This window comes from Clupea harengus, chromosome 19 (assembly GCF_900700415.2).
Source record: "Clupea harengus chromosome 19, Ch_v2.0.2, whole genome shotgun sequence".
NCBI lineage: Eukaryota > Metazoa > Chordata > Actinopteri > Clupeiformes > Clupeidae > Clupea > Clupea harengus.
The window spans coordinates 15,171,239-15,237,486 of NC_045170.1; the positions used below are offsets into that span (position 1 = coordinate 15,171,239).

A 66,248-nucleotide genomic window follows, 5' to 3' on the forward strand; every position below is an offset into this window, starting at 1 on the left:
CCCCGCACACATATTCTGCCTATAACACTTAAATATGTGAAATTATATTACTGCTAGTCTCGTGGAATATGGAACAACTCTGACAGTTAGTAATATAGTTACGCACATATCTACAGGGTGGATCACTAACCGCCGCCACCATGCCCCCTCCCCCGCGCACATATTCCGCCTATAGCACTTGTCAGTGTAATCTTCGCTGAAAAAACTCTGCCCCTCTGAGGGGCGCCCTAGGCAACCGCCTATGTCGCCTGTAGGAAGGTCCGGCCCTGCAAACACATACAGACAGTAACGCACACCCATACACACACACACACACACACACACACACACACACACACACACACACAAGCAGAGAGAGGTAAAGGATGTGCTAGCAGCTTGAACAAAAGCAGTACAGCATGAGAGGCGAGGTGGGGTCAGAGCAGGGCCCATCAGAGCTGATTCAGATTCAGGGGCGGGGGGTTGGCGGTTTGCCCACCTGTGCCGTCCTGCACTGGGCTGGCCTGAGACGGAGCCTCTCGCTGGACCTTCCAGAGTGGGCAAGAAGAATAATAATAACCTCGCTGCTCTGTCACCCCTGGATACGCCGGCTCGCAGAACCACCAGGCTGGAGATATTGGATAATTGGCGACCAAGGTTGACCTCTCTCCTTGGCACTTAATTAGCTGTGGGCTGTGTGTGTGTCTGTCTGTGTGTGTGTGTGTGTCTGTGTGTGTGTGTCTGTGTGTGTGTGTGTGTGTGTGTGTGTGTGTGTGTGTGTGTGTGTTTGAAAATGGGAATGTCTGAATGTGTATGTATGTGTGCATGGGTGAGTCTGTGTGTGTATATGTGCATGGCCATACGTGTCTATGTGTGTGTGCGTTTGTGTGCGTGTGCGTGTGTGTGTGCGTGTGTGTGTGCGTGTGTGTGTGTGTGCGTGCGTGTGTGTGTGTGTGTGTGTGCGTGCGTGTGTGTGCGTGCGTGTATGTGTGTGCGCGCGCGTGTGTGTGTGTGTGCGTTGGGCATACCGTGCCGTCTCCGTGTGATGGAAAGCAGGGAATAATGGTGCGATCTGTAAACAAGCGCCGGCGCTTGTAAAGTGTGACCTCGAAGCATTAACACGGCAACATCAGCAAACCAACGCCATGTTTCCATCGCCTCACTTCATCATCCTTGCACAATTTCAAGTACAATTAGCTGTGACCTATTCGTGTCTTTAACACCACATGCTGACATAATCCCTCGCTCTCTCTCTCTCTCTCTCTTTACTGGAGGCTTCGTTTTCCCCATCCCTGTGTTTTTTTTCTCTCTTCTTCTTTCTCCCTCTCTCCGCAGCACACTCAGTCGTGGCGGCTGGTGCACGCAGAGAAGCGCCTGCTGGGGCTGACTCCACGTCCACACTGAGACGCCGATGCAGACGTCACGTGGAGAGGCACACACAGCAGCTGAGTCTGGAGAGGCCCATGGAGGTATTATATAGATCTGGAGGAAGTGACAGATTAACTCTCCCTTTCGTTGCAATGCACTGACGCTATGCTAGCTACTTCGGCCCGGGAAGTACGACGATGACAGCCAACACCTTGTTCTACAGAAAAGAGCTCTGTACATAACATTTCAATCCATGCAACTCAGGGAACACGCTCTCTTGCCTGAACAGGTCAAAATCTACGGCAAGCAAGACAGACAAAAGGGGTAGAAGGAAAATCCAAGTATGTTCAATTTGTCTGTCTTTCATACACCCCCCATGAATCCCTTGAGCTCTAAAATATTTTTAGGCCCCTGCCTTTCAAACATGGCCTTCACTGGGTTGATTTTGAGCTTCCTGGAGAGGAGAGGGGTAAAGACGTGAGATGCATACCGTGTCTGCTCTGTGGGTTTTCGAGGCTGTACCAGACAGAGAGGCCTAACAGGGTTCCTGTTTCAAATCCAACAACTACATCTGCCCCCCGACCACTTTCCCCTTTCAACTTCCTTGAATGCTCAGTCCATTAGTATAACATGAACGGACAGGAAGGAGTTTGTCTGAACACGCCTAGAGTGTTCCTCAATCACAGCAGGATGGGCTGCACAGCACCAACCACCACAGGGGGTCAGATAATGACCCACTTCTGTGTCCCTCTGGTTCACACAAGTTCCATTGGATAATGAGAGATGGGAGAGAGACATGGAGAGAGAGAGAGAGAGAGAGAGAGACAATAGGCAGACAGATACAGAGAGACAGTCTAGCACTAACTCTCTATCACAAACACACACAGTCTGTCTGTCTGTCTGCCTGTCTGTCTCTCTCTCTCTCTCTCTCTCTCTTTCTCTCTCTCTCTCACACACACACACACACACACACACACATACTCTCTCTATCTCTCTCTCTCTCTCTCTCTCTCTCTCTCTCTCTCTCTCTCTCTCTCTCTGTACTGTACAGTTGAGTGGAAAGAGCCACACCTCCGTGGCACTGCATAAATGAGACCTGTGTTCCGTGAGGTGAGATGGGTGTGTGCATCACCTCTGCTCCCATGAGTGTGTGTGTGTGGCGGGGGGAGTGTGACAAGCGTGACGGTGGAAATGTCACCTGGATGAGAGATAGCAGACATTTGAGGAGGAGGGATGTGTATGGGGGGGTGGAATCCAGCCAGAGCATGAAAGGAGGAAGAGATACTACTGACAGATGCTGAGAATAATCCTCTCTGTCACGCGCACACGCATACACACACACACACACACACACACACACACACACACATTCACACACATAATATACTGTATGTACATACACAAACAGACACTCACCTGTACACAATCATACACACGCGTACACACATTGCACTGCAAGTATTTGCTTACTCCTTCTCTCTCTCTCTCTCTCTCTCTCTCTCTCTCTCTCTCTCTCTCTCTCTCTCTCACACACACACACACACACACACACACACACACACATATCTACATGGGTTTTCACACAGGAGAACCCTCATTCACACGTTTATACAGAAACACACTTATGTACGTGCACACACATGCATTCCGCAGTCTCCGCACGCACTTGTGATTCCCGCTCATAAGGTCATGTTTTGGGTGTATATTGGTTTGGGTATATGTATATGAGTGTGTGTGTGTGTGTGTGTGTGTGTGTGTAAGTGTGACAACATGAAAAGAGAGCAAGGCAGGGAGAGATAGTGAAGCACATTACATGCTTCGGGGATGTGCGAGCCTGTGAATGACAACACACAGACAAAACTTGATCATAATACCATTTTTATGAGGCGTATCAGTCCTTTCACAGAGGGCTTTGGGCTTAGGTGCACTTTTTCCTCCTGTTCTCCTGTTTTATTGTCCTTTTCTAAGCGACTGCCTGTTTCTTTGTGTGAAGATACTAGGACAGAAAGCAAGGTCAAAGTTAGAGAGATGTGCCCTAGGTTGTTTTTCACCTTTAACAGAAATTAAAGGTGAAAAACAACGCTGTATTTTTCTCCTTTTGTTGCTCTCCACAGAGAGGCAGGTTTCTTGAGGGTGATGTTTATGTTTGTGTGGGCAAGTTTCTGTGTGTGTGTGTGTGTGTGTGTGTGTGTGTGTGTGTGTGTGTGTGTGTGTGTGTGTGTGTGTGTGTGTGTGTGTGCGCGTACGTGCGTATGCACAGTGTGTGTGTGTACCCACATCTATCCACAATAAGTAACAGTGCCTGTGTGTGTGAGAGTCTTTCTCTTTCTCTCTGTCTGTGTTTCTCTCTCTCTCTTTCCCTCTTTCTGTGTGTGTGTGTGTGTGTGTGTCTACTCTGATAGACAGAGCCCGGAAAGGAGACAGCATTGTCAGAGGGGTCGTTGTTTTTTTAGTGTTCAGTCTGTGTTGTGTTTCTCTCCACCTGTGTTTCTCTCCAGTCTTCTCCTCCTCCTCCTCCTCTTCCTCTATCCCACTGAGCCAAACCTGAGGTGTGACCTTTCTACCAGGCTTCTAGCGGGCAGTTCGAGAGCCTGCGTACCAAAATCACGCAGGGCTGGACTCAGCGAGGGGGGGTCAGAGGGCTGGGGGGAGGGGGCAAGAAGGAGATGACAAACAGCCCTGGAGTTCCACCACAGACACCAGACAATAAATTTGACTTTCTGTTATCGTGTGAAGAAAGACTGCTGTGTTCTTGTTTTAATACCAGTGTCTGTATACAAAAATAGACTGAGTCAGCAGTTGCGTGAGGGCTGGGGGGGTTTGTCTGGGGGGCTGGGGGGCCTGGGTTAGGGTTGAAAAAAGCAGAGCTGGCCGTACAAATGCAGCAGAAAAAAGTCCTTACAGAAGCCTTCAAACTGTGATTTATCTCTGACCGGGGATGCAGAGGACAAAATCTGTTGAGTACATGCATCAAAATGTGCAATAAATCTTGATGTTTGGAGATCGTGCATTTTGTGGAAATGGTGCCTCACAACTAATTTGAACAGATCAAAGTAATGTTTCACTTGAAACAAAAATGTGAATAATAACCTAAACTAATAAGTGCTTTCTACAACTGCTTTAGCTTTCCGACAACAGGCAGGTGCATGCAACAGTGTGGACCAAAACAACAATAACCCATTTTCAAGATTGCTCACAGTTTTGTTTTTCCTTTTCAGCAAACAAAATGTGTTTTTAATCCAAACAATTATCAAGGAGGCAATTATGTTGCGAGCATGATTAAAAACCGGTCCAACAACAATAAATGTTCATGGGTGTCTGTGGAATACAGATAGGACAAAACACCATTAAACTGAAGATGAAGATAAATAAACTAAACATTTTAGCCTTTAAATGTTCTCAGGTATGAAAACATTTCCTCTGAAGAATTAATTTAATAGAGCAGCGCTATGATTTACAGCCAAGCAGCGTAATCCCCTTTTTCCTAATTAATTGTTATAAATTTCCATTTAAAAGGTCAACTGCAACTTTACTTGTTCAGAAAGTTGCTGTTAAAGTACTCCAAGAGTGTAAAGAAAATTGAAATCTCCTCAAACTACATAGAGCAATACTGCAGTATGCATAAGCACACCTGAGGCTAGACAGAGCACTTCAATATCAATGTGTTATTGATAAACTTGACATCCACAATATTCTAACTTAAGCAACCTAAGCACTGTGGATGTGTTACAGATAAACATGGTGAGCTTTTGACCTGCCAGTACATTTTTCAGATCACCTTTCTCCTCTGATGTTTTTCACACTTTTCTCCAGTTGCTCGAGTGTCTTCAGGGAAGAGTGGGAACCCTGCTCTGTGCCAATCTTAGTTTGGCTTCCACAAACTCTCAGGGAGGAGGGAGGAGAGTTTAGCCGCTCGCTAGCCGTGTCCAAGCCTGGAGCTCTGGAGCCCTAGAGCTGGGTGCCTGGTCGCGAGCCAACCTGAGCCTGGTTCTGATTTACAGTAAAGCGAGCGAGCAGTGCAGCAGGTCAGTGGCCTCCCCTCGCTTCCCTCCACCACTTCTCCAGCCTGCTGCCGTGGAATAACTGTATGGATTTATGAGTGGAAGGGTAGAGGAGCGTAGCATGGCGCGGTGCGGCGCAGTGTAGCGCAGCGCAGCGGCACATTAGACATAATGAGATTGTCTATGAGGGCATTATCACCCCTGGCCCTATGGCCGTGACAAGGTCCACTGTATGTGTGCATACAGGCTAAAAGGGCATGGGGACATGCATTTACAATAGCGTGTGTCTTTATGTGGCTGTGTGTGTGTGTCTGCATGCTTTTAACTGTGAGTGGAGAGTGCAAGGTTTGTAGACAGCTAAAGAGGGAGCAGCCCCTTTGTGTGCCCCTGACACAATGATGGGAACATCTATAATCAGTCATTTTAACTGGGGTTATGTTTCAGCTTTCAGCCCTTCCTGTCCTTGTATCCATAATAAGTAAGGTGGATAACACTATTGCTGGACAGGATGACACCATTTTCTGTGCCGAAGGTATTGAATCTGTTTCCAAGAATGTGTTAGGTTGTCCAGGGAGCTCTGAATGGCAGCACTTCCCAGAGTCAATGTGTTCATCAATTACCGTCTGTGTACAATAATTGTGGCCTATTGATCCACGGAGTTTATCTATTTACATTGCTAAGTGCTTTCCTATGTGAATACTCTCCTTCGTCTCGTCTTATCCCATAACATGCTATTTCCATTTGTGGCCGACAAGGTCACCAACATAGAGATTTCATTATTTGGCCACAAGGGGATTTGTGTATATCTATACATAACTCGAAGGTGGTCTGATCAACCAACAGTATGCATTTTGAGGATGTATTCTCATAACCTTACTTTGCATTGCATTGCATTGGATTGAGCAGAAGACTTAATTCTGAAAAATGTTCTCTGAGTTGTAGGCAGAATATGAAGTGCTTGTCAAGTGACTGCTTAGATAGAGACGTGTCAAATCTGGCAGCTGTGAGTTTCCGCAACTGCTCAGAGGACGCCTCACATCCGAGAAGCTTCTTTTCTGCCTTTAAGTCCACCACCACTCATTCACCGTTTGTTATCTCTCTCACCACCTTGCCTGCTCTACATGAGTAAGAGGCGATAAAGAGAGAGTGAGATCCTTTGTGAGAGGAAGAGAGCGAGAGGAAAAGAGAGGGAGTGAGTATGAGAGGGTTTTCTTTTTTTTTTTTGTAATAAAACCATATCATATTCCATACATTAATGCACTGCCTATCAGTAGATAATCCACCCCCTGAGTACTATTGAATTATCTATACTAAAAAAGCAGTTCTTCTTCAAATTCCTTATAGTTTTTCTTATATACAGTATAATGTTCACACTAGCCTATGCAGTAACTTCAACCCTCATATTCTTCATGGTGAATGGATTGTTTCATTACTCTGTCTGAATTTTAGCTTTTATTTAATGGGAACACAAACAAATTTGCCTACTGCGGAAATCTCAGGTCAGTACGGTTTTTGTCTAAGGGGACATTGGCTACTGCTTCATCATCACAATCACAAACACCTTCCATAATGCCTGCGAACTTCAAGTGCATAGACTGTGCATTGACTGATTGAAAGAACTGCAATTAAACGGTAAGTTCTGTCTTAGGTCACAGATGTTAAATTGACCTTTACTATTACCATTACCATTTAGCTTTTGAGGCCCTCTTCACGCTTTCATGCGCACATGTAAATGTTGTGCAACATTGCCCCCATGTGTTCATATAAGAGCATGATTTTTTTCTGGTCATGCACTTCACTTACCATTGCAACAAACCCATCTAGAGCTCAGCTGACCATTGCCGGCAGAATCACATTTCGTTTTATTTTGCTTTATTCGAGCAACACATTCTCGAAACTTCTCAACAACAATCCAAACATTAACTTTCAACGCGACACTTACCTTTGCACAGATCTATGGCTATTTTCCAAACTGATCATTAAATGTGATGATCAATTGATCTAATGCCTTCTTATTAATGAGCCCATTTTATCTCGTAATTTTACTCCGTATTATCAACCCAATCAACTATTTTAGGTGAAGTCATGACAGCTTTTAAAAAAGGCAAACGTCACTACGCATGTCTCATTCGGGCTACCGTAGCTCTCCGACATATTGTTTGTGTGAGAGAAGCAAATTCTCGAAGGCAAGGAGATAGAGGGGATTACTTACAATTTATTTATTAGCAAGGGAGAGTTTTTCCGCATACACAGGACATAATGGGTAAGTCCAGAGCATTTGAAGTAAACCCATTATCCGTGTGGTATATTTACTTGTACGTATTTGGAGATGACATGGTGTTTACGACTTTTATGAGTAAAATCTTTATGTTCTTGCAGTTAGTTAGCAACTTAGCTTAGCGGGTAGCTCTTGTAGCTTAGCCTCTAGCACTCCCCACCGATTGTGCTAGCTAACTAGCTAGCAGTTTCGCTTACCCCGAGTGGGACGTGTTATTCTCTCGGTCGTTTACTGTTTAATTCGCCCAATCATTTTCATTTGAAGTAATTTGCACGAAAATGCAAGATTTGTAGTTGATTGCTTCGCTAACTAAAGAAAATCAACTAACACACTGTAGGTAGATTGCAATATCTAGCTAACGTTAGCTAACACTATTCGTCGAGTGGCTTGCTAACTTGCTACGGGTAAGCTAACTTTCAGCCGCCGTTCAAACATAGCTGCATGATACAGCGGGCTAACTAGTAGAACAATCATTGAGAAATAGACGGCCCAACTGAAATCAGTGTTTGTAAAGATTATCGGCATGCAGATTATCGGCAACAGTCAACAGCTCTTAGTAGTAATGTTGCTAACGTTGACTTGCTAGTGGGAGCTAGCTTGACGTCTACATTCCTGGCTAGGACAGCAGTCTGTTGTTGAGTAATCGCACTCTGGGTCTCTTTTAGGATGATTACTCATCGTCTGTCTATTTCATGCCACCACGACTATTAATTTGCGCATTATTTGTTCGTATCATGATGTAGGTAAGGTGAACCGGGTAACATTGGGCTAAGGGATTTGTAGAACTGTACAACGTTACAATTGTGTAGTGTAGCCTATCGTTGGTAGATGGGAACGTGGCTTGCAATGTCTTGGGTCTATGTGTCTGCGTTTTCAACATCAAAACGTCAGGAAAAGACGAGTGTGGTGCTCGACACTTCATGTCTTTGCCATTCTTGATGACTAGCTACAAGAAATGAGAGAAATGGACAGGGCGTCAGTAAGACTGAATGACATCAGGGACATCTAGCGCCTTACTATTCATTATTTCCTGCTGAGTTGGCTTCGCGTTGTATACTATTTCAAGAAGTCATCAATCACCACTGGTTGTCTGATACATCAGAGAATAACCCCTCTCAACTCTGCCTGAACTGAGCAGCATCTGAGGGGGCCTACTGAAAACCAGTCTAGTGTCTTTAGCATCCCTAGACTACATCTGCAGACTGTACTGTAGGCCCTGCTCATTACTATCTGGGTATTTCCACCCTACAGCCGTGCTGCTCAGCATTCCCACTTATTGAGGCCATGTAGTTCATTTAAAATAGATCTTGCGGTGGGGGTTGAGCCCACCAGGCTATTTGAGAGAGCCATGTGATTTGGGGGTGGGGGGGTATAGCTTAGCTGTTGTGACACTCTCTGATCATGAGTAAGATTGCTCTGGGATTACTCTTTTTATAAAGTCACTGCAGAGATGGATGTGATTCAGGTTTAGTATTTGTCCTCGTTGAACCCCCTGCCCCCAACGGGCACACACAGTTTCCCCTAGAACTTTATGATGATCATTGAAGTTCACCTTTTTGAGTAAGTGATCACTGAAAAGTTGTATGTACTTTTTTTGAAGTAGTCAAACGCACACTGAGTTTTGTTTTGGACAAAGTCTCAGCTCTGCTGGAGAATATAAAGGAAAGGGACCATCCTCAAGCTATGCCACCCTATTGCATGCAAGTTGCCAGACAGACAGAGAGGCAGACTGACCGCTTCAGAGCGGGTCTACTTCAAAGTTGCTTCCGGCTATGGGGTGCTTTCCCCCTTAGCCCTGGCATTTGTTTTGTTTCCTGGACCACGTTTGAGTCAGTGGCTGCCTGGAATTTAAGTGCATACACCATCATTCACAGAGTTTCCTTGAATTGATGTTGTATACCTCTGAAGCTCAAGGCAAAGAGAAGCAAGGCCTCCTTCTGGTCAGATGGTATCTGGAACTTTAGGAATGTGACTGATTTAATTGTGACAGTCAGGTGCGCGTGACTGTGTGGGTATGTGAGAGGGTAGCCCTGTTTGTCAAGTGTATGTGTGTTCTTTGAGTATAGCACAGATGTCTCGTGTGTGTGTGTGTGTGTGTGTGTGTGTGTGTGTGTGTGTGTGTGTGTGTGTGTGTGTGTGTGTGGTGTGTGTGTGTAGCCCTGTTTGTCAAGTGTATGTGTGTTCTTTGAGTATAGCACAGATGTCTCATGCTCTGTGTGTGTGTGTGTGTGTGTGGATCCAGATGGGGGGGGGGGGGGGGGTGGGGTGGGAGTGGGTGAGCACATGGCACGGCACAAATGCTGAGGCCAGGCAGACTGGGCATCAGTTAATGCAAGCTCGGCGATTAGCTGCCCTGGATAAACGTGCTGCTGCCAACCAGCCACCCACTGAATGAAAGAGACCACATGCTATGAAAGAGAGAGACTGTGGAAGAGAGAGCGATTGAAATGGGCATTCGACCCAGAATGACAGATCTCTTTGTAGGCCTATTTGTTGCTTCACGCCCCTGGTTTTATTTGCGTGTCACTGATGGTTGTTGTTGTGGTTGTGGATACTCCCAGGGTATCTCTGTGTCACCTGGGGGGTATTCGTCGTAGCTCGCTAAACGGTTTAGCGAGCTAATTTTCAGGCTAAGATAAAAAACGCCCCTCTTTTTGGTTCGTGGAAGCAACTTTTGATAAATCACCATAGTTACATATCGATTAGCACTAACCTGCTCCAGGGCAGGCTAACTTAAGTGTAGCTGGATAAGCTTGCCACACCCCCGGAAAAAGGAGGGATCCCATTGACCAAGGACTGATATTAGAGTTAGATTAGCGGAGGGAGAGAGTTCTTTGTGATCGCCAAGATCCATTATTCTTGTATGAGCGCTACCGATTCAGCCGACAAGGAATCATTAATAAAGACCTTCTCGAGTAATTTATTGCAAACACCACATTGACTGTCTTGCGCTTTTTTGCGAGTGGTACATTTTTGTAGTGTCGGTGATGCGGAGAACAAAGCACTCATAATTATATGAGTGTTATTAGTACACCATAGCATATCATTATTGTAGAAAATGATTACGGTGGACTCATGATAAGAATAGAGAGAAATACAGACAATTTATTTTCACTGCTTCAATTTATTGCATTTGTTATTAATAAATTTAGTCATTTAACAGACGCTTTTATTCAAAGCGACTTCCAAGGAAATGTAAAACTACATCGAGGAAGGAGGTGAGGGGATTTCAACTAGCAACCATGCAGATTCAAACCGGTAGAGGAAACCTCTGTACCAGCTGACTCTTGCCGTCAGGAATTCATACATAGATATCACCCTATAAACATCCCAACACACCTTGCTCTCACAGCGGTGGTGGTGTTGAATTTTGCCATGATTATGGTCTTGTATTCTTCATAAGCGTTCATGTTCATCTCCTACTCGCCAGCGGAGAAAAAAAGAGCCCTTTTCTTTGAGTTTAGAACCATTATACCGTTAGAAAATCATGGTTTTGGTGATCGACCTTTCCTGCCTTTTGAAGTAGGACGTGCACGCGCAAATGCCATGATAACTTTAGCCTGGTTGAAATTAACCACATGATTAGGATGCGGATCAGCCGTTAACGAACCGATATTTGCTGTTCTCAATCAGCTCGCTAATCTTAACGGGCTAAAAGGCCAATTGATTAACTTAGTTTCAATCCTACGACGAACGTAACCCTGTACTTCTGCTGCATTGAGGAGACCTCCATAAACCTGGCACTACTTCAGGCTTAGGAGGTCTGTTCAGTCGCACTGTGATCATGACCCATATAAACGCTTAATATTCCTTGCGGTTAGTCTTTTTTCCTCTGAGATGGACAGAATGCAATAAGGAATAGATCACCACTTTAGCAGCACTTAAGAAGTGTCATTATTATCATTTGACCTTGTGTTAAGCACCTTTTGTTTTTCATCTGTTTTCCTGTCCCACAGATACGGCAGCAAGTCCTGCGAAGGATAACTACAGGATGAACCGTTACAAGAACAAAGCGCTGAACTTGGAGGAGATGCGGCGCCGGCGGGAGGAGGAGGGCATCCAGCTCAGGAAACAGAAGCGAGAGCTGCAGGTTGGATGCTTCCCACACTTCTCTCCCTTGCTTCCTTTCCTAACCCCTTCTCCCTTGATTCCTTTCCTAACCCATTCTCCCTTGCCTCCTTTCCTAACCCCTTCTCCCTTGCTTTCTTTCCTAACCCATTCTCCCTTGCTTTCTTTCCTACCCCATTCTCCCTTGCTTTCTTTCCTACCCCATTCTCCCTTGCTTCCTTTCCTAACCCTTTATGTTCCACAATGCTCTCCACATCTCTCCTACACCACTCTATTGCCTTAAGATTCCCTCAACGATGAACATCAAATGAGGATAATGGGTTGAAAAAGTCGATTCTGTCTTCATCTGTGATCTCTGGCTTTCTCTCCCTAGCTCCCTCTCTATCTCTCCCTCAGTTTGCTCTGTAGAGTGGCAGAGTTGTTAGTTATTTGTTTATTTGTTTTACGTTTGCCGTGGCATGTAGGTTATACGTAGTGTAGTTTCATACATTCTTCTCTACTTCTCTCTCGTGTTCCAGCTTTTCAAAAGGAGAAACGTGGAGCTGCTGAACGAGGAGGCGGCTACGTTTGAGTCCCCCCTCATGGACCCATTCCTCACGTCTGACTCCAACCCGGTTAGTGGAAGCCTCAGCGCTGTGCAAAGCTCCTCTTGGCGATGGTAGCGCTTCTTGCTAACTACTGCCAGATGTGGATGCTGTCGGGTGGTCCACACCCTCATTTCAGTTTGACAGTTTCACACAAAGAAACTTAATTGGTATGCCAGGATGTTAGTCTCTTTGGAAGCATCCTAAGTGGTTAAAACCACAGATCTCGCTAACGGCTGCAAGACTTGAATTTGTTTGTTTTTGTTTACTGTGCTCAGGACTGTTCCAGAGACTGTTTCCCTCCTCAGGACATGTAATTTATTGATTGCTATCAGGATATGAAGATGAATAGATTAAGGACTTACTCACAGCAGGTTAACCAGATTCACATTAGTCATATTATGCACTAAGCACTGCCAAATCAATGCAGCAAAGCACTGAGGGTTGTATCATTTCAGGCTGTGGCATTTCCTGGTTTATTGGCATCAGATGTTCTCGTCTCATCTGTGTTTCTCTCTGTGCCTAGGATGGAGTCATCACAAGAGACATGGTGGAGATGCTTTTCTCTGATGACTCAGAACTCCAGTTAGCCACAACACAGAAGTTTAGGAAACTACTATCCAAAGGTAGGCCGCCGTTCCTCAGTCACTACTTGCACACCGATCACTGGGTTTCTGTGTGTCTTGCTTTTAGTGTTTTCAAAAGGGATAATTCCAGCTCAATTTTAGCCCAGTAAATATCCTGGCAAATGTATATCTGTGGCAATTATCTGTGTTTGAATGAGCCTCAAGACACACAGAATAGAATATTATGCCTTCACACCAAATTTCACCTGATATGCAGCCTTGGCATGGGTTGAATGTATGTGTCTGTGTATGCGTGTGTGTAATGGGGAGAGAGCGTGTTTGTGAGTGGTGAGACTTCACGCCCTGCACTGTGCATGTTGCCCACAGAGCCCAATCCACCCATAGATGAGGTCATCAGCACACCCGGGGTAGTGAATAGGTTTGTGGAGTTCCTCCATAAAAGCAGCAATTGCACATTACAGGTGAGCTTGCCTCCCCAGACTCCAACTCAACTGCCCTTAAAGGTGTTATATGTAAGAATTTTAGTTTAAAATATTAATACTGCAACAGAATGTGAAGCTGTAACCGTTTGACGAAGGCTAAGGTAAAAAAAACACCTATGCACTGTGTTGACCAGATATCTACATTAGTTTGCATGCTAACCAGCTAGATCCGCACCGCCCTCTCCCACCGCCCATCACTGTTCATCAAGATGCACTAGTGGATCGCTGAAAACAGCAAGGCAGAGTAAAGAGTGCTACCACGGGCATACGCCCACACTGTCAGTAATGGGGTTTTTAAATGGCTGAACATTTCAGAGGCTAAAAATATCGTTAGTCATAGAATTTTTTTTATTATTCACTTTTTTTCTTCTTTAAAAAAAAAAAGTAATTAACAGAGCCTCAATACATTTTGAGAGTGCTGGATTAAGTTTACGAAAAGATCCAAAGCGTGGCTATCCTGTAGTTAGCATCAACAAATAGCTCAGTAGCAAGCCCATCGGTTAACATTAATGGTTAGACTTAAACTAAAACTTAGCCTAACAGCTTGAGTGCTTAAAAGAAGACTTACAGATGTCTGTTTCCCTCGACTAAGTGAATCTAACATATCAATTGATGTTAAGTGAGACGCAAATGGCAGCCTAAATATCTTTCAATCATACAAATGTTTTCATGCTCTATGTAACCTTCAGCCTCCCCCACCCTGGCCAAAACCATTTGTTTACCTCTGCAAAGGGAGAGGAGGTGAGTGTGTACAAACGTAGTAATGCACTGCCCCTAGTCCACTTGGGGTGGGAAGTATGAAATCATATAGCTTGCTTTGCCGACAGCTAGTCAGGCTTTGATAAAGCGTCTTCAGATTCACCTACGACAGTGACACGCAGGTCTAATTGCCCAGTGCTTTAATTCAACCGCAACTCAATCCACTAACATTAAACAAAGCAAAATTATGCTTTTTTTTTTTTTATGCCTGCTACCCGATAAGCTGTGGACTTGAAAACATTAATTTGTGCGTTTGAGCTAGGTCAAACTTACGAGGTTAAATCAGAACAGAATGCCCCCTGTTCCAGGTAGGCTTAGCTAGCATGTGACCTTCAGGATATCCTTCGATCAAACAAATGCAGCACAAACACTAAACATTCTCTTGAATTTGAAACAGAAACGGACATCCTGTAGAGAGATTATAAAATAGTTGTACCAGTAGGCCTACATTATCTCATGTATTATTCCCAATGTCAGCAATATTTTACTGGGCTACTTATTAGATCCTGTGTCAACTTTCATAATTATCCGCGGCACTGATGTCATCGCCTACAGTTTCCCCAAATACTTCACACACTTTATGTGTCTTTGTATTCCCCCAAACGTGGCTTTTCCCACGCCGTCTCCATCTCCGCTCATGCAGTTGTCAGTGGTAGTCTAATAAGCCTTTTGTGCGATTGGATTCATTCACCCAATTTTGTTTTTGTAAATTATTATTACTTGAACATTCATATCTGTCTTTTGATGATAATTGGGTAATCTGTAAAAAAAAATGTTTTAACCGACCCACCTGCAAATGACCCGGATATCTTTACAAATATTTTAGTTTGACTCCCGCTCATTTTGGCCCGCACATCACTGACCAACAAAATTCCGTCCGTGTCGTAAATAAAGTCCTTTTTTGAAAACACTTGAAATTTTTAGTTTTGAAAGAAACTGCAAAATCTATTGTATTGTGCACTATTTGGAGCAAAGTGACGCCCATGCTCATTGACTTGGTTCACATCTTAATGTGTATGCTCAGTTGTTTGAAAAAAGAAAGAAAAAAAGTGTACCTTACTGTTTGTGTACATATTCTTGCATATGGACACCATCTTAAAGAAAGTATTTAGACATGGGACTTTTTATCTTATCTATTTCTTTATCCTCATAGTTTGAGGCAGCCTGGGCTCTCACCAACATCGCGTCCGGCACGTCCCACCAGACCAAGGTGGTAATCGAGGCCGGCGCCGTGCCCGTCTTCATCGAGCTCCTCAACTCCGACTTTGAAGACGTCCAGGAGCAGGTATCACCCGTCAGATTCGCTCGGGCGAGCACATCGCCGCTGCTATTGCCTTTGATCCGCAGGGGCAACCTTTTCAGTTACCCCTCACCACAGACTTCAAACGTCTTCCCTTGATACCCTTCCCCCCCATAACACGATGTGGTGCCCTGTGATCTGGTGTATCCACTGCATTTTCAAAGGCTTTCTGCAGTCTGGTATCATGATGTAATTATCAACATCACAAATTATGTTTGTTGTGATGTTTTCAAATTAAGCTGCTTCTCTCTCTCTCTCTCTCTCTCTCTCTCTCTCGCTCTCTCCTCCTCAGGCTGTGTGGGCTTTGGGCAACATTGCGGGCGACAGCGCCATGTGTAGAGATTACGTGCTGAACTGCACCATCCTCCCTCCTCTACTAACGTGAGTGCTCGTGTTGTCACACTCCTACCTCACCGTCTGTCAAACGTGTTCACAAGACACATTAGGCTCCGTCGAGTTTGAAAATGAGTCAGGTCTGTCACACCAACTGTGTGAATGCTTGGAGCTGCTAGCCAGGGACAGGTTGTCAGATGTCAGTGCCTTGAGTGTAAAAGCGCGTGTGTGTGTGTGTGTGTGTGTGTGTTGAGCGCTGTTTTAGAGCTGGTGGTTATTGAGGTGGTTAATTGTGGTTCTGTATGTGTTTCCTAAGGCTGCTGACCAAATCGACCCGGCTGACCATGACCAGGAATGCTGTGTGGGCCCTGTCCAACCTCTGCAGAGGCAAAAGCCCGCCGCCCGACTTTGAAAAGGTGCCTAGATATACCTTTGCCTGTAAACTGTTGCATTGAAGTAGCCAAAACCTTGCCTTATGTATTGTTAAACTGTCCACTGGCCTTGCCATTCTCTGGCCAAGCTCTCTGGACTTCACTTAATATTCAATATTCAATTAAAAATGTTTCTGTCCATCACATCATCAAGGCATGTGCGTATCTTTATGTAGGGGCGTGTGTGTGTGTGTGGATATTTTAACACCCTTAATATTTATACCAGGGGTGCAAACTCGTCACCTTTCGGCGAAATTCGCCGTTTTTGAGCCAAAATGGGTCATTTGTGTGATTCGTGTAGATCTGCAATAAATATATTTTTAGGGGGGGGGGGGGGGAATGGAAGGTAGCTGCCTCGATGCCGTAATAGACAGGTGTATTACAAGACATGTCTTTCGGTTGAAAGCGTTGGTTTCGAGCGGCCTTTTTAAGATGGCATTTACGGTAACGTGTGACGTTGGTACGCTGCAAGAACGTTATACTATCTAACGTAGGCTAACGTGCTAATATCAGACAGTTGGCTGACAGACGCCTCGCAAATCACATCAACCATTTTTGTTGGTTACAATAACAGTGTTATCGGATAGTACAGTGTCTTTTTCTCGGTAACTTTTGACAAATCTAAGCGTGAAAACGGCGAAAAATGTACATTTACTTAAAAGACATGGCCGTCAGCCGAGTTTGGTCCGGAGTTTAGCTGCTAAAGTTATCTTCTGTCCTGTCGTTTGAAGCAAACCTTTTAGCTCTGGCATTGGTCTCCCATTATGTATTTATTTATCACTTCACTGGATTGGAAGTCCATTTTCCAGGATATCGCACGCCCCCTTCATTGAGGCAGAGGTTCGGTTTGCCTCCCCTATGTGCTTTTTCACTGTGGTTTTATGACAGATCAGCAAGACTAAATAGCTTCTTCACATAGGTGAAATACATTACATTACCTATTATATGGATACAAACGACATATAATAAAAGTGTCTACAAATATTTCAGTGATGACAAACAATGAGAAAGCAAAAGTCATGCGCTCAACCCAGTGTGTGAGGGATTGCACTATCTGAGATGAGGCGCAGCTCGTTGCTGCCTCACCTCGCGAGTCGCCTCTCTGTTTGAACAGGACATGGTCAAATTCAGCGATTTTGATTATAAAAATGATCGGAATCATAGAAAAATGTAATTTAAAGCAAAGATCAGTAGATACATATTAATATTTATTTAATTATTATTTGTTTTTTTTACTTTTCATGATGACTTACTTTTCATGAGGCTCTCTGCCTCCCCTGACCGCACGTTCCTATGTGTATCTGAAACACTGACCCGTTTTCTACTGCCGGGCGCTTTACTGCAACTGAACAAACTTACCACTCTCCTACTTCAGTTTGGTTTCAGAATGAGAGAATTTTAGGAGGAGGATGCCATTACTATGGCTCAACTAGGAGTCAGGTGCAAATGGGCCTTGTCCTGACAAGCTAGACTCAAAGAGTAATGTAAAGGGAAAAGAATATGTGTCCCCACTGTCACAGTTTTTCAAGAACACGGAGAAGCTAGGCCATGCCTGATGCAGCCTCTATTGATTTTCTGTTCCTATAGTTGGCCCTTTTATTTGCTTAATACCTGATGGAGATCTGTGACGTAATGTGCTTTGGTGGACTGGAGTGGGTGGTCGGGAGGGTATTGGGGTGGGTGGTTGGGTTGGCCAGTGCCCCTGCAACATTCAACACAGGAATGTTTATGATGAAACTGTTACCAGAGCACAAAATTGTTTACAACAGCACAAAGTTTTTCATAGATCTAGCCTCATCATTTTGTTGTCAAAGTGCCAGATTGATGCATTGAACTTTAAAATGTGCAAAATGTTCTTATATATAAAATATATTCCCCGGGGAGCATGCCCCAGACCCTCCTAGGGGGTTCGCATCGTTGTCACCTTTTTCATCCCTGATGAGTTTGCACCCCTGTATACACACTTGAAGAACTTTATTGTAGACACTAAAAGTGACCTCTACACTCTGCTCTCATTTCACGCAATGCTCTGGTGCCCCCTGCAGGTGTCCCCGTGTCTGCCCGTGCTGTCACGCCTGCTCTTCAGCAGTGACATTGACCTGCTGGCCGACGCCTGCTGGGCCCTGTCCTACCTCTCCGACGGGCCCAACGAGAAGATCCAGGCAGTCATCGACTCGGGAGTCTGCAGGAGGCTGGTGGAGCTACTCATGTGAGTGTAGCCTGGAGTGGTAGCAGCAGCAGCAGCAGCAGCAGGCAGTGTGTATGGTATAGTGCCACAGATGTACTGCCACTCCGAAGGAGGGCATAGGGTGGCATGGCCAGGCATCTCAATGGGGAATGTGTACGGGCAGACTGAAAATAGCTTTATCCTCGTCTGTCACTGGAGAAGATTTATGAGCAATGTAGCGGCATTTATGTGTGGGTTTGAGTGAAATCTCATCCTAGGGTTAGGGGCTCATGTCATCAGTGATAAATCTTGTGAGACTCCTGCGTACTTTGTGGCATATGCAGTCCGGGGCACTGTGAGTGAGTTGTCTTGTCATGTAGCAGAGATGGTCCCTTTTGTCATTTCCAATCTGTTATTCCCTCTGCAGGCACACAGACTACAAAGTTGCTTCACCTGCACTGCGAGCTGTGGGGAACATAGTCACCGGCGACGACATTCAGACTCAGGTGAGTCATGGTGAAACTATTTAGAGTGGTATGTGGGTCGCCTGAAGCTATGGAACAGCTCTTCGTTTTCATTAACATTGTATGTTATTCAGACTTCATTGTGAATTTCTACAGTCATCTTGGTTCCTCGAGTTGAATTTCTTCTTTACTTGGTCTCAGTTCTTTACTTGGTCTCAGTCTAGTTGTGTCATATCGGAGTTGCAACTGTTATCGTTTGCATTTGATTCATGTATGCATGCTAGTGCTCTCTCGCTTAGAGTAGTGTGTATTGGTAAACGTGTGGTGGTCAGCAGTAACATTTGTCTTGCCTGCCTACATCGCTACCCGTAGGTGGTGCTGAACTGCTCAGCCCTGCCCTGCCTCCTGCACCTCCTCAGCAGCGCCAAGGAGTCCATCAGGAAGGAGGCCTGCTGGACCATCTCCAACATCACAGCGGGAAACCGGGTTCAGATCCAGGTAAAGCTCTTCATCCCAGCATGGGATCTCGTAGGGTGGTTCCCAGTTCTATGCTGCTGCCCCTGCTCTCCATGTGTTACCAACTACCAAACAGGGTGCTTTCCTGTAGGGCAGTTGGTAAAACAGGGTCTTGCCGTTCCAGGTTCTCTTCCCCACGAGCGTGAGAGCAGATCAAATATTTGAAAACCATGCCTTGGGTGAAACGATCTGCTGAATAAGAATGCGTGTTTTAAGTCAAAAAAGGTTCAGCAAAGTTAAAATGAGTTTTACATGACTGTCCGTACGAGAATTCTGTTGAGTATATGTAGCATATGTGCTAGGCAGCTTGAATTCACTGTAGCTGATCCACATGAGACCATGGGGGATTATATGATGATTAAGGTCATAGAGTAAACGCCCTGAAAGTCTGTAATGTGGATGCAGTATGCAAAGCTTTTTGATGCTCGTGCGTCGTCGTTCACCATTTTCTGCTTTTCCTCTCATCCCCAGACTGTAATAGATGCAAATATCTTCCCCGTGCTCATCGACATCTTGCAGAAGGCAGAGTTTCGCACTCGAAAGGAGGCGGCCTGGGCCATCACCAACGCCACCTCAGGGGGAACCGCCGAACAGATCAGGTGCGTTTGGAGGGCAGCCAGGAGTGCTGGGGAGAACCAGAGAATGTGGAATAGAACCTGTGGAAGTTGCTTGTTTTGAGGTTTTTGGGCCCAGGTGATTGACAGGAAATTAGAACATCACATTGTACTACAAGAGAAGGAGTAATGAAGCCAAGTCGCAATGTACTCACTTCATTCTCAGTTACTTGGGCAACTCTGCTACCTTTTCTTAGATGTTGTGCTACAGCAGTCAAACAAAATAGTATTCAAAGTTTTACAGTTGCCAACATTAAACAGTGGTCTTGGCATAACAAAGCAAACCAGACGTACAGGTAATTACGTTTCCATTCAGTTTCCTAATTAATTACTCAAGGTACTCAAAGATAATGTGCTATGCTCAAGTAAAACCTTTGGTAGGGAAAGGGCAGCCGTAAGTGTTGTGATTTGTTAATACTGCCAAATCATGTTGGAAACTCAAGTCACAGACAGTCCTAGAGAGTCCTTGAGATGTACTCCCTCTCCGGGCTGGTCGTCGTAAAAAGACTCATTAGCCTAACTACTCCCAAATAATAATAGCTTACAGCAGCTGTAATGTTGCCAATCATCAAGTATCATCAAGCCAATGTGTCTGAGGAGCCTCGCCCCAGTGCGCTCACAGGGGTATCTGACCTGGGTGGGGTGGGTTGTGGACTAATCTTGGAACCTGAGCTGTGTGAGAGGTCTGCTGCTGGTGAAGCTTTACCCAGATCGGGTTACGTCGTGACCCAGCCTCTGTGGAAGTATTTTCGCATGCCGCAGAATAACACTCGATATGCTGGAGGTGCTGCAACTTGGCCTCTACACACTCCATTATGCCAAACCTTAGAGAATGACTGACTCGTGCTTCTGAAATAGTGTTCTGTTACCCTCTGTACTGAGGGAGGCTTTGGGAAAGTAGTTTTATAAAAGGCACATTTAAGCCAAAAACGCTGTAATTTATTGTGGCGTTTATTTTGCGTTGGAAATATGGTTTACGACCGAATAGCTCATGCTGCTCGTTAAATTGTGTTGGTCTGAATGTTAAGTGGGTCTTTTCAATAGGAAATGAGGGCATTGGATCTTCCTGCCACAGATTAATGAGCTGGAAAAGAGGATATTCAGTACATTTAGTGACTGAGCACAATAACACATGTAGTGTAGTGTATTCCAGTGTAGTGTACTGTTCTCCAGCAGAGCCTTTGAATTCTGCTGGTGCTCTATCTCTCTATCTATTTATCGATCCACCTACCGCTCCCTTTCTTTTGCTTTGTTTTACTTTCTGACTTGCTCTTTCTGTCGGTCAGTCCCTTTGTCCTCTTTCCTTCTTGCCTGGCTTTATTCATACTAATCACTTTTTTTCCTCACAGTCAAGACATAAACCAATGCGTGCACACTGACACACTTCTCATCCTCTACTGCTCCTGGCTGCTCAGGTACCTGGTGAATCTGGGCTGCATTAAGCCCCTGTGCGACCTGCTGACGGTGATGGACTCTAAGATCGTGCAGGTGGCCCTGAACGGCCTGGAGAACATCCTGCGGCTGGGCGACCAGGAGGCCAAGCAGAGCGGCAGCGGAAACAACCCCTACTGCGGTTTCATCGAGGAGGCCTACGGTATGCCCACACACACACACACACACACACACACACACACACACACACACACACACACACACACACGCTCAGAGCAGGTCTGCTGTGACTGATTCCGCGGGCTTACTGATATTCAACTCAGGATGCACTTTGGCTACAGTGTGTGTGTGTACATGAATGCATTTGAAACAAATAGAATAGAAAAGCTTTTATTGTCATTGTATTTGCATACAACAAAATGTGGGGCGCTGCTCCTGTTGGTGCAACGTGGGACAACATATAACACAACAATAGAACAAATAGCTAAAAATAGTACAAAAAAAGATTAATGACTTGTTCTGTGACGAGACCTTCTGTTGAATTCTGCTGGTTGCTCTGCCCTATATGTATTGTGCCATTGCCCTTATATTCGGTATCTACTGAATGTTCTCATCCTTCAGGGCTGGACAAGATCGAGTTCCTGCAGAGCCACGAGAACCAGGAGATCTACCAGAAGGCATTTGACCTGATCGAGACCTACTTCGGCGTGGAGGAGGAGGACGCCAACCTGGCCCCACAGGCTGATGAAAACCAACAGCAGTACCTCTTCGCCCAGCAGGAGGCCCCCATGGAAGGCTTCCAGCTATAACCAGCTCCCCCCCTTCTCCTTCACTCCGGTCCCCTTAGATATCCCGCCCTGTTCCCCTCTGTATTCCCTGATTAATCAAAGCTGTGCAGAACACGGAACCATGCGGCTGGGCCGAGGGCAGAACTAAAAGAGAACCCCAGCATCCAATACTATCACACAGAAGTGAAAGGGGGTGAACCCTTTCTCCCCCCCCCCCCCCCACAGTTAAGTCAGAGACTTCTGCAGAGGAAGAAAACCACTGCTGAAAATCCTTTTCAAGTTTTATTTCAGGTCTTTTAATTCATTTTTTATTTCATTAAATTTTGTTTTCCCCCTCTGTGGGTCCTGTGCAGTTCCCTTTCAAAGCACATCCCCCATTAGGTCAATGTACAAAACAGAGGCTTTTACATGAAAGTCCTCAATTCTGATCTATTAGAAGATGGCAAATGTTTCTAAACATACTGCTCAGTTCCCACTCAAATATATTCTTTGAAATATATCGGGGCGGTTTTCTTCTTTTGTTGTTGTTGTTTTTTCCTTCTCCGATCACCTTAACCCTTTCCCTTTTGTAATATTAATTCACCTGATCCATGCTGCTTTCCATATGGATATAGACTCTCTGGTTTCCAACTGAGCTGCAGGGTACAACCCCCAGGTCTTTGTATTTTTATTTTTTTTATTTGAGGGGAGAAGGTGAATATTTAGTTGCACCTCAAGCTCTTTGGGCAAGAAAACTTGCTGGAAATGTTCAGTTAAGACAGTTATTTTCTTTTCTTTTTTTTTTTTGCTGGGCCTGAGGTGGGTCTTAAGCGATGCCACCAGGCAGCAGAGCTGTTGATGAGGGGAGGCGTTGTGAAATGGGCGTAACGAGACGAGGGGCGTTGAGGTGAAACATTGGAAAGCTTAAATAAGCTGACGTATTGGTTACTAGCTAATCAGAAATGGTAAAACTAGCGCTATGTTGTTCGTGGTGTGCAGTGTTCTAAATAATGATGCATTTGACATATGAAGTGAATTAACTATTAAATGCAAGATAAACATTTTTTTTTTTTTAAATGCAAATCTGAGGGCTAGGACTTTCCTCTACCATTATTACTTTTGTTCGAGGTTCTTTTGGTTGCTTATAATTTTAGGAAAGAGTACGGTAGGGAGGTGGTGGTGGGTACGGAGTTGGGTTGGTAATTACCTTTCACGTAGATGCGTTTTGGTTTTGGTTTACCGCCAGTGTTTCCATTTTGTGTTCATTCGAAGCCTGGTGTATATATCCGGTGGGGGTAAAGTAGTCTAAAAGTTCTTGGCTCCGATCGCCCTCAGTTTGTGCATGTTAGGGTTTTGCATGGTGTTGTATTAATCTACCAACGGTCATGGAATGTCCCTTGCCAAACTCTAGGACTAGTATGGAGGGCAAGTGAAGACTCCAAGTCCTGTCAGCTTGTCTGTAGAAATTAACTATTATTTCCCCCCCACTCATACATTTGTTTTGGTTAGTAGAACTGCCAATCCTAACTGAAGCAGTATTTTTTCTTTTGTTTAATACAATATAAAATATTTCATTTTGTGTAGGCCTACTCTTTGTGCTTGTATTCTTTAGCTCTCGTGACAACTGAGATTTGGCAAGGAACATGCATTTTATCATGACAAACCTAACAGAAGCAGAAAAATATATATTGTATATTTAAAAATAAAAGCGTTGCACACACTTCATGAATACATGCAGACAAGATCAGCATACACAGCATACACCACACACAGATGAAGAATACACAGTGGAGGGGAAAATGGCTTCCATAATCTAACCTTTTCTGTCAACATCTTTTTCCTTTTTTTTTTTTTTCCTTTCTTTGTTTATTTTGTTCCCCACATGCAACCAGTTCCTTCTGTGTTCTTTTTTTTTTTCTTCCAATCTGAGGTTTGCACTTTTTGTGTTATGCACTTCACTGTAGTGTCCAGCTGAAAAAAACTGAGTTCTCCCTCAAAGCAATGCTTTTGGTGTTTCACTTAAGAGGGTGGTCTTGAGGTGTAGGGTTAGTTTTAGATGCATGGATTAGGTGGAAAAAGGAAATGAAAGTTCGCTAACAGACATTGTTTTACTTTCGTTATCTTCGTAGTTCTGTTTAACCTTAAAATCAAACAAAACCCATCCCCTTTATTTACCTCTTAAACAAAAGATAGAGCGAAACTGTGACTTGCGTTGTTGTAATTCATATTAACTTTAGTATGGAAGCATTTTTTTTTTCCTCTACCTCTATGCCACACGGACTGGTGCTTTAACTGAGTGTGGGGATTAGGGATGGTGGGGTGGGTGAAGCCAGTGGCTCTCCTGGTGTTGTGTGACGTTGACTTGACAGGAGCTGTGAAAGCGTTAGCTGTACCCTTGTGTTCACAACCGAGACTGGAAGCTTCAGGGCTGTGAGGATGAGGGATTCATGGTGAAAACCAAGGCGGCTAGCTGCCTGATGTTGACTCCGTAGAGTAGAATAGTCTGAAAATCGCTGTTGTATTACATTTCAAGAAAAACCTACTTTGAAATCTAGAGGCTTAAGCATTTGAAGAAATATCCTGAAAAGTTATCTGTTGCACTCAGATTACAGCTTGCAGCTAGGCTTTTAAGACCACATGCACCCTACTTCTGAGTGGTCATGAAGTCTCTCTTGCTCTTTTCCAATGACTTGGCTCTTAGCAATTTACTCCAGTGTGATAGAGAGATGTTTAGGGCATATTTGTGATGGACAAAAAAACTAACCAGTTTGTTCAGATTGATCAGGTTTTTTGGCTTTCACAGGAAAATGGCTCTTTACTAATCCTGGTTACATTGTGTATCAGAGATAGACAAAAGAATAGACCACCTGCCGCTCCACATCGCCTAAGATGGAGAGTTTAGCTAATATCAGTACAACTTTGGTCCCTCATTTCATACGTCCCAGGGTCTGTAAGACCTCTGGGTTTACTTAAAAGAATCAAGTGGATCAATAAAAAAAGAATTTATGAAAAAAAAAAAAAAGAAACTCAAAGAATTTAATAAAAAATGTAATGCACTCCTATTCACTAAAGTGCCAATCCGACCAACAAAGACTGCAGGTTGATATGTATCTATTGTCTTTGGTTTATTTTTATTTTTTTACTTGAATGTGCACAGCTTTTTGTGCAAAAATCTTGCTGCTCTATTTCTTACTAATCATTAAAAAGTTTCAGTATCTGTAGCCGTTTCTTTAAAGAAGGGGCAGCCTTTAGTTTGTGCACCAAATTGATAAATTGGTAAAGAGTAAAAGAATAATGGAACAACTTTTAAGAAAAAAAAGGACGTTTTTTCTGTTGGACTTATTGTTTACTCTTCAGTCAGATGCAGATGCAAAGGAAATGCTGTGTTTTTTCCTGTCTATTAATGTGTTATTTGTGCAGAGAATCTAGTCACAACAGAGGAGGTTTTCAGAGAAAGTTGCCATTCATTTGCTATAATTTAAATCCAAGTCAAACCACTTGGGGCATTAGGAGGGATCATGATGTGGTCAATCCTCTCTCCCTGTTGAGGTCACCGTTTAAGAAACTTCAAGATTTGCACAGATGGGCCAATAACTTATTACCAGCCAGCAGTTAAGAAAATGTCAAGGTTATACTTTTCATTGCCTTCAATGAGTCGCTGTTTGTAGTGATGGTCCTGTGTGTTGGCTCTGTAAGGGGCTTATGCAGGGACTGTGAAGACTCAATCTATATTTTTTAGACTGACCATCCATTTTTTTTTTTTTTTTAACTTAGCACAAGCGACAATAAAGCCCTCCCTATCTACGACCTGAATCTGTTGAAGCTGTTTCTGTGGAATCATGGAACCCATTCTGTATATTAGAATGGGTATTCCTATGAACTGTCAAAGAAGCAACCGCAAGCTGCAATAACCATGTCCCAAATCCGACTACCCAAGGATAAAGACCTCCACCAGGCTTCTTCTGCAGTTTTTACTCACCGTGGCAGATGCCGCCACCACATGACATTTTCGCAAAAAAGATTGGAGCTTTGAAACTCTCATAACTGAGATATTTGAAATAAATCAAGTAGGACATTGATGCCACTGGCAGAGAAGATGGTTTACCTGCTCCTGCATCAACAATGACTTCTGAGAAGTGCAAAAAAAAACAAAAACAAAAACAAAAAAAAAAAGATATTTTAGCCGCATATTGGTATAGTAAAGACAAATTGGGTCTTTCTGGTCTTCCGTCCTGGATCTTGTAAATGTGTAAATCTCTTCCAAATCCCAATCCAGTGTTTACAACAGTTGTTATTTTTGTGAAATGTTTTCATACACCCTATTCTGACACTCCCCATTTCCCTTGATGGAAGATGTACTTTGGTCCTGTAGTTTCTCTCTTGAAATGTATTTATATTTAATTTGGGTGTGGAGGGGAGTGTGGGCAGACGATCATTTTCTTTGGCTGTTACCCATCTTACACTGCGACTGACTTGACTTAACCGACCGTATGAATGAGTGACGAAACTGATAACACATATACTGAACATGTCACACAAACATGGAAAAAACTATGTATATTTAACAATATTGAACAAATGTTTAAAGGAGTTTTAAAAAGGTTTTGTCCAGGATACAAATACTGTACAAAAACGAAATAAAACTAAAATGCTGTTGCAATCAGTCTTGTGTTTCATTTAATAGAATGCAATTTGATTCACAGTTTGAAAATGTATTGATTTCATGAAGTCATGTATGACAAGGAAAAGCTATTTATGGCAGTAATAGAAAATGGCGACACAAACATAGTGGTTATGCTTTTTGCTGAAATATCTGTTTTTCAAAGCAGATTTGTTTGTGCTCTAGTAATACGTATCCAGCCTCTCAACCAAATACTATGCTGTCAATATTATTGATAACATGACTGATAATAATGAATGGTTCAGATAATACTATTAATGTAGGGTAATAGTAATGAGCTTGAGTTGTTTGTATGACTCTCAGCCACAACTGTCAATCACTGACATAGATGCATAGCATCCATCCATTTCTACTCACACCAGCTTTTAGTGGATAGAGCAGTTTGACTGTGAAAGGGTGGGGATGATGGAAATATAATTATTGTTCCTGAAAGGACTAAGAAGGCAGCCTTTCACTACACGGATTGTCAGTTATTTTTTTGTTTGTTAGGTTTTTTTTATCATAAAAGTAAAATGTGTATAAACTAAAAAACAGCATCTCCCATAGAGCAACATCATTTTTATAGTCTAAGTAACTTCCGTCGTAGTCATCCAATCAAAGTTCTTTCGGTCTCTGGTATTTCCTGTGTCAGTTGGCAAAAAGGAAAAGCAGCATCGGTCAGTTAAAGTGAATTTGTTGGATCTGGCAGATATTCTGGTAAATAATTATACTTTCTCTTCATGGACACATGAAATATATGTAACCACCTAGCCTATAAAGTCTGTACATGTATTTATATTCCGCATGTTAATGAATGTCACGGTTCCACCTACTCAATGCCTGTTGCTAGCAAATGAGCTAAATGTTAGTTGGCTAGCTAAGCATCTTGCTACTGGCCATTAAGGGAAAGCCTGGCTTGTACGTAAGCCACTTCATATTTGATTAAACATAATGCTTTGGCTGTGCATCTGTCGGGGACAGCAAGTTGCACTTGACGTTACCATTTCCGTACATTAACCTTACGGAGCAAAGCTAGATAGCTAGCTTGTTATATTCTAAGTTGACCTGCTCCGAGTTCTTCGGGTATTCTAGCAGCGAACGTTAGCGGGCTCAGGTTATTTTTGTCGTGAGCTAACCAAATAAGTATAAGCTTGCTGGTCAGTAAGCTGTTGGCTCATGTCACAACAACGTGAAAACTGATACTTAATCGTTTCCCATATTAAACATTTCCAATACACCCTTCATGATCAGTGGAGTTAAGTTACATGGTTTATGAAGGGGCTTTCAGTTAAGTTTCTTTTCAGTTGAAGCTAATGCTACGTTTTTATTTTAACAGGTCAACCTTAACTATTTGGAATAAACGTTACGTTGGACAGTTTTTGTGGAATTGTACCGATGTGCTGACGGACTTTTGAGTTTGGCTTGGTGTTGTTGCCATGTTAACGACATGTTTTTACAGGCTTAGGGATGAAGAGACAGGACACCGACGAGCAGGAAACGACGATGGAGAACCCCTCTGGAGCTCCACCCAACCCGAGGGACACAGCAGATAGTACAGAATCCGCCGAAACCCCCGGGAGTCCGCAGGCAGAAAAATCCCAGCCGGCCGAAACTCCACCCCTCGACGCCAGTTCTAACGATGGTTGTAAGTAACCAAGAAACAGTAGGCCAACACTGGGTCGCATAGGTATGCAGGTCTATACTGGCCTAACGGCAGCTAGTATTTTATTGTTGCAGTGTCCTAGAATGAGTGCAGAAGTTACAGTTGTCAGGAGGCGACTCTGAAGGATGGACTTTAAGCACATTGCAAACTAGGTTATTTATTATTTCATATTATTTAGTATATTTAGCTGTTGGTTGTTCTGTTGGTGTATCAATGCGTTTTTCGTCAGGAAGGGTCCCTTGGTTAAACCAGTTCTTACAAGTTGATAAATGTTAAATCTATGTATAGAACTAGGACACACAGATAGCCTTGGTGGGGGTGTTCTGAATGATTAAACATGAGTGTTGGTGTAATTCACTTAAGCAGCTATTTAATGTGTCCTTACATTTCTATGAATGTCTTGATGTTACAAGTTGGGTTCTTTGCTGTTTTTTCGACCTGTTGATAAGCAATTTCTAGTATTATGTAGTGAACCTAAATGCAGTGATACATTGGCAAATAATTGACAGCATGAATTGATGGCTTCTTACCCAATAACAAACTTATGACCGTTCTGTAACAAAACACATGGTCTCCATTCTGGGTCCTTAGATGAAACAGAAAAGGTATAGAATTTTGCTCTAAATCCTGACCAAGTAGTATTCAATGGTCATTTGTCACAAGACTCTTCCTCCTCCTCTCAGTGGGCGAGGCGGGCGCACTGGTCTCCACCTGTGACATGGCCGAGGAGCTGAGCCGGCAGCTGGAAGACATCCTCAGCACCTACTGCCATCAGGACGCCGCAGAGGACACGCCCGTGCTCAACGGCCAATCAGACGGCCTGGAGGTGAACGGCCTGGCCGAGAAGGAGGACGGCAAGCCAGAGGTGGTCAAAGTGAATGGCGGTGTTGGTGGCGGCGGCGGCAGCAGAGGGAGCGAGCAGAAGAAGATGCAGGACAAGAAGAAAGTGAAAGGACTTGGTGAGCTGCAGGGGTGGAGTGCTCTTATACGTGGAACAACTTCTCCTCAGTGGTCCCACTGCATGTTGGTTCAGTGGATGGAGGTTGTGTGATTTGGCCAGATGCATGGGGAAAACTACTCCGATGTGTCTCCCTTCAGTGTGGCCAATGCTCTGTGGTTCAGTGTTAATTGCATTAAGTGCTTGAAATTGAACTCTCCAAAGTGTACTGCTCATGCTGCCCAGTCTGTCTGAATACTAATGTGTGTGTGTGTGTGTGTGTGCGCGTGCTGCAGGAAAAGAGATAACACTTCTGATGCAGACTCTTAACACGCTGAGCACACCAGAGGAGAAACTGTCAGGCCTGTGTAAGAAGTATGCTGAACTGGTGAGTCAAACAGGCTCTTATTCTTACAAGGCTCTGACTGTGCCCACCATGACACCAAATCAGGGGTTGGTGTCTGCCTCAGACGGCAGGCCTGTGTTTTAGGCATGTGTGGCTCGCTTGGCTTGTTTGCGGGATGTAAGAAAAAGAAGAAGCCCCCTTCAACAAACTAAAACCTATTAGTTTGAATACTTTGGGGTTTTTGGCTTGTGTGCCATTTCTGTAGTCCTACACACACACACACACACACACACACACAAACATCACTGCCTTGATATACTTTCAGATCCTGCAGAGATGCTTAGTTTCCTAATGCATCATACACAAATAATTCCACACCCTGGCGTGTGGAAATTGCATGCAGAAGCCCTAGGAGCAAAGCACTACGTGGATCCACCATAGGCCGTCAAGAGCTGATGACCTCTGCTCCCCGTGTCCGTCCGTGCTTGACGGGCAGAGGGGAGTGTGTGTCGGACTGCCGTCAGCAGGGAGAAACTTGGCAGCGGGTCAGTTCAGTATCAGATTTGGCAGGGGCTGCTGCAGCAGCAGTAGCTAATGGAGCTGAGGGAAGTTGGAGGCACAGTAGTTCTGCAGGGACGGCTTAACAGTGTGTGGAAACAATAGCGGGAAAGGGCAGTGTGCTCCAAAAACACACGCTAATCCTGCTATAGGCCTCATCTAGCAGGCTAATTACGAAAATTAAACAGGAAGCAAACAAACAGTGGAAATGTTCAGATATTGACTAACACAAATTAATCGGCTTACATCAAGTCACGTTTATATAAACACCTATAGATTAAATGGGTTGCATGTGTTGATAAAGCTTATCATTATTGTTATTACCAGGAGGGTTTTTGGTTAAATGGATTATATGTTGGCGATATCAGTAGTGAAAATCTATCTGACAGGGAACATTCTGCTGTTGTGTGACACCATTAGTATTTCACTGACATTGATGAGCTGTTCACAGACTTAAAAATGTGAAGTGTATGGAGGAGGAGAAGCCATTAACAGGGAACTTAGATGGTCCGCTCGAGCACGTCTTACTCTTCTCTCTGAAATGTGCTCATGTGGTCCGGCAGCTGGAGGAGCACCGCACCTCCCAGAAGCAGATGCGCGTGCTGCAGAAGAAGCAGAACCAGCTGATCCAGGAGAAGGACCACCTGAGGAACGAGCACAGCAAGGCCATCCTGGCCCGCAGCAAGCTGGAGAGCCTGTGCCGGGAGCTGCAGAGACACAACCGCACGCTCAAGGTGGGCTCTAAAGTTAGGCCAGATCCTGCACTCATTGCAACAGGAAGGATCACGAGAGTAGTTTAATAAAAAAATACTAAAAAGTTTACATAATTTAACATCTGCACTACCTCAGTTCATCATACATGTTGGAAATATGCATACATCACTCACAGTACAGCTACATACTTTATAAACCCCATCACATCGCACAATGGTGATGCTGTATATTGAGTGGACTACTGCAGCCGTAGCATTTGCAATTTGACCTCCCCTCGCAGGAGAGCGGTGTTCAGCGCGCACGGGCCGAAGAGGAGATGAGGAAGGAGGTGACGTCCCACTTCCAGGTGACGCTCAACGACATCCAGGCGCAGATGGAGCAGCACAACGAGAACAACGCCACACTGCGCAAGGAGAACATGGAGCTGGCCGAGAAACTCAAGAAGCTCATCGAGCAGTATGAGCTCAGAGAGGAGGTGAGATGCTAGCTCGCAGCTTGTGAGTGTGTGTTTGCGTGAGTGTGTGTTTGTGAGTCTGTGTTTGCATGTGTGTGTGAGTGAGAAATCGAAATCTGCAGGTTATATACAACATGTGTGGTTCTCTGCTGCGTTTTGGAATTTGTATAGATCGGTCGTTAACAGTTTAGGATTGAACTGAGTGTATCATTTCTGTGGAAGGTCTTTTAGTGTGATTGGGGAGGTGTACCCAGGTGGTTTTATTTTAAAAACACATGCTTGGGTGAATCTAAACCACAATTTTCAAAATGGCTTATGCATGCAAAAAACAACATATGGTCATCATCAACTAATTAAATGAGAGAAAAATGTCCAACCGTCTTCATTCTTTTGCAGCATATAGACAAAGTGTTCAAGCACAAAGACCTGCAACAGCAGCTGGTAGACGCTAAACTCCGACAGGCCCAGGAGCTGCTCAACGACTCCGAGGACCGCCACAAGAAGGAAAAGGAGTTTGTACGTTTTTCACGCCAGACATCTCTCTAGATCTCAAGTGTAGTTACATTTCTAATGTGTCTGTCTGACCTGTCTCACTAGCTTGTTTCATTGCTTGGCTTTTATCTCCGTAGCTCCTGAAAGAGGCCATGGAGTCTCAGAGAATGTATGAGCTGATGAAGCAACAAGAAGAGCACTTAAGGGAGCAGGTAAGGCCGCAGCTTCCCCTTCCGACACTGAACAACTCCCTAGACAAGTAATACAAGCTACAAGGGAAGAATGGAAGTTTTGTGTCTCTTTGTGAGCTGAGCACTCGCTTCTGTGTTTTAACAGTTGTTACTCTTGTCCAGGAAAGAGATTTGGTTCTGCTTGGAAGGTTTTTTTTTTTTTTAATGTTCCTTTCTAACATCTAATGTTTTAAATATGCTCCATATTTTCTCTCCCTTTCCAGTTGTCATTATACACAGAGAAGTTTGCGGAGTTTCAGAATACGCTTTCCAAGAGCAACGAGGTGTTCACAACTTTCAAACAGGAAATGGAGAAGGTATGTATCCTACTCCTGTAAGGAGTGCGAGGGTAGAAGTCCTAACTCGATATAAACATGGTGTTTATTTGAGGTGGTTATTCTGTTAGTGTGCTGCAATGTCAAATCCATTCAGGAAAACAGGGACGTTATTGATTTATAAATTACATCTCTTACCCTGCCGAGTCCCGAGTGCTCATTAAGCTCCTGTTTAATCTATCCACCTTGGCCACAGATGACAAAGAAGATTAAGAAGCTGGAGAAGGAGACGACGATGTACAGGTCACGCTGGGAGAGCAGCAACACAGCCCTGCTGGTGATGGCAGAAGAGGTAAACGCTCGTCAGGGGCCACAGAGCCGCCTGAAGGTCACGAACACGCAGAGGGTAATGCGTCACAGTCAGTGTCCGCTTCTAGAGAGGAGCTGTCGAGAAGAGAACAGAAGGGAAATGGTTGCCTCATTAATGAAATTATAAAGGCATGACAAAAAGATAATGAGTTCTTCTGTTCTATGGTTTGTTTGCCAGTATCAGTTATGTATTTATTTATTTATTTGCATACTTACAAGTAGTAAAAGTAGTGTCACTGGCTATGAAAATTATTGGAAATGTAATAGACACCGTTGTAGATATTGGATGATCATTGCAGTGCCAGTAGATCTGAAGGCTGTGGTGGTGTCTGTGTCCCTGTAGAAAACCCTGCAGGATAGGGAGCTGGAGGGCCTGCAGCAGAAGGTGCAGCGGCTGGAGAAGCTCTGCCGGGCGCTGCAGATTGAGCGCAACGAGCTCAGCAAGAAGATCCAGGAGCTCAGCAGCAGCAGCAGCAGCAGCAGCAGCAGCGACGGCAGTGGCCCCCCAGAGGCATCAGGAGGAGGAGGAGGAGGAGGAGGAGGAGGAGGAGGAGGAGGAGAGGGGGCCACTGAGGAGCAAGAGCAGGCCTTGCAGCCACACCTCACAGACTCTGAGGAGGTCAGCCCCTCCCTCTCCGAGACCTCCCAGCCAGAGACTGTGGCCAGCCCTCCCTGCTCTGCCTCCTGTCACTGTGGGCCTGACCTGGGGGCCGAGGTGCAGAGGGAGGTGTGTGCGCTCACCGCACAGGATTGAGCCCCTCCGTCTTGGGCCCCAGAGTCTGTTTGCAAGCCCTCTCCTCCCCCTTCTCTCTTTCCCCATCTGCCTCCACCACCACCACCACCACCATTACCTTCCTCCACCAGCTGTCCAGGTGTGCTCTGTCTGTGTGGCGGTCTCCTCTCAAGAGTGGGCTGTCGTCAGGGAAGATTGTGCCTTCCAAGGTGGTTCTGAACTCTGCGCCTTTCTCACTTTTGTTTATTTGACCTCTGCATTTATAAGCCTGTTTGTTATTTGGTTGGTCTGTCTGTTTCTGCTCTCTCTCTCTCTTTCTCTCTCTCTTTCTTTCCAAGTCCATTCCATTTGGGCAGTGAGCCCGTCATTAAAAGTGAGCTCGGTATCGAGCGTCTGAAGGGGCACCGAAAAGTTGCTGCTGCTTAAGAATGCTATACCTTTATTGAAGATGGAGCTGAAATTATTGTGCGTGTGCGTGTGTGTGTGTGTGTGCGTGTGTGTGTGTGTGTGTTTACTGCTACATTTGTCTTTGGATTATATTTTCGGTTGACAAACTAAGGTGGAGGTTTGGCCAGTTTTATCGCTTGAGACCAGCCTTGAAAGTCTTCAAACGTGAGGGCAGTGCACCCAGGCAGTGCAGTGGCCTCTTCTGGGTTTAGTTTCAGTCTGTCGCCTTAACTTATGTATTCATTTACACCATATTTTAAATTATACATTGTTTATAATATTAAACATTTATTCCAGAATGATTACAGCAGGGTGTAGTTTTCACACTTTCTCCCCCTTCCATTCATATTGTTTATGTAACTTGAGTTTTGTTGCATAGTCAAAATGCCAGTATCTTTAATACAAGAAGTTTACTTTCAATTGGTTTATTATCTATTTCAATTATATATTGTGTCTTAGCTGATCCTTACTATGGCATTTTGCTTCTTATAATTCCGTTGTCTTACTGACAAACATTTCACTTGAATGTGATCATGACCACTGAAAAATACAAGAGCAGCTCAGTCTTTGATGGGCAGAGGATTAATCTTGAATTTAATGTTCATACAGCATACCAATGTTTTTGGTGTGTTGGTCATCTGAATGAATACACTGCTTCAAATGTTTGTCATTTCCAAGTTATCACCCAACTCCTTCCTTCTGTATTCAAGAAGGTAAAATAAATTGACAACAGATCATTCCTATGCAATAGCAGCCTCCGGTCTGTTCAGATGCCTTTGTTTGGTTTCTGTTCCAGCACGACAGTAAAACTATCCCCCTCTTATGATGGAAGGAACTTATAGTGTCACTTTCTTTTGTGTTCTCCACAAGCTGATGGATTTTCCTTTGCATTTTCTTTTTTTGGCTTTTGATAAAGAATATTCTCCCCCTTGCTGGTATTAAGTCTAATTTTTTTTTACTATCCCATATTGTCAGGAAAGAAGATATTTGACCATATACTACTTTGTCCAGTGGTAAGAAAAGTGTAGCATGGGGTTATTGAGCAATTCATATTTAAGTCTTCCATTTGTCTCCATGTATTGTGGACTAAGAACAGAGCTTGATTTCTGAGAACCAGTTTGGTGCAACAAAAGCAAACCACACTTGCCGGTTGTCTTTCATGGCAAAAGTAAGATTTCTTTCATTCCTTTGCACTACTGTTGGACCTACTTAATGTATTGAATAGGTACCATGTCATGGCGCCTTTATTCTTATTTTTTTTTTCTTTTTCATGCCCTGTATAAATAATTTGCAAATTAAAAATATTCATAATGTCCCAGAGTATTGTGGATTAATGAATCTTTCTGTGAATAACAAAACACAGGTTTTCGACAATCTGTGTGATTGTAACACGTTCCAGACACAAGGAGAGGCCTTTGCTGAATTATTAAGATTTTTTTAATGTGAATGTATTAATCGTAACACAGCTGAAACCTCTAGTCTGACAGTAGGAACACTTGCTTTGAGCAATATGAGTTACACGGATGTATTATAGTAACACAGGAAGTGAAGAATTCCCTTTCCGCCTCTTAACCGGGCGCAGTTTACACGCGTGCTGATTTCTTTGTAACAAATCGTCATAAAGTCATCAAATCATAGGTTATAAACTCCGAAATTATGGTAAGTAGATGCTTCATGTACTCTAAATGAGTATAGATGTACGATTTCCTGATTTTGTTTAATATATTAAGTACTTGCTGGCTAATTACCTAACATGCTAGCTGTCCAGTTGTGTCCAGAGCCCGTCTACGGATTTTGAGATTCTCTGCTATCTGTTAAAATAGCGAACGACATTGCTTTGATTATTAGCGATTAAAGTAGCATATACGAATATTTCACGCACTGCCTGAAGGTCTTTGTATCGACCTTGATTTCAGCGTTTTGTTATGAATCACCACTACATTCGTCGTACATAGAACAACGGAATTGCCAGTTTACGTTAGTCAGCAGATGGCATAGCGGCAATGATCAATCTTGGACGAACTGAATTCTTTCCCAAATAACCTCTGTCATCACGTGATGTGCATTTATTGTATTATGTTAATTGTAAGCCTGTATGCATATTGACCCAGTGCATGGTGTATGACAACGTGTTGTACCCATCCCTGGTTGAATTGTTGTATTGAATGTATATGCTCATACTGCAGAATGAGATATGTACGCATATCATGAGTAATGTGAGGCATTGGCCATTCTGTGAGACTGAACCTTTCTATAACTCTGCTTTTCTGTCCTCTACAGAAACCCATTCTGCTACAGGGCCATGAAAGGGCCGTCACACAAATCAGATACAACAGGGAGGGCGACCTATTGTTTACTGTTGCCAAGGACCCTGTAAGTTAAATGACCTACATTGGAATTAGGATTGACTAACTACATTTTGAGCATGCATAACAAGCAACATGGATGTTCGGAAAATGCTCAAATGTTTCCTTTGTTCAGGTGGCAAACGTGTGGTATTCTGTCAACGGAGAGAGACTCGGCACGTACACTGGACACACTGGTGCTGTCTGGTGTGTAGATTGTGACTGTATCCTTTTCAAAATAAATAAATACCAGTATACTGCAGCCACAGTGATATTAAAAGTGATATCTTTTAAAAGTTTTAAGTGTTTCTCAAAGTCAAGGGTGCTTCCTTGGTAGGATGGGTCCTTCAGAGGCTAGACAAGAGTCCTTCCTAGCATTCGGAGAACAAATACTAGTACAGTCTAGCAAGCGAAAAGGGCCTGCCTTCAGGTTCCGTGCTTCATAATTTATTTTTTTTTTTTTTTTAAGCACCGTATCAGCTTCATATCACTCTTGTTCCTTTACTAACCTTTTACTTGCCTAGTGTTAGTGACACCTGCTGTGTAGAGCTCGACCAAAAGCTAACAAATGTCAAGTGAATCCAGAACATCACCACAAATGTCTTTTCAAGCCAGGAAGTAACCCAGGGATTAGAGCAGGGCTGCAGGATGTAGGAATTGTACTACCAGGGGATAGGTATCTGATTTATATAGACATGCAGTCTACTTCGATTTAGGCTAGTGCATCATTTTGGTACGCAATGTTATCAGTTGGCCTTAACCATAGTTTACAGTACAACAGGTACCAGGAACTGTCCCTATTGATAAAAACATTGGATATTTTGATGATGTATTGACCGCTTAACTAGAAATGTTCAGAAATCTGGTCATGTGAAGTTATATTCTTTACTCATCTAAGTAACAAAATCTTACATTTGATGGCAAATGCAATGTTGATTGTATTAATAGCCTATTGTTAATAATAGCATATTGATATTTGCGCCGATTTGACTTAGTTATTGATATCCTTAAGGGGCATTTTTGCATCATTGTATGGTCTGGATATTGACGTTCCTGTTTCCAGATGTTTTAGCAGCGTATCTGCTGTTTAAAAAAAAAAAAACCTGGGTTCAGCCATCACGTTCAACTTAGAGCACATCTGCGTGTTAAACTCATAAATTGCCACTTCAAGTAATACAGTTCTAAAGCCCAGCTACACTAGGCAAATACTAACCGACAGAGCAATTTCCCCTTAAAGTCTAGTGTGTCTAGTGTCTTTGTTGTCCTTAATAATCGTCACAGGGGACACCAAGCATGTGTTGACTGGATCTGCGGACAACAGTTGCAGACTGTGGGATTGTCAGACAGGTAAATGGAAAAAGCCTCATGAAGTCATCTGGTTAAGGTCGTTGTGAAATGTGTCGGTTAAATGACAATGCACTGATGCACAGCTCAATTAAATGTTATGAACTGTTTTAATGTTTTGTAGGTGTTACTGACAGTGCTAATGTTTCTTTCCAGGGAAGCAGCTTGCCCTGCTGGAGACGAGTTCTGCTGTGAGGACTTGTGGCTTTGACTTCAGTGGGAACATCATCATGTTCTCTACTGACAAACAGATGGGCTACCAGTGTTTCCTGAACTTCTTTGACCTCAGGGACCCACAGCAGATTGGTAGGTTCTACACTGCACACATCAGCATACTTATTCTTTGCATTTTACCCAGCATACTCAAAAATCATACTCCTCAGGTCTTACAAGTTTGAGTTTGTTCTTGGGTTGTATTGATGTTTCTTCTTATAAGAAGGATAATTAGCTACATATAGCTAATGTTAATGTCACACACATTATATACAGTGCATTCAGAAAGTATTCAGAACCTTTCACATTTTGTTATGTTGCAGCCTTATGCTAAAATCTTTTAAATATTTGTTATCCCTTATCAATCTGCCCTCAGTACCCCATAATGACAAAGCGAAAAACCGGTTTTTAGGACATTTTGAAGATTTATTTAAAAGAAAAAAAACTGAAATCACATTGGTGTAACTATTCAGATCCTTTACTTAGTACTTATCTGAAGCAACTTTGGCAGTGATTACACCTCCTCTAGACATGACGTTTAGAATTGAGGCCATTCTTTAAATCTAAAAGAGATTTTGAAAGTTTATAAAAAGTATTCTTCTTGCATCATTACAATTCTCACAGCTAATTAATATATGATACACCATTTCAGGGATCAATCTGAGATGAGTAAACATGACTTATTGAAATCTGTTCCAGTACAAGTATTGTACGATACCCTCTACTACCTTACTTCTTTTTTCGGCTCCTCTTGAATTAAAGATTCTTTGGCAATCCTATCCACTACTTCCTTTCTATCCTTTGTGACCTACTATCCATCAAATATTAACCTCACATCCTAAGTGATAGGTGATACGAACTTAGAGGGCATCCACACGACAACGGTGATAACAGAGTTTTGTTTCATTTTGGCCACAAACGGCGCTTACGGGGCATTTTTGAAACGCAGTCTTTATGTTGCCGTGTGGATGGAAAATGCTATTTTTCAAAATGCTGACGGCATGGCCCGAACTTAATTCAATCTCCTTTTATTCAAAGCCTCTACCACGTCCTCAGTGGCAATGACTAGAAAATCTATTTTTGATTGTTAGACGAATCATTATTGTTGTTAGTTTGTTCTATTTCTGCGAGGAAAACGCTAACTCGGGATAAGTGGTAAATGTCCTAATAAAGAGCCCCATGGCATAATTCTTCTAGCAAAACAAAGCCATAGAGATCATTTTATTAGGAGGTTTACCATTTACTCTGAGTTAACTAAGCCAGGTTTGTCACTAAACCACGTTCTTGGTCCCCTGGTCTCGCATTAGATGTTCGTTCGTTCACTGGTGTGCATTGTCCGTTGTGAGACCTTATATAGTGTGCTTTTCCAAATCATGCTCCTTGTTTTATACATTTACAAAAAAAATACCGTTTCCACTTTGTCGCTATGGGTCAATGAGTGAAAATTGATGAGAACTAAAAATGAATTTAAATGATTTTAGCATAAGGGTTCCACCTAACAAAATATAAAAAAGTAAAGGGGTCTGAATACTTTTTGAATGCACTGTGTGTGTGTGTATATACTCCTGCATCTAATCAAATAGCATTTATTGTCACTTGTCAAACAACTAAATACAGTTTTAAGTCTTTTTCAGACACATTTACTGCATCCTAAATATTTGTACCCAGCCTTTGCTGTCGCTTTACCACATTTCCGCTAATAAATGTATTTTCTGTATTGCCGACACAATCACAGTTTCACAGCTAAGCTGGCTGCTATGAATGTCCTTGGGAGTGAGTTGTGTGTTTCATATGGACGTCTGAGCCTCTAACACTCTCTGGTATCTTCTTCAGAGGACAACCAACCCTACTCTCAGGTGCCTTGCAACGAATCAAAGATCACCAGCGCGGTGTGGGGACCTCTGGGGGAGTATGTCATTGCCGGCCATGAGAGTGGCGAGATCCACCAGTACAGCGCTAAGGTACTGACTGTCTTTCATGTCTGTAATACATTTATCGGTATGATTTGTTGTTAGCTGTGATACTTTTGGGGGAGAATTAAAGATGGATATTCATTTTTGTGTTTGTGTGTGCGCGTGCTTGCACAGTCTGGGGAGATCCTGAAGACGGTGAAGGAGCACTCGAAGCAGATCAATGACATTCAGTCATCGGTCGATCTCACCATGGTCATCACCGCCTCCAAAGACTGCACCGCTAAGGTACAGAACCACCCTTCACACAGGATGTACTGAATCCACATGACTTTTATGTCATAAGTCATAGGGGAGGGGGGAGGGGTGAAGTGTTTTCCTGTTGGGGTGAGGTAGCGGTAAGGCAATTGGGGTACTTGTTTCCTATTGGCCTGTGTGTTGCAAGGACCATACACTGCTTTCATCAGTGCTTAAAGGTGAAATCTGTGAAATCAGCTAATTGCTCCTCACAGTCCTCTAACTGTCCATTCAGTGTTGGCGCAGTGTGTACACAGTCCTCTGTAAATGAGAAACAAACAGTGGCTCGTACCGAGCCATAAACAATCCCAGCCAATCAACACGGTGCTTCAGGTGCATAGAGGGGAGGGGTTTAATTTGATTGGCTGTTGAACTAAAAAATATCAACAACCTTTGGCGAAACTGAATCGTGGACTTTGCCTTGAACTGTACTGTTGTTTTCTAGGCAAGTGATTAGCTCATTAAGTTTAGACAAAGAAACTGATGCTTTAATTATGAAGTTTTAGTCTGTTAAAACTCACTCAGACATGGAGTAGGTGACTTCCCGTTGTGTCCATGAATGCACCAGCCTCTTGTAGATTTTCATGACTTCTGAAATGAACACAATCAAATGATCGCTTCCATAGGAGCAGGAGGTGAAACCGATGATGGTGGATCGCTGTATGGCTAGGATGATGTGCTCAACGAACATTTGAATAATTCTTTGAAAATACTAGTTGCTGACAGCAGGTTTTCAGTCAGGCAGTGTTGGGTCCAAGCATTTTGTCTCTACACTTCTGAAAACCTTTTCAGCATTTTTCCTAGAGGACTTTTCGCGGTAAATGTTGAGTATAGTGAGAGAATGGAGAGAGTTTGCTTCACAAAGTTAAAATCCATATATTCACATCCATTCTTAGTCAGTTAGATTCTCTGCAAACGCATTTCTAAATGATTGAGCACGGTAGGCCTAACACACTTAACCATCTTCCCTGTCTGTCTCGTGTTAATAGTGCTTTATTTCTCCTTTCTGGGGTGTCTAAATTGTACGTTTGAACTGTTTTTCGTTTCCTGACATTCCCAAAGCAACAAGGTACAGTGGTCTAAGAGACACTTACACTGAAGGGTAGTTCAATGAAAATATTCCTAATCCCAGACATACAGAAACTCTATTCACACTCAAAGGGAACTCTGTACTATTCTCAGAAAAAAAAAAAATGTTGCATTTCCGCCCGCAGCTTTTTGACTCCTCGACGCTCGACCACATCAAGTCCTTCAAGACTGAGAGGCCCGTCAACTCGGCCGCCATTTCTCCCATCTGTGACCACGTAAGGCCAACAGCACTCCTTAGCCAGCCCAGGTTGGATTATGTTTGTGAGTGAGTGGGTTTGTGAGTGACATACCTGACGTGTGTGTGTTTCTCTTTCTCTCAATGTGTGCAGGTGGTCATGGGTGGTGGTCAGGAGGCCATGGAGGTCACGACCACCTCCACGAGGATCGGCAAGTTCGAGGCCAGGTGAGCTCTCGGCTGTATTAGTCTATCAATAATAAAACTGTTTTTAAAGGCCCTCAGTCACTTTAAAGCGGGTATATTAATGATAAGTAATGTAGGTGTTGAGACATCAGACATAGCAGAAAAGAAGAAAAATCCTGATGTTCCATATTGTAAATAATTAAAAGGCGTACATATGGGAGCTAGATATTGTGGTATGAGTAAACGTAAGGAGAAAAAAAGATGTGTTGAGAACCCTGTTTTTACCTGGGTTTTTTTTTAGGTGAAGCTTTACATAATAGGAGCTGACACTGGTTTGTACATTCCTTAATAGGGGAAATTCACCAAGCCAGTGACCCATTAAATTGGCTGGCCATAGAATTATCATCTTGGTGTGATAATACTACAAAATATTGATTGCTTCTCACTCGAGGAGTCCAGTCTGGTTCGTGTCAGAGTCAAGCTTGCTCGGGGGGAATTCATCCACATACTTTCCTTTCCCTCAGGGACCTTCTGAGCTCTAGTCATTAAACAGAACATGACCTTAAGTGACCTATAAGGCTTCACTCTGGCTTAACTGCCTCGTCCTAGGTTTTTGTTGGCACTTTCTTTTCATAACAATCAGATGGCAGATTCTTCAGAACTACGAAAGATGTAGTCTCTTGGTTTATAATCTCGGTCATATTTAGCTCCAGCTACCCTGCACAGACCTGTAGTTTCTCAGTTGAATTGCATGAATGAATGAACATTATGAATTGATTTGAAATAGTTTTCATTTTACACTCTAAACCCCTTGACCAGGATGGTTCCAATTGCCAGTACTTCAGTGAAATCCTGAGGAGATAATTATTTCCTGTTCTTGCCACCTTCTAGGTTCTTCCATGCAGCCTATGAGGAGGAGTTTGGCAGGGTAAAGGGACATTTCGGGCCCATCAACTGCGTGGCATTCCACCCTGACGGAAAAAGGTAATGAAAACCCTGCTGGCACAGCAGTCCTCTGTTAACATCATTCAGATATTAAGAGCTTCTATCAATCACTTCCATCGGACATTTTTCGTTCATATACTACTATCAGCTACCTATTCTGTTTCCTTGGAATGATCTATTTCTCATAATAGAAAGTAATTTACTTTGGATTCACCAGATTATTATAATGTGAAAACGGGTAAATGGCCAACAGCATACGTTGTTGTGTTGAGTGAAGCGTCTCAACAGTTCTTGTCCATCATCTGTGTTTCAGTTACGCCAGTGGAGGAGAGGACGGATACACCAGAATTCACTACTTCGACCCCCATTACTTTGACTTTGAGTTGGAGGCATAGATGGTGGCAGCAGCAGCAGCAGCAGCAGCAGCAGCAGCAGCAGCAGCAGCAACAACAGCATTCCTGACTATCTGAGCGTTGACCACAGATGAGTCGTATGGCTACGTGTCAACACCACACTGCTAAGCAGCCCCAACCATCGGCTGCACTAATGCATTTCTGGTTTTTGTATGCTTGGTTTTACATCAATACTTCACTCGCTATAGGGTCTGTTAAATTAATGGATATCTCAAATAAACTTGGTTATAACGCAGTGTTTTGGTGGTGGATATGCCCTTTAATCTAACATGCTAATTCCAACAATATTCAGCACTTGGTATCACAAACCAATCAATCAATTTGATTGTACACTGTCCCTCAAATTATTCATGAACATTAAAATGTAAATGCACCCAATTATAGCCAAAGGCTAGTTTCCATTGGCAGTCCCCCTGCCAGAGTGAAAAAAGGCATTTACGTATATATATCAAACATAACATTGACAATATATCATAAATAAAATCCGAATACACAAGCTCCACTTAGTCCTTAACCATGGGTAGAAGGGAAAGAATGGGTATACAAACAATTGGTAAACAAAAATAATTCTACTGCTTACCCACTAATGATCACATTTTTGGTTATTTATCAACCATGTTTTGAGATTTCTTTTAAAGCAGTTGAATGAGGTTAATTCTCTAATGTTCTGTGGGAGATGGTTCCATTCCCGGACTGACCCAATGTGCATTTGTTACTGTTATTAAAAAAAAACTTAAATGACTGTCATGCGGCACCAACTGTTAACAAACTTAAAAGGGTAGGGGAGTCTGTGATCCTGAACCAATACACTTTGTCAAATTCAGCTAATTACTCCTTGCGGTCCTCAAACTGTGCATCCAGTGTGTGTGCCCAGGATAGGCTGTGGTGTTCATACAGTCCTGACTCTGTGAATGGGAAACAAACATAATGGCTCCGACTGAGATGGAAACGATTCCAGCCAATCAACACGTTAAGTTGGGTGCACGGAAGAGGGTGTCATTTGTTCGGCTGTTATGTAATATCGGTCATTTATTTTAGTACCAAAAGATAGGTTGAGACTGAGAATGATCAGTCAAGACACCGGCTATCAGTCAGTTCTGCTACCTCTGTAGACAGGAAACCAATTTCCCCTGTGAACAAATGTTGGCAGGAGATCCAGCTGTGAAAAAATGTCTGAGGCCTGTATTTATGGGTGGGGGGGGGTATAAGCAATAGACATATCGATATTGCTAAGAGATGAGGGGTGTTGAAACAGGACATTCAACCAGAGAAACTTACATTTTTAACCTAAATCCAATTAAAAGCAACAAATACAAATCAATATCATTAATTGGATTATTGAAAATCATTAACTGATCCTTAATTCTGATTTGCAAATCAGTAATAACCTGCTCACAGAATCACAGACTGCATTTAAGATGGTATCTTCCAAGTAACCAGTACATTAATCAAGAGTCATGACAATTGAGATTTTCTTTGTTTTATTTACCAAATTCAATGTTACAATAGACATTACACAACACCGGACCTTTTTGGAAACCCAAACCGGACCGCAGGTCCACCGAACCTGCTAGCTGCTCTCCAAAAAGCAGTAACTTAACATCTGCTGAGCAAACCCCCTCCTCTCCCTGCACCTCCACACCTCCAGTCCCCAATCCTCCCTCCCTCCGTCCAAAACACACGGCCACATTCACTGCCCTCAAAGCAGACATGGGAATAAAAACAAATATTTTTTTTTCTTTTTTCATCATTTTCTTAAAAACAAGGTAAAAGAACATTGCAGCAGGCATCTGGAGGAAGGAAAGAAGACAAACCGAAAAGAAACTAAATTTGAGGGGGAATATACAAATGTAAATGTCCATGATGTAAAATAACTTAGGAGAAGAAAGCTTATGAAGGAGACAGGGAGAGTTTAAGAGCTGGTGAATATTGGATGAACTGTGTCTTGTTCTGGTCCGGTCTGGTTGAGGTACTGTACTAAGCAGAAGAACAAAAAAGGTACTGATAGAATGCAAACTTTGAAAAATAAACATAAAAACAAGAAAAAGGAAAAAAATGAGAAAAAAAAAACAGACCTTGCATTTCAATTCACACTGGCAATGCAAAAACTTTATACCACGTTTTAAGAATACAAATAGTAAAATGAGTCTTAGAAAATAATTTACAGTCTTTTGCTTCCGCAGTCTAACCTCTGCTCTGTGTTTGTGTGTATAGATGGTGTGTATGCATATGCATGTGTGTGTGTGGAGAGGTGGGGCATCTGACAACAGACAAGGTCATGCATCCACAAGGATTTCAGGGCTCTAAACTTATCAGGCTGTCTTCAGTTCTTCTTTTGGCCTGGTAAAAAAAAAATAAGTCATCAGTATCTTTTGCAGAACACTAGACCTGAATGAAGGTCACAGAAACATGAGACACCGTAGGAGACCAGGGGCTGCCTGACTGTTGTCCAGTTGTGTACTCACCCCTTTGTGTCCATTTTTTCTTCTGGTGTCTTCTCCTCTTCCTTCACATCAGCTGGAGACAATGAGAGCTCTTAAAACACAGTCATAAAATTCAAACATTAAAAGACGACGACAACAATTAAACTGTATTAGACCCTTGGTATTGTGTGTGAGAGAGATGGAGAGAGATATAAAATAGAAATAGACATAGAAAGTCATAGATAATAGACCAGTGTTATGGCTCACCTTTCTTCTCCTCTCCGTCCTTCTCCTCCTCGGTCTTGACCCGTTTGGCCTTCTTGAAGTTGGCGGCGTTCCTGCGGCCACCGCCCTGGCCCGCGCCCTCGTCCTCAGAGTCAGAGAACTCCTCTTCACAGGCTATCCTCTTGTCGTGAGCACGGACTGCAAGGTAAAAGGCACGCCATTATAACCCACTGCGCTGGAAGAAACTCAGGCAATACACTCATTTGCTGAATGCTACTGCGACTCAACATATGGGAGGACCAGATACTGAAGACACAGAAAAACAGAATGAGTTTTAAGAATAAAAGCATAAGGACATAGGGTCAAACATCTTGAATATGGCTATACAAAGGAATTATATGGAGCAAACAGGCACATCAAAGAAAACCGCTTGTTTTAGCCACTGACAGGCTTGTAAATGTTATTGTACGGGTCTGATAACATTAAAAGGATCCCTAGAGATACACCTGCATTGGTTAACCCAATAACTGTTAAGAAACTGTAGAAAATGACAGTTTGTACAGTCAGTGTTTTAACCGTCTTCCGGTACTATTGTATTTGACGCTTTGCGGTTGCTAGTTTTAGCCTAAAAAGTCAATCCCAGACCTAGCATCATCATCTCAACTAATCTGTCATCCACCAATGTGTTTAGTATGAAATGTTGCCAAGACTATTAATCACATGTTGCCGTCCTGAGATAAACACTTGAACCGATTGGGTTGGGTTATTGCAAAATGGACTTTCCAGTAGGTTTTACCCAAAGGTGGCAGCCCTATTAAGCTGCCATACTAACATACTCGACAGAGGCCCAGCGTATGTGAAGAGCGGAACCACAGCCTTAGCGAGACCATTTGGAGAGGCAGATTAAGAGCATAGAGGACATGGACAGTGACAAATGATAGGAGTGTGTGTGTGTGTGTGTGCGCACACACACACACACACACACACACACACACACACACAACCAAGAAAAGTGCCCAGGGAGGCTAGAGATAGATGTGTGAACATACTAGAGATACGCTTGTCGGGGTCCTCCTCCTCATCCCCGCTGTCTTCCTGTATAGCGTCCTCTGGAATGGCCTGCATCTGCACCCCAGGGGCGTGGGGTAGCATGCGCAGGTTCTCAAAGAGACGCTGCCTATGGGCACACACACACACACACACACACACACACACACGAGCATTAAGATGCCGCTTTCTATTAAGCAATCATACATTTCCCTTGAAGAGGAAATACAAATTTTACTTGTATCTAGATTTGTGTGTGTATTCTATTCACAGTTCTAAAAACAAGCTCACTGCACACTGCAAATAGTACCACAAAGTGCCTGATTATATGTTTATCTTGCTCCTGTATAAACTCAACATTTTACATGGTACAGTACTACATGAGGATGGAAACAATACATACTTTATCTTCTCCAGGTAATCGTTTGTGTTCTGGTTGGTCATGTTGGATGGACTGATGTGGAGTTTAAAGTCAGGGCCGAAGTACTCAAAGTAGTCATTGTAGGGGAGCTCTGGGTATCGAAAGAAGAGATTTACTAACACCACTAAAAGACACACAAAAGACAGGACAATACAACCACAAGACAATGTGCAGATATAGTCTAACTTTATATTCTTAATAGTGTTTCTAATTTTGACTTTCAATTAGTCTCAATTCAATTGGTAAAGTTTTGAACTTCAGATGATTGCTTTTGAACACTAAACGCTGATAAATATGAATTTGAAATTCCATTGATATGTTCTTTGTAAACTGCTTTTTATTTGAACTCCATTCCAAAGCTATGGGACGGCGCCTGTATGCGTGGAGGCTTACCGTTTGGAATGGTGCTGTCCAGGGCCACAGCAGTCTCGTAGGTCCAGCAGCGGGCCACGTTCCTGATGGTGTAGCCCCCGCCTCCCAGCATCAGCAACGGCAGGTTAAAGCTCTTCATGTACTCCACACACTTAGCATGGCCTGAAGGAAACACCACATGGTCAGCACACACAGTCGAGAGGACTGAGAGATGCTTCATGCAAGTTAATCGAAATACCCCCAAAACCCTCAAAAGAAAATCTTAAAGACCTTTACAGCCACTGTGAAAAGATCATGTCTGCACGTGACTGGTTCATCTTTAAAACCACCAATCAAAAAATGGAAATACTGAAATCAATTTTTATTTTTAAAGCCCGACTAACCGCACATGTGGTTACAAGAACAATGTCAGACCACCAGCGTGGACAGACATGCACACATCACTTTTGGTTAAGACAGATGGTTGCAGGCCGTGTTCAGCCCTTGAGTGTTAAATCTTATGTGAAAGCTTGCCCTCGTACCTTTGATTGTGAGGTTGAAGCAGCCCAGCCGGTCTCCAGACAAGGAGTCGGCTCCACACTGCAGCACCACGGCACTGGGCTGGTACATCTCCATCACTTTGGCCATGATCTACAGAGGGGCACGCCCAGTTAGGATGAAACGGTCCTACGGTGTGCCAAAAACAGTGGGGGGGCCTGGCCCGAAGTAAAATGGTAAATTGGTAGAGATACTTACAGGCTTAAAGATGGCCTCATAAGATTCGTCGTCAATGCCATCCCTGAGGGGGTAGTTCACAGCGTAGTATTTGCCCTTGCCTGCTCCAATGTCCTGAAAGACAATAATATATCGTTTGTCAGTCCATACAAAGTGCCGGAAATCCTCCAAGAAGCGTCAGTTACCTACTCCAATATTTCTGAATGTAAAAATCCTTAATGATATTCACTGGTGGTAGAAAACTTTTTTTTAAACATCCCTAGAAAGTTAGAACTGCAAATACATTTATCATGCTCAGGATGGTCATAATCCAAGTAGCTGACTTTGTAAAATACAGCCAGCCAGCCAGCGGTGCAGGTCTGACAGGCAAGATGCCACAATATTAAACTTGCAGATATTTTATGAAGTTGCACAAGACCTCCTGGCTGAGCACTCACTCTGAGATCTCCTGTGCCTGGGAAGTACTCCCCGTACTTGTGGAAGGACACGGTCATGACGCGGTCTGTAGTGTAGAAAGCCTCCTCCACGCCATCGCCATGGTGAATGTCAATGTCTATGTACAGCACTCTCTGATGGTACCTGTGGTAGTGAGGGAGTTTTGACATGGAGCGGACAGTTAAAACACAAATAAATCTCAAGTTCCACAGTTTAGACGGTTTATCGGGACATGTGACCTCAAGACCCCTTCAATTAAATAGATATCAGATTTTGCAATATTCTGCTGTAAGAAGTGGTTACTGTATTATCCTCAAGCTACAATTTGTACAATACACTGACTGCTTCTGCAAGACACTTGTTGTCCACTGAGAGTACATTTGCCACACTGATACATAATGAAATGCTTGAAACAAAACTCAATCTTTGGTCACAGTGCGAAGCAGAGGGAAAGTACGCTAGCAATAAACAATCTAGCGAGCTCTATATTTAAAAACTGTACAAGACGTAATAACATCACAGTTTTGAATAGGACATCCTGCACGAAACCTCAAAGAACACTCACTTCAGAAGCTCCAGGATGGCTAATACAATGTCGTTGACGTAACAGAACCCTGACGCCTCAGACTTCTTGGCATGGTGAAGTCCTCCTGCCCAGTTGATGGCAATGTCTGTCTGCTGTTTGTTCAATTTCACTGCTCCCGCTACGGCAAACACACACACAATATTGGCATTTCTAAAAATGTGCAGATTTTCATGTACTGTTTTTACTCAAACATTAAACCAAAACTACATAGACACTTTCTAGGGTTTAGTTTAGTATGCACTCGGGGTGAGGAACTAAACTCTCAATGACAGGGTTTTTTCTTTTATTACATTTTTAGTTCCAGTATCACTCATGTGAAAGATCTTGCAAGGCTGGTATGCATGCACCACACACACTTACCAACAGAGCCACCTGTTGAGAGCTGACAGAACTCAAACAAGCCATCAAACACGGGACAATCCTCTCCCACATTAACTGGAAAACAGAAAAGAAAAAAATAATCAAATAAACGGAGCAGCAGACCAAGAAACCACCTGAGGTTTGCTGATGTCCATTTGGAAATCAACCCTCTCACACAACTTTACATATATCAACGGAATAGGAAGAGGAATCCAACAATTGCATCAATGCAAAAGTTTACTACTCACTTAACCCCTCCCTATGTTTGGTTCTGACACTGCATGCATGTTCTACATGCTCAACTGCTAACATTGAGCTCAGGGAGCACATATGCAGTTAGGAAAAGGTGTATATCTGCTAACATTGAGCTCAGGGATCACATATGCAGTTAGGAAAAGGTGTATATCTGCTAACATTAAGCTCAGGGAGCACACATACAATTAGGAAAAGGTGTATATCTGCACCATGCTGCAAGTCACAATGGTTAAGGGTGTCTGCTGCATGAATAACTGTAAGTAGGTACTTATACTCACATCTTTGCATCTGTTTGCTGTACTCAGACATGTTGTCAGGCCGGATGGAGCGTAGGAATTTGATGTAGTCATCACTGTGGTACTTGGTCATCTCCTCAGCATTGGCCTTGTGGGGTCTCTGTGAGGGGGGACAGGACACACAGACAAGGTCAATAAACTGGTGCTTCTGAGTGTTTCTCAAAGGGAGTAAGTCTCACAAAACACGAGCATATGAATAGCATATGAATGTAATTAGTCCAAACTTCACTTTTATTCTTATGCACTTGTTTAAGTATCGCACTGATCCCGGTATGTGCTGTGCCCACACACACCCACCCACCCACAAAAGGCACATATGGAGAGGTAAAAGGTCATATGACTTACATAGATTTCCATCTTCCTGTAGAGCCCATAGTTGAGCAGGAGATTGTGGGTCATGCGAATCCTGTGGGGTTTCATTGGATGGCCCTGGCCATAGTAGTAGTTCCCAACATCACCTGGATGGTTCAAAAAGGAGATGTACTGAATTCTCTACAAAATAACCACTACAATTAAAAAATAAAATAAAAAAAACACTAGTCACAAATGGTTTAAGGAGGTGGTTAAGTGTGTCTAATAGTTAAGTGTAAAATACACGATTTTTGCAAAGCACAAGTTGAACATGCTGCAGAATCACGTCAATGCATTGTGTACCATGGTTATGCCTGCATACATTCCAAGCTGGTCAAGGCTTATAAAGAGACGACCAATATCCCGATGGTTGATGTAAGCGTTTGCTAATATTTCAAGTGCTTTAGGACTGGTTGTGGGGTCATCTCCCGGTGGTTAAAATATTTTTAAGCAGGTAGTCATAGTCAGTAATAGTCCAATGACCGGAACATTAATATCCTGCTACACATTACATGTTCATTTAAATTGTGTGAATTAATTGTGTGAGTTACGTTCAGTTGCTAGAAGCTCTTCCCAAAAATCATAATCATTCAGCCTATATTAAAAGGGAACTTCTGTAACATCAAGTCTTTATAATCCAGTGCCAAGAAATGTAACGCTATGTAGAGTAAATCCATTCAGGAGCGTTCATACCCGATGCTTCACTCGAGGTGCATGCAATCCATCACGTAACTCTACCAATGCCTTTATCAAATTAAGTAGGTTTTTAAAAAACAAGCTTGCAAGTTACTGGCAGGCTGCTGCACATCAAACTTTCAGGACGCTTTACCATAAAGAGGAAACGAGCCAACTAGGCCAAATAAGCTGCTAACGTTAAACAACGTGTTAACGTGGTAAACCCATGTGAGGGACAAACGTACACTTAATTCAAGGTCTGACTGGGAAACAATAATAACCAATTGTCTGACTTCTTTTCACGACCTAGAAATTTTAGTCTTTAGACTTAGCACGAGTAAACTAGGTAGAGGATGCTAGTCAAATGATGTTCGCTAGCTAACTAGCAAACCAGCCACCTAGCTAGCTGGCTAACAAGTTGTTGAATCCCTGGAGCAAGCTAGACAGTCGCGCAATCCTGGGACTGAGACAGGAGCTCATTAACTAACGCTACATTATAAATATTGCCGGTAAGTCTCAGACAAAATATCGTGACACCCTTTGATGCTACCGGGATGCTGCATGCCTACCCTGCAGCGAAGACAATTAGCTAACAAGACAGAGTTAGCCGCTAGTAATTACCTAGCCAAGCGGCCACCCGGCTGAACTCATTTGCTTGCTACTATCAGATCATAAAAGAAAGCGATTCAAGAAATTTCACTCAAAATGTCTAACTTAGTATTTCCCATAGCTGCCCGTATATAATCAGACGAGGCTTTATCGTATTTCTTACCATCGTAATAATAGCAAACTTTCTTCTTTGTTCCTTGAGAAGTCAGCGCCATTTTACCTCCAATTACTGCCTCAGCCTGCCGGCCTTTCTACGCAATGACTAACTTCAGTCGGAACTAGCATTTAGTGCGTTTCTACCAATCGTATTACATCTTTCACATCTGGGGCGTTTCGTTAGCTTATTTGGACCAACCACCTCGCGGGACTGAAGTGTTTTGTTCACAGTAGTGTCTCAGACTTCCACTCATAGTAGCCTACACAATTAATAATAATAAAAAAAAGAAGATGGAGATTATGTTTTGCAAGCATACTTTTTGAAAAACCACTGAGTGTTGTTCACAACTAATAGCCTGGTAAGAATGCAAAAAAAAAAAAGGAAATTATTAATTAGAAAATGCCGTAGCCTACTTTACGACCGCTCTGTGTATGCGTTGCTTCAGAGGCTGGTGTGTAGGCCTACTGTCCCGATATAGCTAAGTACCATTTTTTTTTATTACGACAGACTTTTTTTATTACTTCTTCTACCATACCAGTAACCATAGCCAACAGTCTTCTCTTGGTAGCCAGGTTTGTTCAACAACATTGACCAAACTGTATTCCTTTGGTCACCAAAAGCAGTATGCTTGCTTCGTTTTGTCTTTTGAAATTATTATAAACAACTTTGGTTGACAGTTTATACAGGGAGCTACCTGTCTTACTATTTAATGGTGTTTTTTGAATTGTCTACCACATCAAGTGTTTTTTTGGCCACTAGCTTGACTACACCACCACAATTCTATAGGGTCTTCTAGATTGTATGATACTTTGAGTTCATTCTTCACACCTTTCTAACAGGTCTGTTCCAGCAGATCCATAAAGTATTAATTTTTAAGTGGGGGAGCAGATGAAAATACAACATACTGAGGCTTGCAAATTCATAGGATTTCAAGATTTCCTACAACCCCAAATCAGAAAAAGTTGGGGCGGTATGGAAAATGCAAATAAAAAAAGAAAGCAGTGACTTACCTTGACTTGTATTTCATTGCAGAAACCAAGATATTTCATGTTTTGTCGGGTCAACTTCATTTGATTTGTAAATGTACATTCACTCCTGCCATTCAGGCCTGCAACACTTTCCAATTTAGAGGTAGTAATGAGGTAGAATAATTAAATAATGATATGATTTGAAACAAGTGATCAACAGGTCATTGTAATCATGAATTGGTACAAAAGCGGCATACAGGAAAGGCCTAGTCCTTTAGCAGCAAAGATTGGCAGAGGATCGCCAGTTTGCCAACAAATGCGTGAGCAAATAATAGAAATGTTTAAAAACAATGTTTCTCAAAGAAAGATAGAAAGGCATTTGGATATTTCACCCTCCACGGTGCATAACATAATTAAAATATTCATGGTTTCTGGAGAAATTTCAGTGCGTAAAGGGCAGGGACGCAAGCCTAAGCTGAATCACCACGACCTCCAATCCCTCAGACGGCACTGCATCAAGAACCGTCATTCATCTATAAGCGATATAACCACATGGGCTCAGGATTATTTTGGCAAACCTTTGTCAAGCGCTACAATACGTAGTTACTTCCACAAATGCCAGTTAAAACTTTACTGTGGCAAAAGGAAGCCTTATGTTAACCGTGTCCAGAAGCGCCGTCGACTTCTCTGGGCTCGGAGGCATCTGGGATGGACCATCACACAGTGGAAACGTGAATTGTAGTCAGACGAATCAGTATTTCAGGTCTTTTTTGGAAGAAATGGACGCCGTGTGCTCTGGACCAAAGAAGAAAAGGACCATCCAGACTGTTACCAGCAACAAGTCCAAAAGCCAGGGTCCGTCATGGTGTGGGGTTGTGTCAGTGCCTTTGGCAAAGGTAACTTACACTTCTGTGATGGCACCATTAAAGCCGAAAAGTACATAGAGATTTTGAGGCAACATATGCTGCCTTCAAGACATCCTTTCCGGGGAAGCCCATGCACATACACAATACAAAACCACATTCTGCACATATTTCAAAGGCATGACTGAGGAAGAAGGGTGTGTGGGTGCTGGACTGGCATGCCTGCAGTCCTGAATTGTCCCCAATAGAGAATGTGTGGCGCATTTGGAAATGCAGGAAGAATGGGACAAAGTTACACCTGAAATGCTCCTTCACTTTGTGTCTTCAGTCCCTAAATGTCTTTTAAGTGTTGTGAAAAGGAATGGCAACATTACAAAGTGATAAATCCTTTACTGTCCCAACTTTTTTTTAAATATGTTGCACAAAAGTGTTTATTTTGAAAAAACAATAAAATTCATGAGGTAAAACATCAAATAATGTGCTGTTGTATTGTTTTTAATGTTATACAGGTCAAAGACAATTTACAAATCACTGTTTTCAGTTTTAATTTAAATTTAACATACCGTCCCAACTTTTTCTGATTTGGGGTTGTATTTTCTATGGGCAGATGCTGTGCCACTTTCTTGCTCAATGTGTTACATTGTTACTTTCAATAATTTCATACAGTTCTCATGTCTGTTTATGTACCTAAATGAGCACCAAAGAACTTTCTGTATGTTTAGATATTTTTGTATTCACAAACATGGTGAGAGCTACTTCTCCTCTGTAGTTGATCTCTGTTGATCTCTCTCTGTGTGTGTGTGTGTCTGTGTGTGTGTGTGTGTGTGTGTGTGTGTGTGCGCGCGTGCGTGCGTGTGCGCGTGCGTGTGTTTGTGTGCGTGCGTGTGTGTGTGTGTGTGTGTGTGTGTGTGTGTGTGTGTGTGCATACCCCTCAGTAACACATCTATAAGCATGCTACTATCAGATTAATTTGGCAGTTTAGGACATGCACAGGCTGATGGCATGCAAACTTCACATTCGCTACACAAAACAAATAGGCCAAGCAGCTGGCAAAGTGCTCCATATCAGCAATTATAAGCATTTACAACCTCTGCTTCCTCTACTCTTGAACTGTAACACCCACAATGAAATGATTAACTACGTAATTATGCTGAGCTATTCAGGAAATTGCCTCATAATGTGGAATCAAACTAAGTATAAAAAAAGTGTCTGTGTCTATCAATCTGTTTGGTAAGTCCCCCGTTGCCTCCCCACCTCCATACCTGAACCAAATAAAAATGACCACATGATGGCGCCCAATGCCCATTCTCAAGAATTCTGTGGCAGGCTGCTTAAGGTTTTACATGGTTCATCCTGCTTATTACTAAGCATATGCTTATAAACAGCTTAGTACCGTTTTATTACATATAACCTAACAACTAATTTAAGCAGTTTAAAAAAGGAATTACAGCTGTTATAATCGCAACAATATCTTTTTGTCTATTTTCGCATAATGAACATCAATTGATTTTTATCTTCAATTAAATTAACCCATCCGTGAGACAGATGCATGTATGCAATTCCCTCTGCTAAAGTTATATCATTGCAAGTGACCAATTTCTGTGGCAGTAACAACAGAGAAGTCTCCAATGGTGAATTTCAACAGACCAGCATCTTTATTACACTTTGTAAAGGTACAGGTGTTGCAAACATGTGGGTCATGCATTACTCAAAGACACACCCACACCCCGTTGCATAAAAAGAAAACATAAAACCCAACACTCGTGCTGATTTGAACTATGCAGATATTTGTTTCCAGAACACAGTTATTCAGGATGTGATGTTGATGTAGCCAATATCACCACACCCTTGTAGACATTTCAGCTCAAACCACAGAAAAACAAACGACTATAATAGCATAACAGCACACATGCCATATTTGTAGGAGAGTATAGCATTGTTTGTGGTTTAGGTGTGCAGAAATGTGGATCCTGTTTATAAGATGTCATGAGTTAGTAATGGGTGTACACTCAGATGACAGAGATGTGGAAAAAGCTGTTACTCCTGTAAAACACAGAAGCAACGGCTGATAATCTTAGAATATAATTTGGTCAGGATATATGCATCATCCTATTGCAAAGTGTGTAGCGATAATATTACGACATCATTACAATAATATAAGAAAGTGAAGGCAGGTGCTTTGTTATGTGTGTCACTACCAACTATGTTTAGCTGCCAGTTTCTCTGTAATAATACTGCATTTATCATCCATCTGTCCTCAAACCACATACTGTGTTTTACAGAATATATCAGAATACACAGATTTCTCTCAAACCTACATAAAATGTATTTATTAACAAAAGACTGTATTTTGGAGACACAGAGAATGCACAATTGTGTGATAGCTTAGCTGTGCACCCCTGTCACGGCAGAGAAGATGCTGACTAATGTAATGTAATGATAGAGATGTCTCTGCTCATCAATATGTGTGTTCTTGTATGGTTTGTTCGACACAATTTTGTCACAATTTCCTTTGCACTGCTTTCATTCCCATGTCTGATCAGTGCAGTTACCATATAGTGATCCTCTACTACTGCTGAGCAATCACACTTCACATTTTCTTGTGTAGAGGTAAAACTGTGGACCTCAAGAGAGCAGCAAAAGGAGATGGTTTTGAGCCCAAATCAGTTTTGAATTTGCAATGCTGTCCATTACAAATATGTTAGTCAGCTCACATGTCGACTCAATTCAACCGACAGTTTCCCTTTAAACGTATTGTTGTCATTTTTGTTTATCTACAGAGTGCGCATATAGTTTGTGCTTAACCAAAATCTACAAAAATACACCAACAGATATCCCTCAAGCCTTCCAAGCTGAATACTTATATCAGTTCATAGCAAAATTAACAATAATAATAATTATTATTGTATTGTAAATACTGTAAAATATATGTATTGTAAAAACTGTAGTGTTTGTAACAAATACATTACAATGACAGATGAGTTCTTAAGAGGAGATTCTTTAAACGCGTTGTGACTTTTTGAATGTACCATGACTGTCACTTGATCAGATAGTTATAGGCAGGTCATTCCACCACTGAGGTACCACTAAAACAAAGAGTCCTGATTTCCATCTCTTCCTGTAGAGAGAAGGCAAAGACATTCTTCGTAGGAACAAAGTGGTTGGGTTTTTCCTAGATCTCAGTAAGGTGCATTGCAATGGAGATCATCAACTCGTTTTAAAAACTGACTGATTCATATTTTAGATAGATAGATAGATTACTTTATTGATCCCCCAAAGGAAAATTGCAGTGACTCCCGTTCTTTTAAATCAGTGTGTTGTCTGCCTATGTGTGCAAGTGTCAGTGGGCTTTGTGGGACTGTATTCAACACTGTATTCAACACTGTCACAATCAATGCACACTGTAATATAGGGCCAGATCTATCCTGTATCTGTATACACCCCACTCCCTGTGAACATGTTCTCCCTATGTGTATTGTTTTTTACTGTGATTTATGTATGTATGTTTGTGAGTTAAGTGTATAAGCTACTGGATGACCTAAATTTCCCTCTGGATTAATAGAGTATCCATCTATCTATCTATCTATCTATTACTAAGGAGCCATAAGAGAGGTAGGAGAGGCAAACCTTTCTTTCGTAGGGCGAAGTGATCGCATCCATGTAATTATATGCTTGCGGAAGTACATCTCTAGTTGTATTTTATGCTCCGTCTTAGCTAGTAATGTTACTATAATTAGATTATACGGATTAATATAATTAGATTATCCTTGTTGGATCATACTATTTTGTGAAAGTGTGTGAAACAAACCACAATGTGAAATGTATGTGTGTGAACAAGCTGTGATAATGGGAGGATTTATGTCCACTTATTCTTTCCCTCCCCCATACAAGGACAGGAAGCCAACTTAAGTAGGTAACCAACATTTATTTACCATTATCAACTTTACAATAAAACCAGTAACATCTTTAAACATTAGCAAAATAAAGAACAAAATCGGTCAAATGTATTTACAGAGACAAAAAAGCAGATCAAGGCTCACATTTAACACATAACAACTCTGCTTCTTTTAAAACTTCAAATGTGAACATAGCAAGCTCAAATGTGTTTCTTTTTTTTCTGTTTAGCCAAGATGAAAATTAAATTGCGATTTTTTTAACAAACAAGACAAAGCCTTCTGAATATTTAAAATGGTTCTCTATACACCACAAAATACTTAAATTTGGGTTAAAATATAGGAATGTAGAAAGTTGGCAAGTCTTTTTTCATCTTTTCTCAATTTCCATTTTTTTTTCTCTAAACAGTCACTTCACGAGGTGATGTTGACCTCTCTCCTTCCTTTAGCATCTGCAGGTGTTGGGAGATGCACCGTCTTCGACTCCAACTCTCACGCATGTGTTCAACCCCCTTCTGACATGAGTCCCATCTGTGTGGTTGCAGCTGAGTTCCAGATCATTGAGCCATAATCAGGGAAGTGAACTAGTGAATCTAGTTTTGTCTGTTGTTATTATTCTTAAAGAAAGTGGCACAAGGAGTCTTTTTTTCACATACATGTGTATATATACATATACATATATCCATGTATATATACATATGTATACATATACACATATATATAAATATATATATATATTTGTATTTTTTTTTCTTGAAAAACAGTTCGCGGTCCTTGTGAAGTACAATCACTCTTTCTGTTCGGATGGTGCGGGTGTTGAGCTGGTCTCCTCTGTTGGTTTTGTGGGCTCAGCAGGGGCAGGGGCGGCAGCAGCAGCGGCCTCTTCCTTCTGAGGGGCTGGGGCCTCCTCAGGCTTGGCAGGGGTCTCCTCCGCCTTGGGGGTTTCGGCAGGGGCAGCTTCCTCAGCTTTGGCCTCCTCCTTCTTCTCCTCAGCTGGAGCGGCAGCGGCAGCGGCTGGGGCACTCTCCTCAGCCTTCTCATCCACGGGGGTAATGGCAGCCTCTTCCTTGACCTCTTTCTCCTTCTTGTTCTTCTTCAGGGAGATGCCCTTGAACTTGAAGGAGTTCTTCAGGGAGAACTTCTTCTTCTTCTTCTTGGGGGTCTCCTTGGTGGCCTCGCCCTCTGGCTTGGCAGCATCGCCCTCTGCAGCTGGAGCTGGCTCGATGGCATCGCCGGCCCCCTCCTCTTTGGCGGCCTCGGCCGAGCCATTGGTGGTGGCTGCGGCGTCGCCCTCAGCTTTGGCAGAAACATCACCATTGGTCTTGACGTGACCATTCTCCTGGAGAGACACAAAGAAAATTGAGAATTGAATATCAGGTTTACTTCTCAAAATTGACTTTTCCCTCACATAAATGATTACATTTAAACACGGAGCAGGTTCTGGGTAAAATTAGCCCAGGTCAAATGTCATTGTGCCACTGAGGTCGTCGACCAACATATCGTTGATCGGCTGCATCGTGCATAATGAATGGATTTTTAGGTGACGCCTTGTAGTACCTCATACAATCGTAAGGGGGCGACCTAATAACGCAGACAACCTGCGTGTGTGCAAGCGGTCGAGACAGCAGTCTTGAGACAAAAGGCTGGAATCGATCTGTGCATCGTTACAAATTCCATTATGATTCCCAAACGTTTTCGTCGACAACGAAGTCGTTTACAATGGATTAATAACCCGTCAAACTAAATTTTCTACCAAATACAACCTAAATAACTGAGATTTGATAACTTTTTAATTAAATATCAATTTGAAAAACCCAGCCACTGCGTGTAGACATGCATACTAGTCCCCCGTCTAGACTCGCCAGCTCATGCGTCTGCCAACGATGTTCCTCGCTCTAAAACTGTACTGTCACATGAAAAAAATAACATTTTAATTATTTCATCCCTACACAGCTATATATCCCAATTAAAATGTCTTCAACATTTATGTTCTAAAATCGACCAGAGTGTAAGCAATAGACAACAGTCTAATTCAGGCAATCTCCATCAATGCCCCCTCTAAGCACTTCGTTGTCTGCCGAGATCATTTAACCAGCCAGTCAAACAAAACCTGTTCCTGATACTCCACGATATTTTCACATTTCTACACATTAAACACTATCAACTGGGTTTGATGGACAACTCTCTACTTTTGGATACGCGCACCCCTCGACTCTCCAGCCTCTCCAAATCACAGAAGCGCACAAGACGGATTGATCTGTAAGTAACAAAGTAGCCCATTACAGCCGTCTGCAGTAAAATAGCCATTCAACACTACCATGGTTCGTGCATACTTTTCCCATTTACAAACAAGAAGCGATACTGAGACTGAAGCGCGGTTTGCCTCGATGTGGGTGTGTCTCCATAGCAGCATGGTGGTAACCGAGGAGCCAGTGCCTACCTGTCCGTTTGTCTTGACAGCAGCCGGGTCAGCAGCAGCGGCTTTCCCCTCAACAGCCACTCCTCCCTTTGATGCCTGGGATCCCATGGTGATGAATTAGGGTTTTTTGAAAGGAAATGAAAATAATTTAAATCGGAGAGTTGAAAAATAAATCCAGCCCAAGGAGGGTGTTGTGCATCCAACGCTTAAAGGAATTTCTCTTTATTCCTTAAGAATGGAAAAAAAAATCAGACTTCTCCAGACGTCGATGTCCCCGAACCGCTCCTATCGTGAGAAGGAACCTACTACTACCAGTACCAGTTGAACAGCGCTTCAAGATAACCAAATGCACCACCTATGGGCGTGTCCCTACACGTTTAACCAATCTGAGAAAACGAACGAGAGTTTCTCCGCCCTGTTTTAGACCCCTCGACTCCCCCTCCTTTTCCCACCCTCTAATGGCAAAGAGGCCTATGCCATTTTTAACATCATCGTTTGGAATGCCGAGTACTTTCCATACCGGAGTTGTTAAATTGAAAAGCATGAGGTATAATTAAAGTAGTAGATGTGGTCGTATAATCGTAAAACGAATTCGTCTTTTTTGGCACTTGGCAAGCAGGAATACAATCATAGACAGCCATAAAATATCAACACTACAATACATGATGTGTATCTACCAGTGATCTCAGAGATAGGCTCGCTTAATCATTTATCAGCCATCTCATAGGCCAACTACATCCTCGTTATGTAACTATCACGTCCAAGAACATAGTGAATGTTTTTTTTAGTTCTTACAATAACTTATATTTTCCATCAAAATATTTCTTCTAAATAAATAAAAACACTCTAATATTTAGGTTGAATGTGGTACAAACCTATTGATTTTGTGTTTTATCTGCATGTTTTTGACACATCCCTTTTGACTTTTAGTTCTCTCAATACCTCTTTTGTATTTTAGAGAATTTACACACATTGTGTACCGTTTTGCCTTTTCTGATTAAGGATAACATCAAATTTCCTATATACCAAAATAATGCTAAATTATGACAGCACAGCTTGTATGTTGGGAGGTCTTTAACTGCACCAAGTGGTGTTACAGCTGCTTTAAATGGAAATAGTGCTGGTTTTTCTACACCACTCATAAATCATTCCACCCTTCTGTGGCCTTGCAGAATGACATAAAGTATCTACTGTCTGTAGAGGAATGCCAAGCATGCCAGTACTCACAAAGAAATGTTCACCTCATTTGTGTCTGGCCTCTATTTCAGAACAACTTCAACCTCTGGGTGAGTGTGTGTAAGGGTTAGGGGGTTTTAACTGCTGCTTTTAGTATCAGAAGGAGGAGAACATCATGAATAAGCTCCTCTTTTGAACACAAGTTGTCTCTTCTTCCCCCCCCCCTAGAAGGGGGGTTGTGGGGAAGTTTGGGGGGATGTGGGTGGGGGGTTGTTTTCTGTTGTGTGCCTTCAATGCTTTTTTTTGCAATGTGGGTTATTTTTGATTGGCCTCATCCTTTCTCTCTCTCTCTCTCTCTCTCTCTCTCTCTCTTTGTGTGAAAGGTCTTCTGTGTAGAGGGCAGCTAGCTGTGGAGTTGTCTGATGCACAGGGCATGAGACGCAGTGGTGGAGCAGTCATTTCACACGTGTTCAGACGGCCCTGGCCAACGATCCACATTGTGTCTCCCCCCCCCTGTACACAACAGCTATTGTGGCACAAAAGGCCACTTAACGTCTTAGAGTCCAGTGTTTTGTGAGCTGTGAATGTAAATCAGTTGTGCTGATGTTCCTCTGATGGGACAGTGGATAGGGCTGAGAAAGAAAGCACTTATCAGAAAGCAATGTACCTCCAATACTGATTGGGACACAGCAGGAAGAGTGTGTGTGTGTGTGTGTGTGTGTGTGTGGGGGGGGGGGGGGGGGGGGGGGGGGGTTGGTGGGAAGGAGGAGGAGGAGGACCAGGTTTCCAGAGGAAGATGTTGAACTATTTGCCCCAGGCCTCAAAGAGTAAAGGCCAGGCCCTGATCCTCGAGCAGAGACGTCACACACCAGGTGGCATGACTGCCATACGCACACATAAACAAATACGCGCTCATCTTCCATGTGGACCCACTGAGGCTGAACAACAAAGTCTTTCAGAAGGGCACTAAGGGTCAGCCCAGTAACCTTAGGTCAACCCACCATAGAGAAAGTTCACAGACTTAAACCTTTAAGTGACCGGTGGTCGTCGTTAGTTTATTATTGGGGCTAAATGATGAGCTTCCTGTTTTTTCTTTACAAGTTTGAACAAGTTTGTGGAAAAAAAATCGGAATCCTATTATATAGTATAAATAAATGGAAAGAATCAATCTAGGCCAAAGGAATCCAGGTCAAATATGCACGGCAAATTGCTGAGTAAATGGAACTCTCAGGAGAACACAGTCCCTGATAAGAACCAAAACCTCTGATAAAGTCATGGCAGACCATGAGATCCGTTTTTGCAGCCAGGAATCAGGAAATGTTAAGATGTTGTGTTACGATATTGTGCATGTGACAGGGAGATAGCGAGAGTGATACAGTATGCTTGGTAGTTTGACAACTGTAAGTAAATGAGAATGATCTGGTTCTCTACTCTCACTCTTTCACTTCTCTCTCTCTCCCCCTCTCTCTCTCTCCCTCTCTCTCCCCCCCTCTATCTCTCTCTCTCTCTCTCTCTCTGTCTTTATCTATCTCTGGCCTTGAGGCTGTGGACTGGTTTCAGCGACACTCAACGTGGGGGCATCTTATCTCTCCCTTTTTTTTCCACCCTTAACAGAGTCAATGGCTCTTTTTGTTAGCTTGCCCGGATTTCATGCCTGAACACTGAGTGAGATTTATATCCTCAAAAGGCCCTATTGTTCTCCTTTCAGAAAGCCAACTGATGAGCATCACAAGCTGGGGTGTGGAGAGGCGGAGGGAGAGACGAGTGAGTGAAGTGAGGGACAGAGAGAGAAACGTACAGTCATTGCAACACATCAATGAATTCATAGCTTTCTAAGAAAAGTCAATTGTTTGCATAGTTGTTACTGATGGTGCCTCCTACTCTCTAAGTACAGTAAGTGGTTTTTGTAGCACAGAAAGACTAAAGCTCACCCAAGACTTCAACTGGGACATTTTTTGTCACCTATCTTCTTAAAGCCTTGAAGCTTAAATTTTCTTTCTTGAGGTTTTTTCATCAGTCTTTTGTCTTCAGCGGTCAGGGTCAGCAATATGAACCCCCCCCCCCCCCCCCCCCCCTCTCTAATCTCTGGTGGTCAACGATCAATAAAAAGTGCTAAGATCCTTAGCTGTGTGTCTGAGACAATAGGAGCATATGGCGGAGTCTTCCAGAAGACAGATGTCCAAGTTGGGGCGGCCAGGCAAGAAAAATAATCTTGACTTTAGCTTTGAGCTTTACCTCAGGCGCTGCGAAAGGTTGAGGTCACAAGGTCAAAGGGTATTCTCAATTCTTTGATCACGTGCAGACCTTGACATCACACGAAAAAACACAAAATGCTGTGAGGAACGATGTTCGAGTAATGCCTCCACCCTCATATAAACTGGCCTGTATAGACACAAGCTCACCATGACAACATGAGGCACATATCTAGATATTCTGGCTGAAGCCTCAAATACTCACAACTTTCCCCTCATAGTGTGAGTGATCTTTCAACAGCTGGTCCTCACCAAGGACAATCACACATATCATCTGTGTCTGTGTTTACACTGACATCTGTAATTTGATTCAAATATGCACTAATATTTAGCTTGGCTTTAAACATGTCCAGTCCAGAGCTGATTAAACAGGATATTACTTCTGTTCCCTTCAGTTTACCTGTAAAAAAAATGAGCTTGCCAGGGATGCCCCTGAAATTCTAGCAGTGGGAAATTCTGTTTATTTATCTATGATGTCTTCTGATAAGAGTTGGTTTCATTTAGTCAACCTTTTTGTAAAAGTATGTCTGTAGACAAGACCATTGGCTTTCCAGTGAGGGTTGGTGTAGGAGCTGGAATCTACCTGGAACTTTACTGTGATGAAAGGTCGGTGGCCTCTGATTGGACAGACTCTGCAGAGCTGGGGTTAAGGCAGAGGGGGTTTCCATGGGCAGGTTTCTCACAGGATTTCCAGAAGCTGTTTTACAATTGTGATTCCTGGTGATGATTAACTCAACTGTTTCACTTTAATTTTTTGCTAGTTGTCTCTCTCTCTCCCTCCCTCTGTGTGTGAGTGAGTGAGTGAGTGTGTGTGTGTGTGTGTGTGTGTGTGTGTGTGTGTGTGTGTGTGTGTGTGTGTGTGTGTGTGTGTGCGTGTGTGTGTCCTCAAAGCAAGAAAAACATTTGGCTGGAATCACGGGGAATCCCAGAAACAAACAGGGGAATCTAACAAAACCAGACTATTTCACTGCCATTGTTGTGTGAAAGTGAAAGTAAATTTTTTCACAGGCTTGTTTTTCACCTCACAACCTCTTTTTCTCTGTTCAACTGTTGGACACACGTCTCACACACAGGCTAGTTCTGAGCTTGACATACGCTGATGGCGAGACTGTGACCCCGTCCTTGTCCATCCGTCCGCCACCTCCCCGTCATCCCTCCCCTCCGACCCGCTAACAAACCTGCGCTAATGACTCTCCTCGTGTGGACATCTCTCGTGAAACCCTGTTCAGTGTTCAGGCCCTTGTCTCCCAGCAATCTCCAAATGAGAAAAATGGTTTGTTTACCGCGCGGGGACGAGATATTGTGAATTAAATTAGGCCAACTGCTCCGAGCAGCGCAGGGTATTGAGAACAGATGTGTCTCTGTGTCTCGAGCGCACCTTACTCTTTTTTCCCCCCCTCCTGATGCTCTCTCTCTCTCTCTCTCTCTCTCTCTCTTTCTCTCTCTCATTACCTCCGTGGCCACCATATTGCACTGTGGCCCGCAGAATAGATGGCAGCCATGTTAAGGCAACAGCCCCCAAAGATAGACTGACAGAGAGAAAAACGAGAGAGCGAGAGAGAGAGGGATTGGATGAAAAAGGCAGTGGGTTGATACTTTGAAAACAATGTGACCACAGGTGAGGTGGGAAGATAACGTTCAAAGCGGCCAGCACTCGTCTGAGGCTCTGCCATTTTGATGGACAGCGGAGTGAATGGATTTGGCAGTCGGATCTGACCAGCGCACTGTTTTCTGAAGGACTCTGTTTCTTTTTTCCTTTCTTTTCATGCTTTTATAGTGTTGTACCTTGGTCCATCTCTTTCTGTTTCTCTCTCCCTCTCTCTCTCACACACACCCCTATTCCCCTACCCATGCCCCGACGACTCGATGGCTTTGGGAGTGAGAGAGAGAGAGAGAGAGAAAAGAAAAACAAGAGAAGAAGTGCTGAATGCGCTGCCATCCATGAAAGGATGAAAGGAGAAGCATTTATTTTTGCTTTACAGCGTGGGCTGAGCAGCCGTCCTCCACACTCAAGCGTGTGCACATGCCGGCACACACACACACACACACACGTACACACACACACACACACACACACACGTACGTACACACACACACACACACACACACAGTCACCCGTGACTATGAGGAAGTGAGACCCATTCTTGGGAAATGCATCCGTGGTTGGAAGACCCTTGGTTTTACACTGGGATCATGTGTTTCTGAATCACTTAGACGGCCCATCTCACCCAGAAAAAAACCCCAAAAAACAAAGATTGGCTGGTTGACGTGAGTCTGCTGGGGATTCAGATCTAGAGATTAGCACTGCGTTTTCGGAGGGATTATAATCCCTCTCCATTGTTGTAATCACCAGGAGCTGTTCGGGGCGGTCAGCATTTTCATTATGCAACAGCATTCCAATTAGTTTAACCTCTTAAAACACAGACAATGGATTATACAACAGGCCGTGTAATAACACCGCGGCTAATACACTCACCTGGCAAAACATATTTGTGGGTTGCGCGTTGTTTGAGAGCAATGGGCTCAGTGTTATGTGTGGCTAAGCATTAGCACACAGGAGAGAGAGCGGAAGTTGGATGCAGGTTATGGGCAGTGGAGAGCACAGATGGATGCACTGCCTCAGACTATGACATGCCAACCTGGAGAAACTCATATCCAGAAAAACCTGCTTGTGTGGTACAGTGTAGTGTGTGTGTTTGTCTTTTTTTGGTGTATGAAAGGTTATGTGTCATCCTGTGCCCCCCCTCCCTCACACATACATACACACACTCACCACCTTAGCATCCAATGGACAGTACACAAACCCCCCCCCACACACACACACACACGCATACTTGTACCATTTGCATCTGTTGTCATGGTAATA

General features: G+C 43.0%; 5 protein-coding genes across 6 annotated transcripts; 3 read left to right on the top strand and 2 right to left on the bottom strand.

Moving 5' to 3' along the window:
* The first annotated feature begins 7,478 nt into the window (after positions 1-7,478).
* On the top strand, positions 7,479-26,753 carry kpna6 (karyopherin alpha 6 (importin alpha 7)). Its single transcript, XM_012818273.3, has 14 exons — positions 7,479-7,611; positions 11,583-11,716; positions 12,213-12,308; positions 12,805-12,904; positions 13,232-13,326; positions 15,260-15,391; positions 15,699-15,787; positions 16,056-16,155; positions 18,216-18,379; positions 18,765-18,843; positions 19,174-19,299; positions 19,789-19,916; positions 21,347-21,525; positions 21,945-26,753. The coding sequence occupies exons 1-14, from the start codon at positions 7,608-7,610 to the stop codon at positions 22,130-22,132; spliced, it is 1,614 nt and encodes a 537-aa protein (XP_012673727.2). The 5' UTR covers positions 7,479-7,607; the 3' UTR covers positions 22,133-26,753.
* A 603-nt stretch (positions 26,754-27,356) lies between these two features.
* On the top strand, positions 27,357-35,281 carry txlna (taxilin alpha). The gene is made up of 12 exons (XM_031586465.1): positions 27,357-27,467; positions 28,210-28,395; positions 29,097-29,372; positions 29,647-29,738; positions 30,818-30,988; positions 31,249-31,443; positions 31,819-31,938; positions 32,052-32,126; positions 32,369-32,461; positions 32,676-32,771; positions 33,132-33,301; positions 33,392-35,281. Exons 2-12 carry the CDS (start codon positions 28,218-28,220, stop codon positions 33,540-33,542), a joined length of 1,617 nt encoding a protein of 538 aa, XP_031442325.1. The 5' UTR covers positions 27,357-27,467; positions 28,210-28,217; the 3' UTR covers positions 33,543-35,281.
* Positions 35,282-35,479: 198 nt separating this feature from the next.
* Positions 35,480-43,120, top strand: eif3i (eukaryotic translation initiation factor 3, subunit I). Its single transcript, XM_012818274.3, has 11 exons — positions 35,480-35,627; positions 36,249-36,341; positions 36,450-36,537; positions 37,595-37,660; positions 37,814-37,963; positions 39,704-39,831; positions 39,958-40,068; positions 41,292-41,381; positions 41,496-41,569; positions 42,419-42,511; positions 42,786-43,120. The coding sequence occupies exons 1-11, from the start codon at positions 35,625-35,627 to the stop codon at positions 42,865-42,867; spliced, it is 978 nt and encodes a 325-aa protein (XP_012673728.1). The 5' UTR covers positions 35,480-35,624; the 3' UTR covers positions 42,868-43,120.
* A 1,229-nt stretch (positions 43,121-44,349) lies between these two features.
* hdac1 (histone deacetylase 1) lies at positions 44,350-51,964 on the bottom strand. Of its 2 annotated transcripts, none has more exons than XM_012818289.3 (14): positions 51,818-51,964; positions 50,365-50,477; positions 50,002-50,119; positions 49,469-49,543; positions 49,088-49,226; positions 48,525-48,666; positions 48,109-48,201; positions 47,895-48,003; positions 47,395-47,535; positions 46,984-47,092; positions 46,583-46,710; positions 45,576-45,731; positions 45,351-45,402; positions 44,350-45,225 (listed from the first exon to the last, which is right to left on the bottom strand). In XM_012818289.3, the coding sequence occupies exons 1-14, from the start codon at positions 51,867-51,869 to the stop codon at positions 45,198-45,200; spliced, it is 1,455 nt and encodes a 484-aa protein (XP_012673743.1). In that variant the 5' UTR covers positions 51,870-51,964; the 3' UTR covers positions 44,350-45,197. The 2 variants fall into 2 exon arrangements, with proteins under 2 accessions (XP_012673743.1, XP_012673742.1); XM_012818288.3 differs by having other exon boundaries at positions 45,351-45,420.
* Positions 51,965-57,547: 5,583 nt separating this feature from the next.
* marcksl1b (MARCKS-like 1b) lies at positions 57,548-60,275 on the bottom strand. The gene is made up of 2 exons (XM_012818290.3): positions 59,976-60,275; positions 57,548-58,874 (listed from the first exon to the last, which is right to left on the bottom strand). The coding sequence occupies exons 1-2, from the start codon at positions 60,060-60,062 to the stop codon at positions 58,323-58,325; spliced, it is 639 nt and encodes a 212-aa protein (XP_012673744.1). The 5' UTR covers positions 60,063-60,275; the 3' UTR covers positions 57,548-58,322.
* Between the last annotated feature and the right edge of the window lie 5,973 nt (positions 60,276-66,248).

Coding starts and splice junctions, on each gene's coding strand:
- kpna6 (XM_012818273.3), top strand. Junction 12,309..12,804: donor TCACGTCTGACTCCAACCCG/GTTAGTGGAAGC, acceptor CTCTGTGCCTAG/GATGGAGTCATCACAAGAGA. Junction 12,905..13,231: donor TAGGAAACTACTATCCAAAG/GTAGGCCGCCGT, acceptor TGTTGCCCACAG/AGCCCAATCCACCCATAGAT.
- txlna (XM_031586465.1), top strand. CDS start 28,218: ATGAAGAGACAGGACACCGACGAGCAGGAAACGACGATGGAGAACCCC. Junction 28,396..29,096: donor CGCCAGTTCTAACGATGGTT/GTAAGTAACCAA, acceptor TCCTCCTCTCAG/TGGGCGAGGCGGGCGCACTG. Junction 32,462..32,675: donor TCAAACAGGAAATGGAGAAG/GTATGTATCCTA, acceptor CCTTGGCCACAG/ATGACAAAGAAGATTAAGAA.
- eif3i (XM_012818274.3), top strand. Junction 36,538..37,594: donor CTGGTGTGTAGATTGTGACT/GTATCCTTTTCA, acceptor TAATCGTCACAG/GGGACACCAAGCATGTGTTG. Junction 42,512..42,785: donor TTCCACCCTGACGGAAAAAG/GTAATGAAAACC, acceptor TCTGTGTTTCAG/TTACGCCAGTGGAGGAGAGG.
- hdac1 (XM_012818288.3), bottom strand. CDS start 51,869: ATGGCGCTGACTTCTCAAGGAACAAAGAAGAAAGTTTGCTATTATTAC. Junction 48,202..48,524: donor CAGGCACAGGAGATCTCAGA/GTGAGTGCTCAG, acceptor ATTGTCTTTCAG/GACATTGGAGCAGGCAAGGG. Junction 45,732..46,582: donor CCCCGACAAGCGTATCTCTA/GTATGTTCACAC, acceptor TTTACCTTGCAG/TCCGTGCTCACGACAAGAGG.
- marcksl1b (XM_012818290.3), bottom strand. CDS start 60,062: ATGGGATCCCAGGCATCAAAGGGAGGAGTGGCTGTTGAGGGGAAAGCC. Junction 58,875..59,975: donor CTGTCAAGACAAACGGACAG/GTAGGCACTGGC, acceptor GTGTCTCTCCAG/GAGAATGGTCACGTCAAGAC.